This window comes from Oryza sativa, chromosome 7, assembly GCF_034140825.1.
Source record: "Oryza sativa Japonica Group chromosome 7, ASM3414082v1".
Taxonomy (NCBI): Eukaryota; Viridiplantae; Streptophyta; class Magnoliopsida; order Poales; family Poaceae; genus Oryza; species Oryza sativa.
The window spans coordinates 21,422,239-21,489,752 of NC_089041.1; the positions used below are offsets into that span (position 1 = coordinate 21,422,239).

At 46.6% G+C, this 67,514-nt stretch overlaps 4 protein-coding genes and 1 pseudogene across 8 annotated transcripts; all 5 read right to left on the bottom strand.

Annotated features, from left to right (window-relative positions):
- Positions 1-18,335: 18,335 nt before the first annotated feature.
- On the bottom strand, positions 18,336-28,291 carry LOC107281634 (glucan endo-1,3-beta-glucosidase 13-like; annotated as a pseudogene).
- A 481-nt stretch (positions 28,292-28,772) lies between these two features.
- Positions 28,773-31,430, bottom strand: LOC4343487 (glucan endo-1,3-beta-glucosidase GIV). 5 transcript variants are annotated; one of them, XM_015792068.3, is made up of 5 exons: positions 31,221-31,430; positions 30,956-31,135; positions 29,555-30,850; positions 29,134-29,388; positions 28,773-28,976 (listed from the first exon to the last, which is right to left on the bottom strand). In XM_015792068.3, exons 2-5 carry the CDS (start codon positions 31,026-31,028, stop codon positions 28,939-28,941), a joined length of 1,662 nt encoding a protein of 553 aa, XP_015647554.1. In that variant the 5' UTR covers positions 31,029-31,135; positions 31,221-31,430; the 3' UTR covers positions 28,773-28,938. The 5 variants fall into 5 exon arrangements, with proteins under 5 accessions (XP_015647554.1, XP_015647555.1, XP_025882880.1 ...); XM_015792069.3 differs by having other exon boundaries at positions 31,227-31,389; XM_026027095.2 differs by having other exon boundaries at positions 29,555-31,135; positions 31,227-31,389.
- Positions 31,431-38,649: 7,219 nt separating this feature from the next.
- On the bottom strand, positions 38,650-41,021 carry LOC9266571 (uncharacterized). Its single transcript, XM_015791918.2, has one exon. The coding sequence runs from the start codon at positions 41,018-41,020 to the stop codon at positions 39,917-39,919; it is 1,104 nt and encodes a 367-aa protein (XP_015647404.1). The 5' UTR covers position 41,021; the 3' UTR covers positions 38,650-39,916.
- Positions 41,022-43,812: 2,791 nt separating this feature from the next.
- LOC9268304 (glucan endo-1,3-beta-glucosidase) lies at positions 43,813-46,546 on the bottom strand. Its single transcript, XM_026027067.2, has 5 exons — positions 46,380-46,546; positions 45,939-46,110; positions 44,556-45,857; positions 44,189-44,443; positions 43,813-44,050 (listed from the first exon to the last, which is right to left on the bottom strand). Exons 2-5 carry the CDS (start codon positions 46,012-46,014, stop codon positions 43,950-43,952), a joined length of 1,734 nt encoding a protein of 577 aa, XP_025882852.1. The 5' UTR covers positions 46,015-46,110; positions 46,380-46,546; the 3' UTR covers positions 43,813-43,949.
- Positions 46,547-50,290: 3,744 nt separating this feature from the next.
- On the bottom strand, positions 50,291-53,379 carry LOC4343490 (glucan endo-1,3-beta-glucosidase GIV). The gene is made up of 4 exons (XM_015790025.3): positions 53,271-53,379; positions 51,309-52,613; positions 50,956-51,210; positions 50,291-50,620 (listed from the first exon to the last, which is right to left on the bottom strand). The coding sequence occupies exons 1-4, from the start codon at positions 53,341-53,343 to the stop codon at positions 50,568-50,570; spliced, it is 1,686 nt and encodes a 561-aa protein (XP_015645511.1). The 5' UTR covers positions 53,344-53,379; the 3' UTR covers positions 50,291-50,567.
- Between the last annotated feature and the right edge of the window lie 14,135 nt (positions 53,380-67,514).

Consider the following 67,514-nt stretch of genomic DNA (forward strand, 5'->3'; position numbering starts at 1 on the left):
ACGAAACCTCACCAGAGCTAATCCAAGTTGTGGTTAACCAAACCAACATGTTGGCAACAGCCTTTCAACTATTACAGAATTGGAGCAGCCCAGCAGGGGCAACCAACGTTCAAGTGCCTACAGTCCAGCAACAGTGCAAGTTATCAGAATTTCTCAAAACTGAGCCTCCAATCTTTGCCATTGCCGTCGATCCTATGGAAGCCAGTGATTGGTTGCGCACAATCGAGAAGAAGCTAGGGTTGATTCAGTGCACCGACCAGGAGCGGGTTGGCTTCGCAACTCATCAGCTGGTTGGACCGGCTTCAGAGTGGTGGGATAGCTACGAGGCATCACGGCCAGAAGGACATACCATCACCTGGAACGAGTTTTCCTCTGTATTCAGGAGATCACATGTTCCCGCAGGAATGATCACACTAAGAAAACGAGAATTTCGCTACCTGAAGCAAGGAGATTTGACCGTCACAGAGTACCTGCACGAGTTCTATCGTTTGGCTCGCTATGCACCAGAAGATGTGGAAACGGATGAAGACAAACAAGAGAAGTTTCTCCAGGGGTTAAAAGATGAGCTTGCAGTGCAACTACTCCTAGAGGATTATGAAGATTTTGAGAAACTTGTGGACAAAGCCATGCAACTCGAAAGTGAGCATAATCGGATGACGAACTGCAAGAGAAGGATTGTCAACATCCCAGTAATTCCATGTGGTAACCAAAGACAGCGCACTGAGCCACTTCAGATCACCGGATCTTCTGTTGTGCATCAAGAGTTCCTGCCCCAAGAAGACGGACGCAATGCAGACAACAACACTAGCAATACTAATGATGATGATACCACCAACAACCATGGTTCTTGCCCCATTAGTGACCACTCGAATAAAGCGTGCAATGTCAGTAGCATTCACCAAGATGTCAACGATAGTATCAATGTTGGAACCCAGAATGACAACCTTAGCAATTTTGACACTGAGAAAGACTCCAATGGTGATAGCAACTATGGTACCACTGATGCCAATGTTAGCAAGGATTTCCAACCACCAATTCCAACTCCAAGTCAGAACGATCGTCCTCAGACGGATAGCTCAGCAAAGAAGACGTTGATTTGCTACAATTGCAAAGAACCAGGGCATTACTCGAGGGACTGCCTGCAACCAAGGCAAAATCGACCTCCACATTACCGCCAATTTACACGAAGCAGACATTCCAATTGTATTGTGGTCACTGGAGCAAACGCCGTACCCGTAAGGCCTCGTGTTAATCAGAACCCATAGCAGAAACAATGCACCAATGCTCCTCCTGCTGCACCTGACTCGGCAATAAATCATAGCAACCATTCTCTGCACCGACAGCCTCAGCAAAGAATTGTCGTCGATGGAAGAAATTGTGTCTCTCCCCGATCTACTCCAGGCCGAGCCAAGGGCCATCAACCTCCGGAGGGCGATACCAAGCAGAAGACCGTCATCCGCTTCAAACAGCAATCAAAAGGAAGCTTCTCCTGTGAATGATAGCATTATGCAGTCCTATCACATCATCACAGAACCAATCAAGGATGCAGTCACTAGAACAATGCCCGCTTTATCTCTCCAAAATCAAAATGAGCAGCCACGCTTGTGGTTTTCAGTTCGCTACCTATCATTGTGCAGTCGAAAGTTTGCAGCAATCATGTAATTCATAAATATAATCATGTCTGTAAACAGTGAGCTTGCTATGTTTAGAGATGATTCATGTTGAGGATACAATGTACCGATGATAAGCACCTTCCCTTTTTGTTTAAGGCAGTGCCTTGTATTCGTGTGATAAGGGAGAAATGTGTAATACAGACAAGTTCTAAGAGGATTCTTTTGAAAGATGCGGATATGTGATCATGTGTATAATTGTTTACTGACAAAGGAGACCTAGGGTCTCGTGTCAGAGGAACTATATTCTAACCTCGAGTTAATAACCAACCTGTGGATGGAAAAGAAAAACAATTAAACTGTGTTGGGTTAAAAAGCCAACGAGACAGTAGTTGAGGATAGGAGTTTGGATACGCCTTTTACAGATCAAGATAAGGATTGTTGGATGAAACCCATAAGGGTACCTGCCATGCCTCTACATTGATAAGTTCGGATATACCTGCAAACAGTTAAGAAGATCCAGGAGACATCAATGTTTGAGAACATAGTAGTCGATGGTTGGTAATTAGTCTATCAAGTATCAGAAGAGGGTCAAAGGTGATATGGCAGAAGAACAATTTGGATGCTCCCCATCTCGAGGAAGCACTAAGGATGATCATCGGCAATTAAACCCTAGTGGTATAGATACAAATAGCAGGCAATGTATTTCCCTGAAGGTAGTCAGTACAGCTTTTTGACGAACCACATCAAGGTTTCACCGAAAGGCAGCAAGCCAAAGGACCTCATCGTCCCCAGAAGCGTCCGCAATCCACATTAAAGAATACCACCTGTTAGAGATAGGCCGAAAGATGATTGATAAAAGAGATTGGCAAAGATGTTCTCTAGCATGAAAGAAGTAGGCCGAAAGGTGATTGATAAACAGAAACATGTTCTGCATCGCTCAAGGGAGACCCCTAATTGTAATTGCCCCGCAACAGTCACCTTGTCATTAAGTAAGCAAGATGACCTAGGTAAAAGTGTTTTTATGAAGGCAAAGAGTGAAATCTTCAACTCGGTATCAGATGCTACACGGAGTGAAAAGTGCAAGCACCGGTTACCAGGCAATGCCATGACTTGGGAAGATGATCCAATGGGAAAGAACACATCAAGGTTAAAGGTGTAAAGGAATACGTTGAATGCTAACTGAGGACAACCTGAAGATAATAAGGGGAAGTAAACTGAATGTAAAGAAAGTGAATCCGAGTTGCTTGTTCGTGAGGGCTATTCCCAGTTATGAATCAAGTGATATGTTCGAAGATAATCTACAGAGGTCAGATTAAAAGCACATCTAACAACGAAGCCTCAGATTTGACAGGGTAATGATTAGACAATAACAAATCCAGCAATAAAGCCATTGGAGAAGACGTCAAAGTATGTCAAGTGGGATAAATTGGTTCTCTTGGGAAGCATAACTTATAGTTAGAGTGGTCGACCCTTGCATCGAATAGCTGAAGTACCTAGCACCGGAGACCAGGAAAGCTAATATGAGACAGTTGATGGCAAGTTAGAAGTGAATGACAAGCATGATATTCTTATGATGACAAACATAGTATCCTAGTAATGACAAGCTAGTGTTGACGCATGACGTGAAGTGGTAACTTGTCTGAGGTTGACTCCGAAGATATGAATCATGAGAAGTTCTGGAACGGAAGCATCACTGAACTACCGCAACCTAGTCTGAGTCAGCCAAAAGGTGCACCCTGGTCCAAGTTAGGTGAAGAGAAGATTCCATCCGCAACAGGAGGTCAAGCCAAGCAGTTCCGAGTGGTAAAGTTTTGCTGGAAGTTTGTCAAGACGCAACGGAAGAAGTCAGACAAGAAGAGAAGACCGCCCAACCTATCTTCTTGCTAGCCTCCTCGAATCTCGGGGACGAGATTCTTGTAAGGGGGGTGGATTTGTCACGTCCTGATAAATTCATCCCGAAATAAAAATCATCTTCTAAAAGGAATAATAGAATTAATTAAAATTCGAAAAGAAATTGGCAAACCCTAAAATACGTACAAGAAAAATTCAAATGTGGCCCGGAGAATTTTTGTTAAATTCTCCTTGGTCTAAAAGGAGCCCTCAAATTTTAGTGGAATTTTCAGAGCACAAATAATAATTATTAAGAAATAAACAAAGTTGAAAAGGTTTTATAAAAAGAAAAATCCCTAAAAGTCTTCTTTTCCCCCCCTTCCTCTCTTGGGCCGGCTCGGCCCAACTCCCCCTCTCTCTCTCTCCTCTCCCCCCCCGCGGCCCATCGGCCTCCCCCGCGCGCGCGCCGCTGACAGGCGGGCCCGCCCGCCGCCCTCGCTGACGGGTGGGGCCCACCTGTCATCGCCTTCCTCCCGCCGCTCCCGCCGCTCGCCCGTGCCCTAGCGCCGCCGCCGCCGCCGAATCCGCCGCATCCCGCCGTCCCCGCGCGCCATAATGAGGGGGGAATCATTCCCCGCGATTCCCTCTCCCGATTCCCCCGCTTTTCCCTCTCTCTCTCCCTCGGATTCGTTCGGAGTTAATCCCGCAAGTTTCGCCGGCGTCTTCAAGGGCGGCCGAGATCTCCGCGCCCGTTTCCTCCCTCTCCGGCCGCGCTCTCCTCCTCCCGGTGCTATATAATCGTCCCCCGTGCTCTTCTCCTCCGTTTCCGCCACTCGCCGCCTCTCCTCCCCGTCGGAATCGAGCCCGCACCGTCGCACCTTCTCTCCGCCGTCGCCGCCGAGCTCCGGTTCGCCGCCGTCGTCGCTCCGGACCTCCTCCCCACTCGGCGTCACCTCCATCGGCTTCGCCTCGTCCCCGTCGACCTCGGCCACCCCTCCGCTTCGCTCGCCGACTGCCGGAGCACCGTCGCCCTCGCCGTCCCGAACCGCGCCGCCGCCTTCCTCCGCTTCGGCCGCCGTTCCCGTCGTCGCCGTCGACTCGGGGTGAGCCGAAGACCGCCCTTTCGCTTCCCTCTCCTCTCCGCTCTCTCGGGCGCCGCTCCGCCGCGCCGGTGGTCGCCGGCGGTGACCATCGGGGCGCGGTCGTGCCGCCTCCCGTCGGCCGTGCCGGCGAGGCCGCCTTCGGGCGCGCCCTCGCGGCTGCCAAGTGGGCCCGGCCGTCAGCCGCCCGCGCCCACGGGTGCGGCTGACGCGTGGGACCCACGGCGCCGACCGCCGCCAGCCGCGTGCTCCCGGTCCACCGTGGACCGAGAGGCTGACGCGTGGGCCCCACTCCCGTGGACCCGGTCCGCGCGCCCTCTCTCTCGGCTGACGCAATAAATGAGTTTTTAATTAAAATTTAAATGAAGAAATTCGCAAATATCCATTTAAAGAGCATATAAACTTCAAATGGCCATAACTTGGCCATTTGAACTCGGAATTGGACCGTTCAAGTCTCTAATTTTTCCTTAAGAAGTAAAGAACCCATTTTTGTGCTTTGTTTCTGTTGTTGTATGGAGTTTATTAGAGTAAAAGCCTTTTTCTTTTCCGTTGGTCGTGTAGACGCTGCAGCTTCGGAAGATCCGCTCTTCGTGGAAGTCGAAGCCGTCGGTTGGGAAAGCGAGCAAGGCAAGTCACATCATCCTTGAGCATATTGAATCCCAGTTTACAAAATTATTTTTAATTTAAATTAATGCATTATCGCTTTATTTAAATTCCCGCGTTATCACTGTTTTATTTAGCCATGCCTATTTACCTTTGTTATGACCATACTATTATTGTTATTGTTATTATTACCTTGTTCACCCTAGAATAAACAAAACCCCAACTAGTGGACACTCTATTTATGGTTCCACTAGTATGAATTTAGGTAGATGCTTCGCTGATTAATAGGACAACATTAGGTGGTTTTATAACTTTAGACTTTGGGAATTCTCATATCATTTGGACACTATGGAATGGTTGGCTTATGTTGGAATTGGACACACACCTCCCCCTCTTTTCAAAACCCCCAAAATGGTTTAGGCTGGGCTCGAGGTGCGTGGTTGGGTTTTGTTAGTCGTACCTCGGGTACTATAAGGATTAAGCTTGGGCCTCTGTTGCAAAGCACTACCGTACTTCCACATGTCTAATGGGTAAGGCTTAGTTTGTGGCTCAGTCTAGTCATAAACAAAAGTACACGGATTGGAGATGGATGAAGTCGGGTGTCGATGGACATTCTCCAGGGCAAATGAAGGCTACACGAGCTGCGGCCCGGTAGTCGAGATGTCATATGGCAGAGGGTTGGTGCCCTGCTGCTAGGGGCTCAGTTCTGCCTGCCTGTCCCGGGTATCCCGGCCGTAGGTGGGATTGGGTCGGTACTCTTGTCTATGGCTAGGATGGGTTGGAAACTATGTCACGTCTTTCGTCCGTATACCGTGGTGGTATGTGGCACGTGGTCACACGTGAGGAAGATGTGTCTTGTGGGTAAAGATGTACACCTCTGATCAGAGTAAATCTATTCGAATAGCCGAGCCCTCGGATATGGGCAAGCCTAGCAATGTACCCAAGTCAGTGTTTCAATTCTTAAAATTTGCTCAACAACTAAAATGTGGAATGGTTGGCCTGGGTTGGCTTGGGACGAGGTGGGACCCAGGGTCGGGTTGCCAGTTCGGTCTGAATCATCGTAGGCCTTGGGTTAAGGCAGGTTCGTGAGGGTTTACGGCCTTGTTTAATAATACTGTGTAGCTCTAGGATCGTCTTTATAAAATGGCTTTGGGCAACTAAGTGACTTTTAAATGCTGCTTTTCAGCAAAACTTAACCCCTATATTATTACCCCTTGTACCCCCTTGCATTAATCATGCATCTGTCGGTGTGGCTTGCTGAGTACTGTGGTTGTACTCATTCTTGCTCAATCTTTTCCCCCTTCAGTAAGAGAAGCTTTGGAGAAGAAGTCTTAGGTGGAGTCTTGGCTTATACCCCAGTTGAGCGCCTGTGAAGATGGAGCCGTAGGCCCGCTAGTCCGCTGCTGTTTATTTTTGATTGTCAGGCCTGAAGCGCCTTTGTAATAATGTAATTATTATCGATATAATAAAGATGTGTCTTTTATATCATGTTTGTGTGGTGTACCCCGGCTTTTCCTGGGACGGGGATTAATACACTAGCGTTCGGGAAAAGGCAATTTTCCCGGTCGCGACATGCCGCCGCCTTGCGCCCCGCGCCGCCGCTGCCACGCTGTCGCCGCGCCGCACGCCCGCCTGCCGCCGTGCAACCGTCCCGTCGCCGCGCCGCGCGCCCGTCCCGTCGCGCCGCTGTCCCGCCGCTCCGCGCGCCCTCGCGCCCGTCACCGACCGTCCCGTCGCCGCGCCGCGCGCCCGTCATGTCGCCGCTGCCGCCCCGTCCCGTCGCCTCGCGCCCCGCTCGCCGCCTCGCATCCCGCGCCGCTGCCGCGCCGCGTTGTCGTCGCGTCGCCGTCGCCGTCACACCTAGCCGCGCCGAGCCCCGCGCGCCGCCGCCCCTCCCCTCTCCTTCTCCCCCTCTTCCCTATAAATATCCCCCTCCCCCATTCTCTCCACTCCATCCCCCCCTTCCTCTCCCCTCTCCCCTCTCCACTGCGCCGTCGTTCCCGTGCCGCTGCGCCGCCGTTCCCGTGCCGCCGCGCTGCCGTTCCCGCGCCGCCGTGCCGTCGCTCCTGTGCCACCGTGCCGCCGCTTCTGTGCCGCCGTCGTCGTCGCCGCTGCTGCCGTCGGTGAGCCGCCCTCCTTCCCCCTCGCGTCCACCGCCGCCACCGCTCGGGTAGGAGGGAGAGCCGAGAGAGAGAGAGAGCCGAGAGAAGGAGAGGAAGAAGAAAAGAAACCGAGCGAGGGAGAAGCCGAGGAAGAGAGAAAGGAGCCGGGAGGGAGAGAAGAAAGGGAAAAAGAAAGAGAGGAGAGAAAGAAAAGAAAAGGAAAAGAGAGAAAAAGAGAAAAAGAAAAGGGAGAAGAGAAAAGAAAAGAAAAAGGAAAGGGAGAAAAAGGAAAAGGAAATAAATAGGAAATTAGAGGGAGTTTGGGGAAGTTTAGAAAATTTAAAATAATTAGAATTTAATTATAGATTAATTATAGTCGTAGAATTGCAAAATTTAATATAAATTATGGATTATTCTTGGTAATTTCTATAAGAAATCAATTCGCGGTAGTAATTTAGATGTAATTAATAACTAAACAAATAGATGAATTCTTACAGATTATTATAGATTATTTTTGGGTAATCCCTATAAGTAATCGATTCACGGTAGAAATTCGGATTTAATCGCTAGGAATTTTAGACGTATATTATATTTAATCGTTTAGTCATAGACTAAATTAAATTGTATAATATTTCTAGGATTTCGTCCAATATTTAGCTCGTAATAGAAATTTCTAACCTATTATATACAATGCTCGGGGAGAGTAAATTATTGACAACGAAATAATTATACCCGCAAAGTAGTTTAAATCGAAATTGGGTTTGCCGTAGTTTGCAGATAGTAAAGTTAATAAAAAGGAATCGACTTTATTTGGATTTATTTGGATTTTTATTTGAATTCTAACCGAATTCAAATCAATTTTTGCACGTAACTATAGAGCCCGAGGGAGTTGCGGATCCAAGCGAAGGCCAAGACCCGCAAGACTTTGAGCAAGGCAAGTCATCACTATTCCTTGAACATGTTGATCCTAATTGCGAAATTGTTTTGTTTACAAATAAAATTGCATGCAATGATGAACATCCTACTTGTGATTATGCCATGCCTTGATTATTGTTTACCCTTAAAATCCTTGTACCCATGATTACGTATGAGTCCCTAGTCAATTATGACAATTGCTTAGAAATGCTATTCTAGAATCATGCATACTCATATTTATCAAATGCTATATGCTTGGGCAATTACCTTTGGGAAGGTAATTGAGATGCGGCATGTGGAGACATGAGCGCCACATTGCCATGATGTTGATGACATGATTTGTGAAAGGAGAAATAAAATTAAACAACTGTTTTCGACTGGGGCGGACGGAGGATTTGGGTGGTATCTGGAAAAGGCTAGTACCGTCCCCGGTCAATTAAGGACCGAGCCATGAAGTTAAGCATGAAACGACCCCCGTACAACCGTACTTCTCGAATGGGTATAGACCTAGCGGATTAGATAGCCGAGCGGAGGCAGTATCCCTGCATAGATGGTTCACCCCTGAGTGAGGCAGGTGCGCTACAATGGGACAGCCGTTGAGGTAGGGCCGAGAGGCGTACCCTACATCGGTGTCGCCATTGGTAGGACTGCCATGAGTGTGTTAGAGAGAGAACTTAACTTGAACCATAATTTAATATGCGTGTGAGACTTCTCTTTCCCGGGAGCGCCAGAACTCCTCTCACTGCTAGAAACATGGACGCCTAGAGTGCATGAGGATTTAAGTTCATGGAGCGGGTACTGCCAATGCGAGGTTATCGAAAAGCTTTGCCGTGACGCGTCTCATATGTTGGGACGAGGCTCATGTGTTGGGCAGTCGCGGAGTGCGGGTAAAGTGTACATCCACTGCAGTGTGAGTAAACCAAATCTATTCGAATAGCCGTGCTCGCGGTTATTGAGCACCGGGACATGTATTACACTTGGCTAGACTCTAAATTCTTAACTTGTGTGGGAGGGGATATTGCATGATGAATTTTATGCTGTTGGAGCCACTTCCTGAGAGGCGGGAAGGTGGACGTCCTCAGAAAACCATGACGAATCAATGGCGGGAAGCTATCCTTGGGATCACAATGGATGGTGGACAGAACCGTCGTTGTTTAAATACAAACTCTGGTACTAAAATTTGATCAGTCAATGCTAGGTCTTAGGCTTGTGAAAAGAATTACAAAACTTGCTTTGCGCAAAAGAACTATGGCCATCCTTTGAACTCCCCCTTTCATATGCATTGTTGCTGTGGTGGCTTGCTGAGTACGGTTGGTACTCATCCTTGCAAATATAAAATTTATCAGAAGCGGGAGATGAAGCCTCGGAGGATCCCTATGCCTACTATCAGGAGGGAGATGAAGACGATGGCGTCCAGTAGGTCTTAGTACGGTCGTTGCCTGTGGCAATGGCATGCCGCTGCCTGAATTCCGCTGCCTTATCTATTTCTGCTTTTGGATGTATTCCGGACCTCTCGGTCCGATGATTTAAGACTATGCCTGCGGGCCTATGATGTAATAATTCGTATTAGACACTCGTGTATGTGCACTTGATATTCCAGCTATGAATTCGTGTGTACCAAACTACTTGATCCAGGGAAATGGTACTGTTTACACGATTGATTCCTGTTATAAAAACAGGGGTCCACAGCGCGCCGCCTCCCGCCGGCTGTGCCGGCGTGGCTGCCTTCGGGCGCACCGTGCGCCTGCCGTGTGGGGCCCGGCCGTCAGCCGCCCGCGTCCTCGGGTGCGGCTGACGCGTGGGACCCACGGCGCCGGCCGGTGTGAGCCCGGGTGCGCCCGGTCTATCGTGGACCGTGAGGCTGCCGCGTGGGCCCCACTCCCGTGGACCCGGTCCGCGCGCCCTTCCCCTCGGCTGACGCAATAAACCTTTTTTTTAATTAAAATTTAAGTGAAGAAATTCGCAAATATTCATTTAAAGAGCATATAAACTTCAAATGGCCATAACTTGGCCATTTGAACTCGGAATTGGACCGTTCAAGTCTCTAATTTTTCCTTAATAAGTCAAGAACCCATTTTTGTGCTTTGTTACAGCTTGTTATATGGAGTTTATTAGAGTAAAAGCCTTTTCTTTTCCGTTGGTCGTGTAGACGCTGCAGCTTCGGAAGATCCGCTCTTCGTGGAAGTTGAAGCCGACGTTTGGGAAAGCGAGCAAGGCAAGTCACATCATCCTTGAACATATTGAATCCCAGTTTATAAAATTATTTTGATTTAAATTATTGCATTATCGCTTTATTTAAATTCCCGCGTTATCACTGTTTTATCTAGCCATGCCTATTTACCTTTGTTATGACCTTATTATTGTTATTGTTATTATTTCCTTGTTCACCCTAGAATAAACAAAACCCCAACTAGTGGACACTCTACTCATGGTACCACTAGTATGATTTTAGGTAGATGCTTCGCTGGTTAATTAGGCAACATTAGGTGGTTTTACAACTCTAGACTTTGGGATATTCATATCACCTGGACACTATGGAATGGTTTGATTATTGTGGAATTGGTTTCACACCTCCCCCTCTATTCAAAACCCTCAAAATGGTTTTAGGCTGGGCTCAGGGTGCATGGTTTTGATAGTAGCACCTCGGCCATATAAGGACCGGTCTGCGGGCCTCTGTTGCAAAGCACTACCGTACTTCCACATGTCTAGTGGGTAAGGCTTAGTTTGTGGCTCAGTCTGGTTATAAACAAAAGTACACGGATTGGAGATGGATGAAGTCGGGTGTCGATGGACATTCTCCAGGGCAAATGAAGGCTACACGAGCTGCGGCCCGGTAGTCGAGATGTCATATGGCAGAGGGTTGGTGCCCTGCTGCTAGGGGCTCAGTTCTGCCTACCTGTCCCGGGTATCCCGGCCGTAGGTGGGATTGGGTCGGTACTCTTGTCTATGGCTAGGATGGGTTGGAAACTATGTCACGTCTTTCGTCCGTATACCGTGGTGGTATGTGGCACGTGGTCACACGTGAGGAAGATGTGTCTTGTGGGTAAAGATGTACACCTCTGATCAGAGTAAATCTATTCGAATAGCCGAGCCCTCGGATGGAGATGGACGAAGTCGGGGGTCGATGGACATCTCTAGGACAAATGAAGTCTACACGAGCTGCGGCCCGGTAGTCGAGATGTCATGGCACAGGGCCGGTGTCCTGCTGCTAGGGGCTCAGTCCTGCCTACCTGTCCCGGGGGTCCCGGCCGTAGGTGGGGTTGGGTCGGTACTCTTGTCTATGGCTAGGATGGGTTGGAAACTTTATCACGTCTTCCGTCCGTATACCGTGGTGGTATGTGGCACGTGGTTACACGTGAGGAAGATGCGTCTTGTGGGTAAAGATGTACACCTCTGATCAGAGTATAATCTATTCGAATAGCCGCGCCCTCGGTTATGGGCATGCCGAGCAATGTACCCAAGTTAGTGTTTTAAATTCTTAAAACCTGCTTAACAACTAAAATGTGGAATGGTTGGCCTGGGTTGGCTTGGGACGAGCTGGGACCCAGGGTCGGGTTGCCGGTTCGGTCTGAATCATCGTAGGCCTTGGGTTAAGGCAGGTTCGTGTGGGTTCACGACCTTGTTTAATAATATTGTATAGCTCTGGGATCGCGTTTACAAAATAGCTTTGAGCAACTAAGTGTCTTTTAATGCTGTTTACTGCAAACCCTAACCCTTTATATCTTAACCCCCTTGTACTCCCTTGCATTTATCCTGCACTTGTGGGTGTGTCTTGTTGAGTATGGTGGTTGTACTCAATCTTGCTCAATTTTTCCCAAACCCAGAAGAGGAGCCCCTGGAAGATAAAGGCTTTGGTGTCTAGCTCGTGCCTGCTGTCAAGCGCCTGTGGTCGTCGCCCTAGTCTTCCGTTGTTTCCCGTTTGTCTTTGTGTGTGCTGAGCCTTCGCTGCCCATGTAATAAATTAACTATTTACGCTTCCGCTTGATAAACTCTGAAATGTATCAACTTTTGGTGTACCTTGCCTCCTGGGACAAGGAATAATACACGCATGTAAGGAACGCCCATTGGGTTAATTCCGGTCGTGACAACTTCCTCAGGAGCGTACCGAGCCAACTTGTTGAACATACTTAGGTACTCATTGACACTGCTGTTGCCTTGCTTAAGTCTGTTGAATTCATCTTTCTTCATGTCAATAGTGCTTTCAGGCACATGAGCTGCACGGAAAGCCGTAGCAAACTCATCCCAAGCAATGTTAGTGGGTTCAGGGTGTGCATTGCAGTAATTCTCCCACCAATCTGCAGCAAGTCCTCTTAGCTGTTGAGAGGCGTAGAGCGTCTTCTCAACCGGAGTACACTGCACTAAGTTGAGTTTTCTATCAACATCTTTCAGCCAATCGTCAGCCTCGACAGTCTCGACGGTCTGAGAGAACTCTGGCGGACGAGACATCAGAAAATCTGTCAGCTTGGATCTATTGTTGCTCATGTGAGGGTGGCCATTTCCATGCGCATTATGCTGAAAACCGGCTACGGCTGCGGCTAATCCTTGCAAGATTTGTGTCTGAACTGCCATCAGGTGCTGCATGTTGTTTTCCACATGAGGTGGGGAAGGGAGGCGTTCTTCTCCAGAATTGTGACTGGCAGGGCGGTGAGAGCGGTGAGACTGTTCCATCTCTGCATCACGGGAAGCTGTGCGATGCGAGCGGTTGCTGCGGCGGGGTTGCTCAACTTCTGCGTTGCGGGAAGCAGTACGGTGCGAACGGTTGCTATGGTGAGACTGCTCATTAGCTGACTCATGATTTTCTTCTGGCTCAACTCTACCTTCTTCAAAACCGAAGCAGGCTGGTGCACGAGCTGCACGGCGGGGACGGCTAGCCATCTAAACTCCCAGAAGAGGGCGGGGTAAGAGTCAGATAAGCACTTAGGAGGGCAAGGAGCAAAGTAAATAGCAACTCAGATAGCACACACTTGGCATAAACTGGATTTTTCAAATCATAAAAACACCTGATACAACGGGTGTGGACAAGTCACAGAGCTACGCCGAGCTTGACTGTGCGCACACCACCTAGGAGAACCAGACTACCAAACAACACCCACAACAACACACGCACGCACTACCTCGCCACGACTCCAAAAGAGTTGGCGGCGGAACAAAAGGGCCTAACACACGGACGGCTGCTGAAGACTGCCTCCTCTACTCCTCGTCGGCCTGGCTGCCTCCTGTAGTCGGCTCCTCAGTCGAAGAAACGTCGATCGGCTGACGCGAAGGGACCGGCGGAACCTGTCGAGGGCCGGCAGCAGCACGGGCCGCTGGCGGTGGGGGAGCTGGGTAGTGGAAACGGAACACGGTGGAAGAACCAACAACACGCTTCCGCGCAGTGCGGATAAAGCATAGGCCACAGCGGGAGGAAGCAACTGGGGTGTGTCCGGGGGTGTAGGAAGGGCTAACTGGGTGTGGGTAGGGGGAGTACACTGGCGAGTACGGCGCACGCGAGCTGGGGGAGCGCGGGCCACTGGGAGTGCGGGCAGAGCCACGGGAGCTGTGGGAGGACAGGTGGCTGGCGTGACAGAGACGGCCTAAGTCCCAAGAGATAGTGTCAACTGAGGTGACACCCTCCTCGGCCAGACGGGCCTCCAAGGCGGCGTAGCGGCGGGCAAGGGAGCGGTAAGCCTCAAGGAGTAGGTCGTGCTGAGTGGCCTGAGCCTCCGAAAGCTCAACCATGCGAGTCAGCACTGGCTGAGACTCGCTGTACGGACAAGGGTACCTGGCGTCTGCGTGGCCAGAAGGAAGGCGTGGAAGCTGCCGAAAGGCGGAGCCCCCGAGACGGTGGCTGTAGTCGTGGGCCAGGCGACGAAGCGCAGTCCAGGAGAGGTCCTGGTACGCGATCTGGAGAGTGGGCCTGGCCACAGTGAAGTGGTGTGGGCGAAGGCCAGCTCCGTGTATACCTCCACGGGGGTAAAGGTACACAGAGAGCTCACAGTGAGGGGGAACACGGTCCATGGAGTACCCCGTGTACTCGGGACACGAGAAGCCAAGGAAACGGGCGAGGTCACGAAGCTGAGCGACGTGGTGACCCTCACCAAAACCGTGGGAACTGAATCTGGCGTTCACTGCCATCTACAATTTTGAAAGAGGGAGGAAAAGATCAGTAACAATTTTAGAAACAAACTATTGGAAATAAAGAAAACAAAAGAAACCTTAGCTTTTCGTAAGTAGTTTTGAACTTAGTATCCTTAGGGTCGTCCTAAGCGTCGGGTTTCGCCCTAGGGCCAAGCCTATGCTCTGATACCATCTCTTGTCACGCCCCGAACTAGTCCTGACCGGAACTAGCCCGTGACGCTCCAAATTAACCTGTTATTCGATACCAGTCCTAGGAAACAGTGCTGGTATCACAGGAAGACAGAATATCACAGCAACAGAGGTCTCTTTATTATAGAGTAGAGGTACAGTCATGTTGGGCTGCGGACAGATCCCGAGCTCACAACTGCATTACAAAAGGGAAACGGAAGCCAGGACTTGGACCAAACAACACAGGCGCGACTTGGGAACTAGGCCGAAACCCTAAAACTCATCGTAGCCGGCTTGCTCCTGGAAGAACTCCTCATCAGCCGGTTCCGCTTCATCTTCTTCAGCAACTGGGGGGGGGGGATTATTTATATAGAGCAAGGGTGAGTACGGGAGTACTCAGCAAGCCATGGGAAATAGGTGTTTAATGCAGGCTTCAAGGAAAGGCTGTTGTTTTTGCAATTGATTTTTATTTGGACCCTTTTCTAAAAACAACTAAGTGAGTGCTTCTCAAACGACGCGGATGAGACAGTGCGTCTCGTCCGGTCGGAGTATGTGCAATGTATCAGTCTTTAGAATTGAATCAAGGTTGGCACCCGGCCAATAGCTTTTCAAACGGCCACCCGGGCCAACAACTTTTCAAACGGCCACCCGGGCCTAGCTGATCCCATCAGCTGCTGATTTTTCAAACATCGAACCCCTTTCCACAACAGCAATTTCACAAGCAGTAGTCAAACAAAACTACGCTAGGAATCACCTCACATCCACCCATGACCGTGGGCACGGCTGTTCGAACAGTTTGTTAACCTCTGCAGAGGGGGTACACTTTACCCACACGACATTACTAACCCGGATCACCCAGCCCGTGGGGATCAGCCACGTCGGGAGACCTCCAAGCTTTCATGACAAGGCATTTCCAAAGCCGACACAGGTTTACCATATGCCGACGAGAGGGGTCCCAGACCAACAACAGGTTAGGTCCCAGACCATACTGTGCCAGGAAGCCCAGGGGTCCTCCCCGACACCACCCCGGCAAATCCACATGTCTCTCGGCATCAAGGCTCCCCTGATAAGCTAGTTACTCAGCCAGGGGTGTCCCATTCCACCCATGTGGTCGTACTTGACTTATGTTTGGATGAAATTCCAAGGAAACGGTCCTTAAGTGCAAGAGCGGGAAACCGTACTCCCGGTACGTTCCCCGGTCCGCGGTTTTGGAAATTCATTTAGTTCGCAAGCACCGACCCAGGTGTCGGGTTTTCCAAGTCTTTTGTAAAACCCAAGTTTTACCCAAGATGTTTTTTCAGATTTTAAGTTTGAAGGCGATCGTCGATACTCGTGCAGAGTGCACGATTTCCGAGGGGCAACTGGGTGGTTACAAGGGAACATGGTATGACAATTAACAGAGGAAGGATCAAATGCAACAAGCTAGGTAGGTCCGCCAATCTGCCTTGCAGACAGGACAAACAGATTAAGTGCGATCCTATCAATGCATAATATTTTTCAAGCAACATAATTAAGTTTCAAATATAGGCTAAAGATGTTCAAAGGTGGCTTGCCTTGCTCGAGATCTGGAGCTTAATCCTCTAAATCCTCGCACTGCGGGTCTTCGGGCTCCGAAACTACACACGAAACGGGACAACTCAACAAACGGCGAAAATAAAGCCCTATTAATGACCTCTAAGCGTGCCATTAGATAGATCTCGAGATTTGAGGAATTTTGGAAGTTGAACGGAGTCAAACGGATTTACGGTTGGGAAGATATTGAATTTCTAAGATTATTGGATTTTTGGTCTAAAGGAAAAGGATTTAATTAAATCCTTTTTGAAAAAGAAAATAAAAGAAAAGAAAAGAGGGAGGGAATATAGACTTTTCTCGGGCGGCTAGGGTGCGGCCCGAGAGAATTGGGGCGGTCCGACGAGCTAAATGGGCCGGCCGGCCCAAGGCGGCTCAAGGCGGCCCAAGGCGCACGCTCGCGCGGGAGGGAGGAGAGAGAGAGCCGGTGGACCGGGCTCACCACGCGTGGTCCCGGGTGGGACCCGCTTGTCGGTGATTCGGTTCACCGTGCGGATCGAGCACGCGGCACGCGCGCGCGGGCGGGGCTGGGACGCGGTGCACGCGCGCGGTTCGCGGAGGAACGGATGCGGCGGGCCCACGCGCAGCCTCACGGCTCGCGGTGGAACGCGCGCACGGGAGGGGCTGACCGGGGTCAGCCCGACCCGATCTCGGCCGAGCTGGCGCCGACGTGGCGCCTACGTGGCTGCCACGCGGGCCGGCGGGAGGTAGACGACGACGCCGGCCGGAACGGACGGCGGACGACAGCGGCGAGCGGCGGAGCGAACCACGGCGATACAGGCGAAAGCGAGCACACCGGGTGGTTGCACGAGACGAGGGGAGACGAGCCAACGGCTCGGATTCGCCGGAGGATGCCCGACGGCGGCGAATTGCGGCGGCGGCAACCAGCGGCGGGAGAAGGGGGAAACGGCGACGAGGTCACGAGGGGCCGATTCCCGGCGGCGAGAGCATCTACACGGCTACGGGAATCCGATGCTAGCGTCGGATTGGGCGGAGCTACGCCGAGCGAGGCCGGCGACGAGCGGGTGCTACGGAGCTCGGGCGGCGACGGCGGCGAGCACACGGCGAGCGACGGCAACGGTCGGGGCGGCGCTGGCTAGTTACGGGGAGGCTACTCGAGCTACTACCGAAAACTAAGGGGGGGAGATGGAGCGAGGAGGAAGAACGGAGGGAGGCACTACCGAGATGAGGAGGGGCGCTGTGACGAGAGGCCGACGGCGCGGGAGTAATCTCTCCGGCCTCGGGCCGGGGAAGAGGAGGAAGACGAGCGCGCCCGGAGTTCCCTTCCGCGTCCTTGCTCGTGCCGGCTCCTCCGACACGCGCAACAACGAATGGCGACGGCGAACAGAGCACGGGAGGCGGCGGCAATGGCATGGAGGCGAATGGGAGAGGAAAGGAAAGGGGGAAGCTCGGGTTTATAGGATGGCAATATCGGTTTGGGAACCGACTTAGGGCGGTCAAAGGAGAGGGCTAGCGCTCGGCGGTCGCGGCCAAAGCGGCGACAGGGAGGAGGGAGGAGGATGACGCCGGCGGGAGGAAAAAGGGGAAAAGAGGGAGAGAAAAGGGGGCTTGTCCCCTTGCCTCTTCGGGAAAAGGAGGAGGGAGCGGGGGCGACGCGGCAGAGGGAGGAGGAGCTCTGCCTCCGTCCCTTGGCAGCTTGCGCGCGGAGTGGCGGGGGCCGGGCGATGACGACGGCGATGACGGCGGGGCGGTGTGGAGCGGAGCGGGGACACGAGCGACAGGCGCGGCAGAGGCTGACGGCGGCGGCGACCAGGCGGTCGGCCACCACGGCACGCGCGCGCGGGAAACAACGGGCGGCGCGGACGGCGTAGGCGCGGCACGCGCGCTGGCTCGCGGGGTCGAGCGGCTGCGCGGCAGGGCAGCGGGGCCAGGCGGCGCAGACGGCGCAGGCGCGGCACGGGCGGCGACCACGCGGCTCTCGCGCACGCGCGGGCAGAGCGAGGGAGGAGGGCTCGGCTCGGCGCGGCTCACGCACTCGCGCGTGCAGCGCGCGGGCGGAGCGGGGCGGAGGGAGAGGAGGGAGAGAGAGAGAAGGAGCGCGCCGGGGGGAGAGGGCTGGGGGAGAGGGGGAGATGGGCCGAGAGAAATTCGGCCCATCGACCCCGGGGGAGGCAAACTAGACTTTTGCGGAGGAATTTGATTTGGAAGGGTTTGGATTCGGAATTGAACTCGACGATAGATCGGGGATTTGAGATCTTGAGATGGCACGGGCACTAGACAACAAGCAAAGAAACAAATTTCGCAATTAGGGTTTTTAAGAGATAATTTTCCCGCTAGGCGCCACGACGGAATGGGCGCTACACGGTGCCACTAAAATCACATGAACCACTCTCTCGACCAACTGTCTGGTAATAGTCATTGAATGCATAGGTCGAGGCGCCGCCTTGGTGTCAGGATCAAAACACTGTCCACCATGTTGGATAGTGCTGCAATCCACGTAGGTACTACATGCATAGTCTAGTGTTTTTTGCAGCCGCGTGTCCCCAACCTCTGGTTTCGCAATGCACCAACTCAGGTTTGGGTCACATATGCCTACATATATCTCAGCAAACAATCCATAAAAAAATATGCAGTTGGATGTAATCACGATGATGATACAAAATTCCAAAAACCTCATTGATCTTAAAGATTGGGAGTGGAAAATTACTCGATGATGGCTTGTGGACAATCAAAGCGGTGCTTTCGAAGTAACAAGTACGATTAGCTTGGCCCTTGCGCTGGTAGTAGTCGTTGAATGCATAAGACGCATGTGCGACCAATGTGTTTGGCTGGTAACATGTTTTGCCCACCTGGATAGTGCTGCAATCCGCACCCTTACTACATGCATAGTCTAATGCCGCCTACAACACCATGTGCCCAACACCTGCTTTGGCCACACACCAACTCGCCTTCGTGGGACAGGAATTGCCACCATCGAAGTCGACGTTGTACATCTTCATCCCATTTGGATAGAATAGGCTGAAGTTGCCCTTTGTGTCTGACCCTTTCTTCAAGTTCTCGTTGAAAAGAGAGAGGATGTAAATAGATACATCATGCATACCAGGGGCACTCGACATTACACGTTTAACAAGGCCATTATTTTACGCCTGGGCGTTGGCTATCTTTGCCAATGAGTCAACGTTTGCATCGGCTAACGGGGGTATCTTCATACCCCAGGGGTACCTCGATTCCGTAGCTTTCACATCGAGGACAGACACACCAGAAACTTTGTTTATCGCGGCGTAAACAATGTCGAGGTCGGTGTCAAAGAGGTTGAAGTACGTCTTGTAGGTATTTTTGTCAAGCACACCACCATTGTCATGGAACGTCGCGTACTCAATAGAGATGCTAGATGGATCTGCTGCAGCGTAGAAAGGAAAGAGATTGACCAAGAGGTAGGTATGAACCGGTTTGTATCAAGAAGTCGATCATGGTCTTCATCACCGATTGCACAATGTTAGTTTTAAAATCTCCCATCAGATGGCGGAAACGACACATCGAGTGCATTGAACGCAATCAGTGTGGACACATGTATGTCTTTTGCCAGGTTCAGGTTCACCAATGCCATCTGCACATTTTGCATGGCTGGCACAAGCATCCCAGTCAAGTTTGGTTGTTGGATGAACACCTCATTCCCCATGGCCACACCATTGATCAGTGTGCCCTGGTTGAGGTACAGCACCACATTGTTCTTTACCAAGTTTGTCGAGCTACCCAGATCTTGGCCAACAGAAGCCAGATCATTGTTGGGTATTGCTACCATGACTTTGATGCTTGTATTGGAAAATGCATTCAACACCATCGAGTTGGTGCCGTAGATCGATCCTCACCATTGTGATGTCGTTTGCGTTGAGAAGATTCACCACGGCCAGTGGTTCAATCAAATTGTTCATGTCCCTCCTGTAGCACACCCCAACCTCGCCCGCACCTGCAATGAGAAGTAAGAAATAGTTTGCCGCTCAGCTGCATTAGCTTCATACTTAAGTGTTTGTCAAGGTTGACACATTTTCTTAAAAACACATATAAGCATAGCTTCGGCCCCTTACAGAGAGATTTAAGCAACTACTCTGTCCGGGCTGATAATATTGTATTTATCGATGTTTGGACAAGGATATGATCTCCAAAAAAAAACCAACTTTGATCACTATTTTTTAATATGTATATATATAGAAATATTAATAAATATATCATTTTATTGAAGTATTTTTTAAGACTAATATATATATATATATATAGTCTTCATATTTTCTAAGACAAATATTTTAGATGTTATTTATAGTCAAAGTGTTTAAAGTTTGACAATAATCTTGTCCAAAACGATAAATATTATCAAGTAGAGGGAATGCTATCTCTATCACAAAATAATTTTATCTTTTTTTTGCGGGGAAAATAATTTTATCTTTTACCTATGTTATACATACAAATACAAATTCTAAGAGTAGAATGTTCCTTACGTTATCAAATCTTGATGCATTTCTTCTCATATTTATCAAGTTTGAATGCATTTATTTTAACTTTATCAAGTCTCAAGGCATTTGTCTTGACTTTATCAGATCTCAATGCATTAATTGCTTAAAATAAAGTCTTTAACGAATGAGTAAGAAAATAGATAAAAGTTATTTTGATATAGACGGAATACAAACAGGAAAAACATATTTTGGTGGGTTCTGACATGTTTGTGCTGCTGCAGTAGGTTACCTGCATGGGAGACAGAGCAGTACTGGAGGAGGTGTCTGGATACTCTGGTCTCACGCGCACCGTGGTGACTGGTGAGTCGCATGCCAGCATTCTGAGATGAGCAAGCAGTATATTTATTTATTTTCATCGAACTTAAAAGAAGTTTGAATTAAGCAAACCAAAAAAAACTTGGAACATAGGAAGTTCTTAAAAACAAAACATACTAATTATCACTGATCAATTATTCCCTATATTCCCACAATATAAGCATTTCTTAAAAACAAAACATACTAATTATCACTGATCAATTATTCCCTATATTCCCACAATATAAGCATTAATAGAGGTCTTCACGGGAGCCTTTTTTTTTTCCCTTGTCCATTCCATCTGAACTCTTGAACACAAGACAAATTAACACGTGCAAAACTTAATGGGCTATTTCCGATCTAATCCATCCAACCAAATTCATCCCTCGTGGATTCGATCAGTCCATCAATTTTCAACATTTTTTTTACAAACTTTCAACATTTTTCTACAAGCATTTGCATTGCATGCGCATTGACCGGCCTGTCCAAGCTGGGCAGAACCTGCAAGCAATTAGTACTAGTACTGGTCGCTTTACTAAGAGCAAGTTTAATAGTATAGCCAACCTAGCTTCAAATCATATATAATCAATTTAATAGCCGACTTATAAAATAGTTATCTATAAATATATACTACATTATTAGTATCTGATCCCACATATCATACACACACTGTGTATTGGAGCCCGTGCTGCAGCTAGCTACAAACATATAGCCCGCTGCTTATCTCTCTATTCTTTTATCTCCTCGGTATATGTTTATAGCTGGCTTATAGTCTGCTATTGTACCTGCTCTAATGCTTCGATGAAGAGGTGAGGTTGGAAACTTACCTCCTACGCACATAAAACAGAGCGACACACTTTCTTACGATTAATTAAGTATTTACTAATTTTTAAGAAAAGATTAATATGGTTTTTTTAAAAGCAACTTTCTTATAGATTTTTTTTTATAAAAAATGTATCGTTTAGCAGTTTGAAAAACGTGCGCACGGAAAACGAGAGAGATGAGCTAGGAAAGTAGAAAAAGAACACAGCAAGTTATATATGCATCATTAACTTAAAAAGTTATCATATGCATGTGTGCCTCTTGCTCCCCACTTGTATGGTTGCTTCCCCACCCCCTCCTCAGGATTCGGGACAAAGCCAACAACTTGACTACTATAGATGATTCCACAACCTTACCATTAATTGCTATTTTTGGCAGTTTGTCTACCCGTGTGGGAAATAGCCCAGACGAGTCGAGCACCTATTACAACACCAGCGGCCGAAAAAAAAATTGATTGAAACGAAATCAAGGCTGATTGAAACTTTGAATTAATGGCATAAATTCTCTTATGGAAGAGTGGCCCCCAACTCCTTGTGGGGGGTGATCAGGCTTGTCGCCTAGACTGTTGGGCTCCACCCCTCCACCGCCTGGACATCGACGTCGGTAGGCGGTGGGCCAGATAGCGGTGGAGTGGGAAGACGCAGGTGGCGCCAATGCAGGCAGTGGTGGCGTAGTAGCTGCGCCAGCACGGGAGTGGCTGGTGGCATGTGGCCGGTTGATGTAGGTGGCGCCGACGTAGAGGCTGAGCGAGCGCAGGTTCACGTAAAGCTACCCATGGAAGCTAGAGCCATGCGCGTGGTGGTAGAAAGGCTGACGATTGGTCACAAGGTGGAAGCCTAAGGCCCCTAGGTGGGACTGGGAGTAATGGCGAGGTGAGGGAGTGCCAGTGGTGTCAATTTGGCCTCCTGAGGTCAAATCAAATGGAGTTTTGGGTTTGGTGGTTTTGGGTGGCAACGACAGCGTAGTTGGTTGAAGTTGTACATGGAGGTGTGGTTGGATCTGGTCGGCTTCGGCCGTTTGATAGTTGTTTGGTGCTGGCTTGAGACGTCAGCTCAGGAGTGTGTTGGTTGGACGTCAAGCCATCTCCAGCTAGTTGTACCTTCCTTCCTTTAGGAGCTCCTGTCGCCGACCCGTTCCAATCCTTTGATATTCTCTTGGGGAGAGGAGGGCTTGGCTAGCTCGGAGCTTCTTGGTGGTGTTTGGCAGCTATTGACGTCTAATTGCGGGAGTCGCTATAGTGTGGCCACATCCATAGTATGGTATGGTGGGGGGACGAGGTGAAGTCAGAATTGCTGCGTCGGGTGACGAGCTAGACAACGATAACACTAGTCTCCTTCGTCATGGTTTCTGACGATAGTGGTGGCTCATGTGCATTCGTTCGAGACGGTGTTCGCATTTGCTTTATGGGTGTGCGTTTATGGGGTTGGGTATGTGTGACCTGTTGGGCAATGATAATGCCTTCCTCCTCTCGTTATGGCTGTGTGCAGTGGTTGTTGTGGTTGGTAGGCTATGGAAGCTCTAGGCGTAAGTCTTTGCTTTATGCCTGGTGCCGACGGGCACTGGATTTCTCCTTGCAAGACACCGTGTTAGTGCTTCTACTTTTCTTCAGGTAAAACCTATCGGGTGCTCTCACTACTTCTAAAACTGTTTTTACTGTCGGCCAAAATAGGTTTTCGCTAGTGGCCGGCTATACCGCCAGTGATCAAAGGCTAGTGAAAATTATTCATTTGTGCTGGCGGGCACTCGGCCGCCAGCGAAAATTGATTTTCGCTGGCGGCCAAGCTAAGACAGCCACTAGCGAAAATAGGATTTCACTAGTGGCCACGTTAAGACAGCCGCCATAAAAAATAGGATTTCGCTAATGGCAATATTAAGATACCAGCCAGTGAAAACATTTTTTGGAGTAAAAAAAATGAAAATCCAGATCCAATCACAAATCCCCAATCCCCAATATCACCCACCCTAAATCCCATTTTGTTTGCAATTTCTCAAACACATGAACCTCATGTGACACAAAACCACATGCATATGCATATGGCTGCTCATTACCAAATTCAAACATGAAATACAAATCATCATTTCCACAAATCAAACATTATTTACACATATCATGAAATACAAATCAAAGCATCTGCATCGTCTAGAAGAACATGCACAAAAAAAATTTCACATATAGCAATCCTAGCTCCCAAGCATTTTTCCCCCCAAATTCAAATCCAAGAACCCTAGCCGCCGTGTGCCATGGACGAGCTCGCCAGGGGAACTTTGCCGGCCACCTCCCCTCCAGCCAGATCTGGGAGAGGGAGGGGAGGGGAATGGTCGAGCAGCCACCGCTCTGTTGTTGTCGCCACCAGCGGCTACCTCCCTTCTGCCGCCTGATCAAGAAGAGGGAGGGAGGGAGAGAACAGATCCATACCCAGCCTTGCGCCAAAGCTCTCCTGACGGTAGCCCGCGACCCAGCCACACACCTCCCGTCGCCATCGCCGCCACCACCGCCCGCATCCTCCCCCCGTCAGATCCGTGCCGCCGCCCGCCTCTCGTCATCGCCGCCTCACGGCCCCGGTGGGGAGGGAGGAGGCGCCGGATCCGCCGAGAACAGCTGCCACCGCTACCGTCCCCTTCCCCGCGCCGCTCCCGAGGCCTGGCAGCGGCGGATCCACCCTCTTGGGCCAGGCGGCGTCGGATCCATCCTCCTGAGGCACGGCGGCGCCGGATCCGCTCCCGATGCGGCGGCGGTGAATGAGATGGCATCCAGCAGCGTTGGTGGTGACGACAGCCGGCGTTGGTGGAGAAGGGAGAAGGAGAGACCGATCGAGGGAGAAGTGAGAGAGGCGGAGAGACCAAGGGAGAAGAGAGGCGAGTTTGGTGTCGATGGGGGCGGTGGATTTTATTGGCATAAAATTTTTTTTAGCGGTCCTCTTTACCTAGCGCTAGTGAAAATTGTGTTTTTGCTGGCGGAAACATAAGAGATCCGCCTCGAAAAATAGTGTTATTTTTATGGCGGACCTCTTAGCGTGGCCGCCAGGGAAAATCGGTTTTCGCTAGCGGTCCGTAGCCCCCGACCCCCTAGTTACGGTTTTGCTTGTGGTTTTCACGTACGACCGCCAGCGAAAATTATAGATTGACACCATGAAAAATCATTTTTAATAGTGTCTGGACAGGCATCGACAGTTGATTTGGTCCTACTAATGATGATTTGGTTAGGTAGAGAACCAAACAACCTTCTAACGAAAGCGTAACCTTTTTTAAAAAACACGAAAACTAAAGAAAACCCACAAAACTGAAGACGAAAACCAGAAAAATCAAACCATGTTTATCAAGCTAATCTAGTGAATCCACACGACTTTCTTCCAGTTTAAATTAATCTTAATCCCTTAAAAAAAGTAAGTTACAATTTGCGCAAAGATATCGTATCATTTTTCTTTTACGCTGCCACTCCGATTGCATTCGCTAAGGAACACGAAGCAGGTCGCCGCCGCATTCGTTTTGCACGGTACGGATGCTGCGTTCTTCCCGTCGTTGGAGGTGAGGAGACCATCATCGATCGACAGGAAGGCCAAATGGAGGTTAGCCCCCTCGCTCGATCTCCTGCCTCGCTCACCACCCTCTGGGCGCCGTTCCAGTGGTGACGATTGATGAAGATGAGTCGGACCAGTTGCAGATAGGTTGTTAAGTAATCGTGCACTTGCAACATAAAAGTTTGACTATTTTTTTCTGACAAAAGGATCGAGTAGGCCATAATCGGCTAGAACTGCTTAATTAATGAGCTAGAATGCCAGGAGTGAAGTGTAGGAGCAGATGGGCCTATCAGGAAATCACACACGTCCTGTTTCCTGTTTGGATGTCACAGATGCACTACTCGACCCGTCTAGTGCCGAGCAGTGCATCTGATTTTTATCCCCAGTCGCTCGTTCTTGATTGCACGGTGGGAAATTTGAATGATTTTATATGTTATCATCCAACTTGGTATAGGTAGACTCTATAGATCTGATCCTTTGAAACGTAGAATTGTGAAAATACATGAATAGTAAAAAAATGTAGGGATGTAATATCATGCTTATTGGATCAAAACATAAGAAAATTTCAAGACAAGCTTTTAATTGGCGCACATGAAAAATACATAAATTCAAGATATAAGAAGAAGAAAATACTTAATTTCCTCTAATATTTTTCTTGAATTGCCCATTTCATATATGAATTTCAAAGAAATCGGTACAAATCAATCATTTATTTCAAAGATTCTATAAAATTATTTTTTTTCTAGGATATAAATGTAGAATCATGTGATGACTGGACTCCCAGAAAGAGCCACCACAGCTCCAGATCTTTGATTCTTGATAGATTTGATGTTTGTATATATTAAATTATGGTAATTTAAAATTTAATTTAAAATAAGAACAAAATAATTTATCCAAATGTTATCGAATAAATGGATTTGTGAAGCTACGGATACCACGCCCAAAAATCTTAGATCTGGAGGAGTCTTAGCTCGATGTGATATGGACAATAGGAAGCCACGATTCAAAGCAAACAACACATGCAAGAATCAGAAGATCCGTCAGACCAAACAAACAAGTGAGGGATGTGCACAGGATGCAGGTAGTCTGCAGTACTGTTCACTGACATGTGAGCTCCTCGGGCCCACACATAAGTGAGCCCCTCGGCCCCACACATCAGTGTTTCAAAAAAAATTGATGTGCACATAGGTGCTCCTGTACCTTCCCAGTCCTAATGAACTCCTAATTGTCCAACTTGTACGTTGTATCGACCCTCACGTTGCTGCGTGCAGGACTTCCCCTCGCTCGGGACAAATTATATATGCACGCGGCGACTTGTTGGACCAAGAAACTTGTCATTATTAATTGCTAGTTTCCACATCTTGCCTACTCGTGTGGAAAAGCCCGAATACCGGTCAAGTGACAACTAATACTAACTAATAACAATATTTCCAATTCTACTGCAGTAGTGCACTGTATCATTTTCTTCCTCTTTTTTCTAGAAAAAATATATAATTTAAACCACATATATAAACCTGAAAAACATTGTTGGATAAATATACGTGTATATGCATATAAGTAAAACTCGTGGCGTGAACAATTGACGCAACAGATCATTTTCCACTAGAGTTGGAAGTGCGGTACGTGCCCGTGCCTTTACGCAAGCCAACAGGTCATCAGCCATGCATCTTTTTCCTCGGGTCAAGGGGAAGACTCAACAGATTAATTTCCAATCATCATTAGTGGCTTAGTGCAACAATTGTGTGCAATATTATACCATTAATTGTCCTCACGAGTGTCTGTCCACGAAGAATGATTTGGTACCTCAGCAACAGTGCCTCAACCGTTGAATATTCTTTAGCACGCCAGGGCACGTTCGGTTTAAATATAAAATTTGCTCAATCAAGTTATTGGCACTATTCTTAGAATGTGCCCAATATACTAGTCATATTTAGTTACGGTTGGACTTAGAGTTGTAATAGGTGTTAGGGGATGAAGTTAGAGTCGGACTCTGTAACCCGACAACTCTCTTAAATAGAGATGGGGATACCACAATGTAACCATGGTGACTATAATATAGCATAGACATGCAAATAGATAATGGCGGTGAGATCATAGACTCGTAGCGGCTAGAAGCTATATTGGTTGGGTAGGAGCGCCCATAATCAGAGCCCCTCAAATTTTATTAAATAAACCAAATTTTATTTTTTTAATAATTAATACTCAATTTTCATATGTTAATGGTTGCCTCGTTTTGAGTGCAAACCAAAAGCTCGATTATAAGAGAAAATCCAGGAAATGCCAATAACAAGCACACAATTCCAAGAAATACCATTCACAAGTGTAAGTTCCATGAAATGTAACCATACAAGATACTTTGTCCCAGAAATGCCATTGCCTTTACGGTTTGGTTATTAACCCTCCGTTAAGTGTTATAGGATGAACAGTGTACTTAACAGCGAGGGATGGACGGAACCTTAACGGCGATGATATTTCGGGAACGAAATCGCTTGTACGATGGTATTTCATGGAACTCGCACTTGTCGATGGCATTTCTTGGAATTGTACGCTTATCTATAGCATTTCTTGGATTTTCTCCAAGTATAATGCACATTCGAACTAAGCCTTAATTTCTTCAGCAAAATTTGTCACAGGACACGCAAAAAACGTGCAATTGGCGGGAGACACCGCGAAAACTTGACATGGCTCATGGACACTTAACAAAACATGTAATTGGCCGTAGGACACCGGTCACATTATTTTATTATTTTCAGATAAAAAAAGGTGAGATATTTTTCTAAATGATTAGATTGCCCCTTCCCTTTCCTTATTTTTCTCCTTCCCTTTCATTCTTTTCCCCTTCCAAGATTTCGCCTGGAACGCTCCCGGAGATGGCGGTTCTCGCCGTACGCCTTGAGCAGCGTGGTGATGTTCTTTTTTGGGTCTTGCCGCGACAGCGCCAGGATCATCGGCTTGTGCGGGTTCGTGAAGAAACTGAGCACCTTCGACCAGATGGGAGGGAGAGGCTTCTTGGCCTTGTTGGGGTTGATGAGCAGGTGCAGGAGCCCCCACTGCGCTCCTCACCTTCGACCAGATGTGACGGATGCAGAGCTTGCACTCCACCTTGAGGTCGAACCCATCGTAGAGCCCCCACTGCTCCTCGATCTCTTGCTTGGTGCTCATCACCACCATGTCGCGGCGTCGAGGCGGATCTCCTCGGCCTCGATCCGCCGCATGATCTAGTACACCGCCCTGGCCGCCAGTGTCGCTGCACCACGTCGCGACGACCTCGCCGCGTCTCTGAGGCCGCTGTGCCCGTTCCCGACGAAGTCAGTGGGGAGGGGAAAAGAAGGAAAGAGAAGGTCAATCCGGGCATTTAGAAAAATATCCCACCACTTTTGATCCGAAAATAATAAAATAATGTGACCGGTGTCCTACGGCCAGTTACATGTTTTTTTTAGTGTCCATCAACCGTGTCACGTTTCACGGTGTCACCCAGCCAATTACATTTTTTTGCGTATCCTATGATAAATTTTGCTAATTTCTTAACACTGTTGAAGGGAAACGCCTTGGACACATCAGTACATTTGCACTGCTGTGTTTTCCGTTGCTGAAGGAGTTTGATGTACATTTATTTTTTCTGAAACAAGTAACTGCGGAATTTCATTCAACAGGAGCAAACAGTACATTTATTTATTTAAAATTTCCAACGGGAAATACAAAAAGTTTAATCCTTATTTTCTCTGTAGAAGAATATGGAATTATTCTTTAATCCCATCCTCACTGCCTTTGGTAGCTAGCTAGGCTAGCTTTTGGTCTTCCTAGACAGTTTGTTCTGATCAAGCGTTGTTTGGTGGGAGTAGGCAGTTTCCAATCTCTGTACATAAATTGAACAGACACCAATAAGATAGCTATTTATCCTTTAAAAAATCACTTACTACTTGAAACAAAAGTGTGCATTTTTTTCTTAATGAACATTTTTAGTGGTATGAAATGTACCAATCTAATACATTACAAAATGAGAATGAACTCACTTGGTTGTTGTGTGACAATGGTTGCGGCACCGGCAAAGTCACACGAGCCACTGGCCCGACCGGCTGTCTGGTAATAGTCGTTGAATGCATAGGTTGCGTGAGCCACTTTGGTGTCCGGATTAAAGCACTGTGCACCGCGCTGTATGGCGCTGCAGTCGGCACAACTACCGCACGCGTAGTCTAGTGCATTCTGTAGTTGTGCTTCCCCGACACTATCTTTCGCAACGCACCAACTTGGGTTCGGATCGCAGATGCCTATATCTCGCCAAATAAGTTCAAATAATAAACACATAATGAGGATATGATCGCAATATATATATATATATATATATATATATATATATATATATATATATATATATATATATATATATATATATATATATATATATATATATGAATGTACATTTGAAAAACTTACTTGGTGATGGCTTGTAGACGATGAAAGCGACACCATTGAAGTTGCACGTGCCGCTAGCCTGGCCCTTGCGTTGGTAGTAATCATTGAATGCGTAAGATGCATGTGCAACTAAGGTGTTCGGCTCATAGCATGCTTTGCCCAGCTGGATAGCGCTGCAGTCTGCGCCATTATTGCACGCCCAGTCCAACGCTCTCTGTAATGCCGCATTATCAACATTCGGGTTCGCCACACACCAGCTTGCATTCGTTGGACAGGGACTTCTACCACCTTGAAAGTTGACCTCATACACCTGCTGGCCGTTTGGGTAGAATAGGCCAAAGTGTCCCTCCGTGGCTGGCCCAGGCTTCAAGTTCTCGTTGAAAAGAGAGAAGATGTAGGCAGAGACGTCGTGCTTACCTGGGGATCCGGAGAGCACACGTCTGATAAGACCATTGTTGTACGCTTTGGCATTGGGTATTGTAGCTATTGCATTCAAATCCGCGTCAGCTTCAACGACCACTGGCCCACCAAATGTATTTCCAGAGGAATGCCCTGTTTCTGCAACTTGAACTAACATTTGATCTCCTTGGGCCAATGATGCCCTCAAGCTACCACCGGAAACTTTACTTATTGCGGCGTAAACAGCATCGAGCTCAGCATCAAAGAGGCTGAAATACATGATGCCGGTTTTTTCGTCGAGCACACCACTATTAGGACGGAACGTTGCGTACTCGATAGAGATGTGGGTCGACGGATCCGCCGCAGCGTACATAGGGTAAAGATTTACCAAGAGGTATGAGCCAGTCCGTACCAAGAAGTCGATCATGGGCTTCATCACCGACTGCGCGATGCTGTCCTTGAACCTCCCATCTGATGGCGGGAACGACACATCGAGTGCATCGAATGCAATCGGCGTCGACACCTTTATGCCATCCGCCAGGTTCAGGTTCGCTAACGCCATTTGCACATTTTGCATGGCCGAGACAAGCATACCAGTCAGTTCAGGTTGTTGTTTGAACACCTCGTTTCCCACGGCCACGCCATTGATCAGCGTGCCCTGGTTGAGGTACGGCACCACGTTGTTCTTCACCCAGTTGGTTGCGCTCCCCACATCCGCACCAGCGGAAGCAAGATCCTTGTTAGGTAGCATCACCATCACCTTGATGCCTGTGTTAGCGAGAGCGTTGAGCACCGTCGGGTCAGTGTCATAGATCCTCACCATCGTGATGCTGTTCGCGTTCAGAAGCTTCACCACTTCCGGCGGATCGATCAGATTGCTCGCATCCCTCCCGTAGCACACCCCAATCTCGCCCGCATCTGCATTGACGAGCAAGAAAATCAACATCGCTGAAGTTGCTGCCCATCTGCATTCACCGGAAGCCAGAAGTATAGCTAAAATTTGTTTCCAAATCGTCGTATTACCTGCAGTGGAGAGAAGGAGCAGCGGCAACGCCGTGGCCACGAGGAGGGCGCTGAGTTTGTGATTGACTGCCATGCTCTGCTCCTGAGTGGAGTCAAGAGTAGTCGTTGTTCGTTGAATGCGAGGATTCAGGGACGCGATGACGGGAATTTATAGCAAGCAAAGAGGGTTTACCATACGTTCTGGAATAGAGAAAAAAAAAACTTGATGTAAAATTAATGGAAGATCACACCAATGCAGAGTCGAAAGAATTCTGAGATGATATACCCTCACATCTTTCAGTTTCAGGAACACTAGCTCAGCTCGTGTCATGTGCCGACAGAACAGAACCAAGTTGCGGCTGCGCCAGCAGCAGGCGCGAAGAATAATACTCTTTGGATAACATCTCAACTATTGAAGTATAATACTCTTTGGATAACATATATGATTGCCAGACAATGGTGATAGCCACAACTGAACTGATAATTTGTCATTTTTCCCCTCCCAAGATTGATACCAAGCCTGCCGACCGAGGGGAGATATCAGTATGCAAAAAGATTATCTCCACACTCACATCATTTATTATATATTTAGAGATTCTCTTATAAACCCCCATTTTAATAATGAAAAAAAAAGAAAAGAAAAAACATTTACATACTTTTTCCTATGGTATATGTCACTTCACCCTTTTATGTGTGTGTGTGTGTGTGTGTATATATATATATACATATATATATATATATATATATATATATGTATATATATATATATATATATATATATATATAGATATATATTAACCTTTTTAGTTTTTCCTTTTCTTAATTTCGTGCTTTTTTTCTGCGATATTTAGGCGGAGATATCTAGGTGACACCATGGGCCATGGATCATCCTAAAATTTGACACAAGTTTCAACTATAATAGGGTTGTGTTTAGTTCCACGCCAAAATTAGAAGTTAGACTAAAATTAAAAGTTTGAAGAAAAAAGTTGTAGGTTTATGTGTGTAGGAAAGTTTTGATGTGATGAAAAGTTAAAAGTTTGAAGAAAAAGTTGGGAATTAGACTTGGCCTAGGTATGTTGCCTAACATCATAAAAATTTGTATATGGATCACTCTACTATCGATTTGGACCATTACATCTAGATGGATCACCGTTCTAACTCCCAGCTACACCACATATATTTTTATAATGGTAAATTGATCAATTAATTATAGATTTTCAGTTGGAAGATAACATGACACGTCCATAGGCGAAACTGATGAAGATGAAGATTAAGTTGGCGTACATAAAATGATCAAGAAAACCATTAGCACATGATTAATTATGTTTGAACTATTAGAAACTTGATAAATTGATAAATTTGATATTTTAAAGCAACTTCTATAGAGAAAGTTTTTACACGGAACACATCGGTTAATAGTTTTAATAGCGTGTTAATACAAGCCGAGATAAAATCTAAATCTTAATGAGAAAAGAGCAAGACGAAGTTTATAACATGCTACACGATAACACCGTTTGAGATTGATGTGGTTTAATAGGTCAAACAAAGGAGCTTCTGATGATGGGGTGTCAAGGGCAGTCACATCCTGCATTCCTAACTTATTTGTCGGTTTGGTCTGTCCACCGATTTTCAACATTTTTCTACATGCATTCCACGCATATTGACCGGCCTATATGTATCAATATATATTCCTAGCTGGGGAGAACGCCAAACAACTTGTCGCTCTACAACATTGATGGTCGCGTATGGATTCTAGTAGCTATGCATGCATGTGTGCCTCTGTTATTTAGCCTCCTGCTCCTCTTGTGCCCACTTGTGTCTGATATACTATATCGTCGTCCTGACCCTTGTGCTGCGTGCAGGCCATCGTTAATTTGGACAAAGCCAACGACTTGACTTGGAAAATATTACAGAAGACTCCACAGCCCTCGTGTGGAAAAAGCCTAGACAAGTCAAGTATACTATTAATATTTATGAAACACCAAATAAAACTTCTTCAATATAGATGGTACCTATTAATAATTATTAGAAGGTAAAACTCAGTGTACAAGTATGCTACATTATCATCTACTAGAAATTACTATTATATATCTTAAATCTCATGTAAGATATATCACCTAGAATATAATATTATAGACCTCAACATATAAGTATGTCAAATTATTTTCCTCACTTCATTTTTGCATTATTTTAACATTTATTGTTTATATAATATTTAACATATATATTCATCCACAAATTCCGTAGCAGTATGTCACAATAATGTCGTCTACGAGACGGTTCCTCTAATAAGAAATTATATTTCAACCACACAAGGAAACCAAGACCCATGTTGGATTTTTAATATAATCTAATAGTCACAATAATATTATTTTTCTAATCAACTAGCAGAGATCTTTTGATAGATGTGGGAGCTTTCTCATATAGATATTTGATGGTCATGTTCGGCACAGTTTCAGATCTCATATTCACGATAGATTTGAAATTTGTATGCTAAGGTATAGTGATTTAAAATTTTGAATTTCATCTAAAATGAAACAAAATGATTTATTCAAATATCATCAATTTAATAAAAAAATGATTTATTCAAATATTACCAATGTAATCATAGAGTTAGATCAAAGCTTCAAAAGGTCTTGGATTTGAAGCTGTACAAAAGAAACCTAACAGGTCTATAGTATGCGAAATTTTACTCTCCTTAAAAAATATGGAAGAGGTACATGCTTACCCACGGCGAGCCGTGGGAGTCAGCCATAATAGTTCTATCGGCTCACAACGCAGGTGGTGAAGCAGGAATTTCGCCATAGGCCAACTAGGCCAGATCAAGGTGCAAGATCCTGTCGTTTATCTGGTAAAAGTGGTAACGGGCAGCTCCCAAGATAAAAATGGGCGTCCGCTCCATGATATAATGGGCATCCTGTTGCACACTAAATTACAGTGATCGAGTTTGAGTTGAGAGGAAAAGAGAAGATTGAAAAGATACGTAAATCAAGGTGAATCATTAGCGTGTGATTAATTGAGTATTAAGTATTTTAAGTTTGAAAAATCGATTAATATGAATTTTTAAAGCAACTTTCTAATATAATTTTTTTTAAAAAACATACCGTTTAATAGTTTGGGAAGCATGCGCAGGGATAACCAGTGAAAACGCAGCCTAGGCCGCAAGCTGTGGCAAACACTGGATCCCTCCTCTTGCCCTGCTGCTAGGCCTACAAGTCCGTTGGGTGGGAATGGTATTCTTTTTTGTGTTGATTCTCCTTTTGAGTTGGCTTTGGATGAATTTGACTGGGCTGAGGTTGTACGTGGATTATATCGAAGAGGTTTGAGTGGACGAGAAAAGGAGAAGGTCCACTTTTGGTCCCTTCATTATGCGTGAGTTTTATTCACGTCCCTTAATAGTAGAGCCGGGTATAGAGCACCTCCTATCTTCTGAAACTACCGTAAATCGAGTCCCTATGCAGTATTCACGGAGATCTTGGATTGATGTAGCGTCTATGTGGCACTTCAAACAAAAAAGAACTAAAAAATATGATAGACCCCACTGTCAGTGAAATAGGTCATCCCCTTCCCTACCCTCTCTGTCTCTCTCCTCTTTTCCTATTTCTCCTGACGAGGAATCAACGGTAGTGGTGGTCGGCGAGCTCGAGCTTGCCAACCCATCTACGGGAAGGTGACAACGGAAGTGAGCATAGGAGAGGAGAGGATAGAGGGGAGGGAGCCGGCGAGTTCGCCATCCCATCCACGGTAAGGTGACAACGGAGGTGGGCCGCCATGACCAATGTGTCGCCGTATTCCTCCCGTGATGCGCCTCCCCTTCTTGGCCACCATCGTCATGGGCCACGTCGTGTCGGTAGCAGGCTAATCGCCTGGCGCTGAACTCGACCTGCAAGATGAATTAGCAGCCAGCCAAGAACAGGTGGTTAATAACTCAATATCAATGCTAAAATGTTGATCCTATTCTTGGCAATTTTTTGAATTAAACCTCAAAAGAAGACAATAACTCAGAACCGTATGAATTCCGACAGATCGATCAAAATATATGAAGCTATGCCTATGGGAGGAGGATGGTAGGAAGCGATGCCACCGAGGCTTTGGTGGTTTGATGGATTCTACGGACAGCGATGGTGGCCACATCATACGCCAGCAGAATCCTCGCGTCATAGCTCCAGCGCTAGGCGCCAATGAGGGCAGGCAAGGATCCCTTATCCATCATCGTCCTACTCTTGCCTCGGCTAGCTCCATCTCTATTATTTCTTTCTCATCAGAACTAACATGTGAGCCCGCAACCAACTACGAAGGACTAAACCACCATCCAAACTGTTTTGAGACACAAAATGAACCGATATTAGTAATTGAGAGATGTTGTATATTCCTTTTTTGCGATTGAGGGACGATAATCGAATTAGACTCATACTTGAGAGATGCAAGTGATTTAGATTTGGTTGCAACTTTTGTGGCCCAAAATGGGTTCGATATATCCATGGATTTGCACTGGATGGTAGAACGGGTTTAGCCTAAAATGGTTTCCACTCCCATCGTCCATCAATCCCCAAACACCCACATCTTCGTCTACAGTCAATTTCACGCGTATGGTGCCTCACATCTCGCTGAACACGCCACCGCCACCTCCCTCCTCCTCCATCGGCGCCGCCTTGCTCACCCTCTTCCTCTCCGTGCAAGCTGCCGTCGCCGGCGGCCACGATGTCACCATGGAGTAGTCCATCTTCGTGGCAATTGAGTCTGGCCTTGGCGTTCTCGTCTTCTCGATGATGATGTGCTGATCGCTGCCGATGGCCAACGGACATGGGCGAGGTCACGAGGACTAAGCGATCTGTGGCAGTGGCACCTGGCCACCTGAGGCCCGAGCAACGGAGATCATGCCGGCCGGTGGACGCTGGATCTTTCGCAGTGCCCGCATTGCGCCAATGCGCCGGAACTAGATCCGCCGCATTGGTCCGCTCGATCCGCATCGGATGGAAGCTAGCGAGCTCAGCCGAAACGAACGGGCTCGATCAGCTCGGCCCACGGCAACAAAGTTCGGCCCACATGTGCACAACCACCAGTCGAGCACTCAAAGACTTCACGATGCCTCTTTTCTCCTCTCTTTTCTCACCTTGCCCCATGGCTGGCGGCCGCCTTGTCAAGCCCTTAGGCCCCATCTACAGCAGTGCACTACCATGAGCCACAGCACTACGGGAGGGAGGCGATGTTGCAGTCTCTGGAGGAGGCTAACTGTGAGCTATTCACGCAAGAACACAAGAACACAGAGGAATTGTTCGATACGATCAACGAGACCGTATCGCCGCCGCTGCCAATTCGCCTCCGATAGATTGATCTCTAGGATAGTTGTATCTTACAAGTCTTACAGTATTTGTATTCCTCTCTCTCTCTCCCTTACCAACTATTGCCAGCTAATCAACAGGTACGAGGCCCACATTACACGGCCCAATCTGGCCCCAAATACCTTTGGTTAATAAGTCTAGAACGCTTAGGAGCGAGAGTTACATTCTCATGAGGACTGAGTTGTTCAGCAACTGGCTTGGTGTTCTTCAGGTTGCTGACACTAACATGACCACCTCTGCCTTCCAGATGAGGGTTACAGCAGCAGCTCGAGAAGATGAGATTGAGAATCTAAATTGATATATGAATTGAGATTGTGATTCAACACTGAATATGATGATTGAATATTTGTGTCAATTTGAGACTCACTATTGTGTGAATATGAGAATGTGAAATTGATGCCAATCAATATGTATGCAAAAGAAAGCTAAACATTTGAGGCTGCTGGCCTGCTCCTGTTCTTGGTATTAGAATGTGTTGGTGTTACTGAATTGAACATGTGAGACTGAGGCTGAACATATGTATACAGATTTTGTCCTAGGCTAGTCCATATACGTTTGCTCGCTCTTCTGTTCTGTACAATCAATATGAATTTAGAATTTTGAATTGAGTAAGATTATACAATGCCATCCCGATTTGCGATTTTGCTTATTATTGTTGTTGTTAAGGTGTTCAAGGATCGCTCGCTCACTCGCTACATCTTTCACGACAACAAATTCTTCCACAGCTGCGGAGGGGGTTTCACCTAAAAGGTGGCATGGTTGACCAGCAGAGCTAGAGCAGTTTGCAATGGGGGAGAACTGGCTCCTTGGTTACAATTCTCTCCTTCGGAAGGTGCAGGCTGCCGCCGGCAGCGGCATCTGTGGCGAGTGAGGCGGCCAAGAGGCGAGAGCAAGCCTGCTTGTGAGCCACGTGGGCTGAGATCTAGCTGGTCTTTCTGCTGCAATCGCTCAGGTCCGTCTGATGGAAAACGAACGGTGCAGCGGCATTGGATGTCCCTCTGACTTTGGTTACTCTAAGTCAGAGGATCCGGTTCCCAATGCGCCATCGTCCTCGTAGATGTCGAGCTCCGCTCAATTGCAGACAATGTAGGTTTAAAAGCTGAGAAAAATGAACGGAATAACCAGAAATGATTTTAGAGCAGACTTTTATACTCCTACTTTCATCGGTTTACAAGCCAACGGCCTAAAAACAGGAAGCGATGAATAAAGAAAAACATCTAGAGTAACTCGAAATTTTGTCTGAAAACTCAAATTTAGGTTGTAGCTTATAAGATGACAAGCTGCGGCAGCTGTGTGTTTTCGGTCCATTGCTGCACGAGTGTGGCGTACATGTATTTCTTTCATTCTCTGAAATGTGCAACAGCAGGGTTTTTTTTTTTTTGAAAAGAAGGCAAAAGCTTTGCCTCGTATATATTGATAGAGCAGGAAAGTAAAAAAACATGACTGATATTTACATGGCCCTACAACAGATAGAGGGGGGGGACTCTACGGGATTCCTCCCAGAGTAGTAAACGCACTCAGACTAGATGCCCCTGCAAGGACCCACGTAGCCACTTCTCCTTTTATTTTGTTGACCACCGCCGTTGGCGGGCTGCCATTGTGTCAAAAGATTCGTGCACCATAGTTCCCAGGAGATGAGGATGATTAGGGTCTTGACGGCCTTGGTCGGATTTTGCCGACTGTGCATGAGTAGATACCACCAATCCTCCACGGAGGCACATCTGTCCCAGTTGTGAATGTTGAGATTAAGACCAGTCCATCTTTGGATATCCAGCCAGATGCGTTGGGAGAATCTGCAGTGAGCGAGGAGATGGACTGCCGTTTCCAATGTAGTGTGGCAAAGTGGGCAATACTGTTGGTTTCTCCAGCCTCGTTTTTGGAGTCGATCAGCCGTCCACACCTGGTTTTGCATAACCAACCATGCGAAGAACTTGCATTTTGGCGGCGCCCAACATTTCCAGATCGTCTCGTTGAAAAAGGATTTTGCTGCCCCCAAGAACTGAAGTCTGTACGCTGATTTCGTGGTGTACTCCCCGATGAGAGTTAGTTTCCAGGTGATGGTGTCACGCTGTTGTCCCAGGGGGCTCTGTTGTGAATGAGGGTCCACAGCTCAATGTATTGCCGAAGGTGGTCACCGGATGTGAGATGTAGGAGGTTAATGTCTCTGATCCAGGAATTGGAAGTCAGAGCTTCTCGAACTGTTCTGTTCTTCCTTTTTGAAGCGGCGAAAATTGCCGGAGCGATGCTTTTTGGCGATTTGCCTTCAATCCAGTGGGAGTGCCAGAAGTTCGCCGTCCTCCCATCTCCAATAGTTATAGTGGTTGCTGCTGCGAAGAGGTCTTTGTCTAGCTGATCGCAAGGGACAATGGTGCCTGTCCAAGGCCTTTCTGGCGCAGTCCATTCAAACCAAAGCCATCGCAGTCTAAGGGCTCTTGCAAACTTGAAGAGGTCCAGGACGCCAAGCCCTCCCAACTCTTTGGGTCTACACATGCTTTCCCAATTAACCTTGCATTTTCCCCCTGAGATGTCTTCTCCTCCAGCCCATAGGAATTTTCGTCTGGTTTTATCGATGGCTTCCAGAGTGCCATCCGGTAGCTTTAGTGCCGTCATATGATAGATTGGTTGGGCTGTCAGCACTGATTTCGTGAGGGCCATGCGACCAGCTGCGTTCAAAAGTTTGCCTTGCCATGGAGCCATTTTTTTCGACACTTGTCAAGAAGGGGTTGAACGTGCACCTTTTTGAGCTTGGAGAGAGCGAGTGGGAGACCCAAGTATTTCATCGGGAAATGGGTGACTTGTGCTGGGAAGATTTCGGTGATGTTCTGCAAATTTATGTTTTCGCAGCGAATTGGCACAATTTGGCTCTTGGCCAAGTTTGTGTTAAGACCCATGATCTCACCAAAGTGGGTCAGGATTTGCGCGAGGTTGGTCATGTCCTGGACCGAGGGGTAGATGAAGATCGCAGCGTCATCGGCGTATAAGGAGGTTCTTAGCCGCGCAGCTCGTCCGTTGAGTTTAGTTAGCAGCCCCTCGCTTGTCGCTTTTTCGAGGAGAAGGTGTAGGGGGTCAATGGCCAAGACGAATAGGAGGGGGGATAGAGGATCGCCTTGTCTGAGCCCACGCCCATGTCTTATAGGAGGGCCAGGGGCTCCATTGAGAAGCACCCGCGAAGAAGAACTCCTGAGAATATTTGTTATCCAATCTCTCCATCTCGTAGGGAAGCCTTTCTGCTGCATAAGATCAAGTAGGTAGTCCCAACGGACTGTGTCGAATGCCTTTGTAATGTCGAGCTTGAGCAGGAGACTGGGCTTTCTCGTCTGGTGGAATTTTCTCGCCAGGTTACGGACGTACATGAAGTTGTCATGGATGCTTCTCTTTTTAATGAAAGCACTCTGAGCATGGCTGACGACGGAGTTCATGAAAGGCTGTAGCCTGTTGGCCAGGGTCTTAGAGATGAGCTTTACTACTCCGTGGATGAGGCTGATCGGTCGGTAGTCCGCGATGCACTCTGCACCTTCTTTTTTCGGGATTAAGACGACATTTGCAGAATTAACCAGCGTCGGTAGGCATTTGTAGTTTTCGCACATGAGGGAAACAAAAGACACTTCAGGACGGACGATCCATGCTTCTTGGCATGGGTCTAGGTTGCCCTGACCACCTCACCCATGACAGCCTCTGCGTCCACCGGCCCCAAGTAGGCTGCCATCGCTTCATCTCTTTCTTGCATGTGTTCGTTGTTGAGGTTGAAGAGGGTGTTGAGTGCGTCGATCGCATCCTGCGGTAGGGGCGTGTTGAACATCGCCTTGTAGTCAGCAAGTGTTTGGTTAGTGAGGACTCCTCCTACTGGAAGGAAACCCATTTGGCGACAGACATTGATTTGTGCCTTTACGACCATCGGGATGCCGGCGAGAGGTTTCATGGCGAGTCTGGCGCTCCGCCTGGCACCATCCTCGGCCTGCACTTCATTCTGTTGCACCTGTTGTTCTTCGAGTGGAATGGTGAGAAGCGCTGGTTCCAATGGCTTGAACAGCACGCTCATGGCGCCGTCGACAGCAGCTCTGATGGTCGGCGTGGACGGCACAACTGGAGATGTTGGGGTGGTAGGAGCCTGCTCCCCGTCTTGCAGTAGCATCGCGGCAGGGGGAATCACCACAGCCATGTCATCTAGCGCAGCGTGGTCCATGTCGCCCGGCAGCAAAACAGCAGAGCGGGTCACCACGGCCACTCTATCGTGCGGCATAGTTGTCATGTCGCCACTTGCCGCTTCGTCCTCTGCGTCCTCCACCGGCGCCTCTCCCTTGTCCGCGACGGCCTCATCATCCTGAACCGTAGCGGTCGCCATAGCTGCCGCTGCAGCCACCTCAACCTGCGCCTTGGACGTGGTGTCGTCGTGCACCATAGCAACGTCGTGCGCAACAGCAACCGCCGTTGCCGCTGCAGCCGCCTCATCCTGCTCCTTGTCTGCGGTGTCGTCGTCCGCCACAGCGACGTCGTGCGCCGCGGCAGCCTCCATCGCTACGTCGTGCGCCGCGGCAGCATCCACCGCGACGTCGTGCGCGGCAGCAGTGCCGCGTTCCACATCATGCACTGCAGTGCCGCATGCCGCCGTGCCGCGTTCCACATCATCCGCCAGTGCTGCAGCGGCTGCCACAACAGCCGCTTCATCACGCGCCGCAGCGGCATCATGTGCCACAGCAACAGTATCGTGCACCGCATCAGCACCATGCACCGCAGCCGCAACCATGTCTCCATGTTCCTTATCGCCCTGTGCCGCTGCATTTACAAGAGCCAAATATGCCGAAGCCGGATCGGAGAATTCACCTTTGTCTACCGTGAGCGGCAAGTTGTCGCCAACGACGGTTGGAGAAGCACCTCGTGATGCCAGCGGTGATGGAACGACGAGGGCCGCTTCCCCATTTTCTTCCCATCGACGGAGGGCGTCGTCGACCTCACGGATGGACGGCGGCCGCTGGGCAGCTTGCTTGATGCGCCAAAAAGCTCGGCTCGCAGGAATGGTGTGCTCCGTCTTGGTAGAGTGCCCTTTGGACCAGCCTTCATCCCCCCTGCCCCCAGTTTGAGCTTGCCGAAGAGTGAGGCAAAGTCAAAGGATATGTCATTGATGTCGCGGACATTTTTCTCTGTGAGTGCCTTCACCTTCCATTGCAACGAGGTTAACTTGAAGTGGTAAAGAACCTTCAGCTTACTTACCTCGCGGTCAGCACGTTTAGCCTCGGACACCGGCGCCAGAGGTTCAGCTGCTTCCACCGGATCGCGTGCCCCTTCATGGTGTCGTCTGCCATAGCAGTTCCCGCCTACGGAGTCCCTTCTCCTTGGCGAGCACGTGCGGTGTCGCACGCCGTTCAGCCCCGCGCGCCTTGAACTGTTGCCACCACGCGTGTCGCCGCCGTCGCGGCCGTCACGGTCGTCATCGCGATCATGGCGTCTCCAGCCCTGGCCTCGCAGCTCGTCCGGGTGGTCGTCATTGTACCGCCTCCCTTCATTTCGGCGACTATTTCCGCGCTCGCGGTCACGGTCGACACCACGCGTGCGATCGCAGCCGCATTCATCATTGCGGCGTTCGTCTTCCTCCCTGTCTTGAGTGCGCGGCGGCAGAGGGTGCGGTCCATCGAAGGCGCGTGGGGGCGGCTGCTCGCCATCAACCACGCCAAGGTGCCAAGCCGACAGCTGGCGCTTGGTCGGCTCACACGCCGCGTCAGGGTTGGAGAGGTCAATCGTTGCCGTGGTGTAGTCATGGATCTCCTCGACGTAGATGAGCACCGGGTACTTGGCCCCGTACTGCCAGTGGTCCGGTGGCGACTCCGTGACCACCACCGAGTCGGCGTCAGCGTCCTGCGTGCGCCTGGTGAAGGTGAGCCAAACACGTCAAGGGATGAGGCTCGGGTTGGAGGTCCAAGCCCACAAGCTAATGTAGCGCGTGTGGCTTGGGTGAACCAAGTTAGTCTCGATTTTCTCCACACCGCAACGCCGCGCGACGATCTTGTCGACGATTTCCGGCTGCCAGGCATGTCGGGGGACGCCGTCCAGGAAGAGCTTGACACGAAACATGAGAGCCGCGCCCATCGCGTCCTTTAGACATCTCCACTTGATGAAGTGGACTTCAATCCCTCGCCGTTTGACGAAGCCCTTCCAAAGAGCATCGGCACAGTGGCTGCGCCGGGAGAACTTGATGAGGTAGGCTTCGGGGTGGTGGTGGGTGACCTCAACGTCGCCAGAGTGAAGACGAAACTCCTCCTTGATGGCGTTCTCCACGTCTTTGGCTGTCATGGCCGCTGGTGCTCGCATTGCCCAGGTGACTGCCGCCGTGGTCTCCCATTCACGACGTTCTTCCTGGAGAACAAACGAAGACAGGATGATGCAGTCGTCGTCGAGGGGGCGCGTTCTTGGGTCACCCAGGAGAGCCATTGCTGCTTTGGTGGTGGGGCGCGGAGGCGGAGGAAGGTTGCATGGTGGTGTTGGTGGCCTAGAGTGGTGTCGAGGGGGGCGTAAAGGCAAGCTGGAACTGGGGCACGACGGCCGTTGCGACGGGTGCGACGGCGGATATGGAAGAGGCGAGCGTCGCGTGACGGCGCAACGCAGCGTGGGCACCCGCGCGCTGCAATTGCGGGCCTTATGCCCGGAGCGTGCGCAGTTGAAGCATCGCACAGGGTCTCTGCATTGAGCTGCGCGGTGATTGCGAGCAAGGCAAATGAAACAACGGCCCTGAGTTTTTGCTTGAAAAGCTTAGAGCGAGGGGGATGGTGCCGGCCGGTTGTTGGAGTCAAGTGAATGGCCGTCGCGTCGCTTTGAATTGCTCTTTGACTCGGGAGCAAGAGCTTCCTTTTGCCTCCACCAGAAGCGCCTTCTGACCGGCGTCCAACCTCCGTCTCGAGTGTTAATGGTGCCGCTGGTCGACTGGACAGGGGAGAGTCTCCTCGCCGTACTCCCTCGCTTTGTAGCTTCGTAGGATGCTTGCTGTCGATCTTGGCCTGGAGACTGGTTGGCGAGGTAGTAGTTGCTCTTGACGGGCACTGTTAAATGCGATTTCAAACGGGGTTTTAAGGCGGGCTGCTTCACCACATCGGCAAACAGTTGGAGGCGGCGCGGATCTGGTGTCCCAGCCCCCGGATCCGGGGTCTCAGGGACCTCCGAAACTGCATCTGGCGACATGGCACGGCTGGATCTGGGGGGCGGTGGCAGCGGCGAGTCGAGCCAAAAGGGGGGAACGGGCGCGGCTGGGGAGGGAGAGCGATGGGGGGGCTGAGTGAAGTCGCTGGAGACGCGCGGTGAGGGGAGCTGTGACCTGTGAAGAAGCCTGGGAGGTTCTCTTTGGTTGGTCGGCATAGTGGATGACAAGAAGACGATGTCACGGCGACGAGAGTGGCTGCGAGGGGCCAGACTTGCCGTCGGCGCTAGGAGCTTTCCGCTGCGGTCGAGGTGGCCAGCAGCGGCGGGGTGTGGACGCCGAGGCCGGAGTGGCCGCCGGCGCAGCTAGGTCGCCTCAGAGTCGCCTGAGGAGAGCATCCCTTGGTTCAATCATTTGAATACTAACAGCAGGGTTTCATTCAACAGGAGTGAACGGTACATTTATTCGTCTCTTCAATCCCAACTAATTATTAATGGTACCATTATTTTTTTCTCTGCAGAAAAATATGAAGTGATTCTTTAATCCATCCTCACTGCCAAGCTGTTGCTGGTAAGTTTGCAGTCGATTGATCTTCAATTGCAGTTTGTTCTGTCCCAGCATTGTTTGGTGGGAGCACGCAGTTTCCTATTTCTGTAAATTATTGAACAAGCACTAATAAGATAACCACTTACTACTTGAAACAGAAGTGTGCAATTTTTCTTAGGGAATATGTACATTAGTAGCAGTAGGGCATATATATCATGCACAGTAAAATGAGAGAAAACTCACTTGGTTGCTGGTTGACAATAGAAGCAGCACCGGCAAAGTCACACGATCCACTAGCCCGGCCGGTGGTCTGGTAAAAATCGTTGAATGCATAGGTCGCGTGTGCTACCTTAGTGTCAGGATCAAAGCACCGTGCACCTGGTTGAATGGCGCTGCAGTCCGCGCAGCTACCACATGCATAGTCTAGTGCATTTTGTAGTTGTGCGTCCCCGACCTCCGATTTCGCAACGCACCAACTTGGGTTCGGATCACATATGCCTATATCTCGGGAAACAATTCACAGGACAAATAAACAATGAGATGGAATCAAGATATGAATGCACATTTGCGAAAGCCTCATTGATCTTAAAGATTGAGAGCAAAACATTACTTGGCGATGGCTTGAATACGATGGAAGCGGCGCCAGAGAAGTTGCAAGTGCCGCTGGCCTGGCCCTTGCGTTGGTAGTAGTCGTTGAATGCGTACGACGCGTGTGCAACCAAGGTGTTTGGTTCGAAACACACACTGCCCTGCCGGATAGCGCTGCAGTCCGCGCCGTTACCGCACGCAAAGTCCAATGCTGACTGCAATGCTGCACTCCCAACATCTGTTCTTGCCACACACCAACTTGTCTTTGTGGGGCAAGCTCCGCCACCGCCACCGCCCCTAAAGTCAACCTCATACACCTTCTGACCATTTGGGTAGAACAAGCCAAAGTTTCTCTCTATGGCTGGCCCAGGCTTCTCGTTTTCATTGAAAAGAGAGAAGATGTAGGCGGAGACGTCACGCATACCGGAGGCTCCGGATACTACACGTCTGATAAGCCCATTGTTGTACGCTTGGGCATCGGCTATCGTGGCTATCGAGTCCGTATCGGCTGCAGCTAGCATGGAAAATAGGGGAAATGTACCTCCAGAGGGGTGCCCTGATTCTGAAGCTTGCACACTAAGGATTCCATCTCGTCGAGCCATTGAGACCGTTAAGCTACCACCAGAAACCCTGTTTATCGCAGCATAAACAGCGTCGAGCTGAGCATCAAAGAGGCTGAAGTACCTGATGCCGGTATTGCCATCAAGCACACCAGCGTTAGGGCGGAACGTCGCGAACTCCAGAGAGATTTTGTCAGGCTGAGCCACGTATGCGAAGTACGGGTAGAGATTGACCATGAAGTACGAGCCGGTCTGTTTCAAGAAGTCAATCATGGGCTTCATCACCGATTGCGCGATCTCATCTTTAAACTCCCCCGCAGATGGAGGGGACGACTGCTTGAGCGCATCGAAGGCGATCGGCGTGGACACCTTTACGTCGTTCGCCAGGTTCAGGTTCTCCAGCGCCTTGTGCAAGTTTCGCATGGCCGAGACGAGCATCCCGGTCAGTTCGGGTCTCTGCCTGAACACCTCGTTCCCGACGGCGACGCCGTTGATCAGCGTGCCCCGGCTGCGATACGGCACCACGTTGTTCGTCACCCAGTCGGTCGCGCTGCGCAGATCCTGGCCGGCGGCGGCCAGATCGGCGTTGGGTATCGCCACCATCACCTTGATGCCGGTGTTCGCCATCGCGTCCAGCACCGTCTGGTCCGCGTCGAAGATCCTCACCGCGGAGATGCCGTTCGCCTTCAGAAGGCTCACCGCCGCCGGTGGGTCGATCAGGTTGTTCGCGTCCCTCCCGTAGCACACCCCGATCTCGCCAGCATCTGCATTGACGAGCAAGGAATTACTCCATCGTTTGGCGTTGCCGATCAGCTGCATTGGCAGGAAAGCCAGAAGCACGTTACCTGCAGCACGGGGGAGAAGGAGCAGCGGCAACGCCGCGGCCACGAGGAGGGCGTGGAGGAGGTGACTGAATGCCATGCTCTACTCTGCAACTGCACAGTGCACACCGTGGCAAGAGGCAGCGTAAATCAAGAGGGCTGATTGCTTCTTTGGAGATCCCTACATCTGGTCCATCTGGAGCAAGAAAGAAAAGAAAAACACACTTTTCAAGCTGGACATCGAAACTTTGACTCAAAATCCTCGAATATTTCTACTCGTTGTCTTGAACTTTCAGTTCGAGTCCCCAAACTTATCACACAAAAATCATAACTTTGAACTAAAATATCCAAACGTTTCTATGCAAAAGCCTCTAACTTGGAACTCGAGTATCTAAAATTTGTATTAGAACCATGAACTTCCTACTCGAATCATAACAATTCCAATTTGAATCAACAAGCTCTCACCCAAAAATCACAGCAGCAGCCAGCAGGTCCGATCTTAGAGCTGTCAAGATGGCTTCCTTGTGTCTTCCCGTCAGTTAAAGAGAAAGGGCAGTGGATCTTTGAATACGGAATGGTGCAAAGGAAAGCGAAGAACTTGGAAAGCTGAGGAGATGGAAGACGAATTGGCTAAGTCTTAAAAGATTCATGGCGTTCGGTACTAAACGTGACTAAAAAAGTATTAATTCGAGATATACCCTACATCTTTGACTAACACCCAGCTAATGTGCCGACAAAACAGAAGCTAAGTTGCAGCATAAATACTTCAGCAATAGCATCTCAACTACTCCTATTGCATTGGATACTCTTTGGTGGAACGGTTAACAAACATATTTATCGGTACAATAGAGTAACCTATGTCTCTTGATATATATGCCCATAAGGATGGACTCTAGGATAGGATGGGCACTATATGTTAGTGATATATGTCCCTTTGACTTTACATCAGAGGAACCACTTCCAGTCGACAATGGTGGATAAACACAACATGATTAATTGATTTATTTGTCATTTTTCTTTTTCAAGAGTGATGGAGTGGAGATGTTGATATGCTAAGGTGTCTTCAGAGTCACAATCTCACATTTATGCACCTAAAATCCTTCCCCTACTTCGTCGAGTCTCAACCGGGCAGCCATTTGAATTATTTCCTCTTGATCGCTTTCCCAACACATGGCAACTAATACTCCCCCGTTGACTTTTTAACAAACGTTCGACATTTCGTCTTATTCAAAAAATTTATGTAATTATCATTTATTTTATTGTGACTTGATTTATCATCAAATGTGCTTTAAGCATGACATAAGTATTTTTGTATTTGCATAAAAAATTTGAATAAGACGAATGGTCAAATATTGGTTACAAAGTCAACAGCGTCATACATTAAAATATGGAGAGAGTATAATCTACTGACCACTTATACTATTGGTGATCAACGTAGACTAATTGGCATCTCTCAACAGATTAGGGGACGGCAACATAGCTTTCAGCCTTTCCACCTATCACAATATCGCTTCGGCGGATTTATCCTTTTTTTTTTCGAAATGACCTTGGCAACTTCTGAAAAAAAAAAGAAACAAACATGGTCTCTGTATATGTTATATTTATCCTTCTGCAGCATATCCCTCCTGCCGCTACCCGAAACAAAAGAAAATTATAATGGGTTTGTGCTAATATACATCTCAACATAAATTTTTAGAAAAAAAAAGACTAAACCAAAATTTAAAGTTTTGGCAAGTTCGAATTTCAACGGTCCTAGTAAATAAATCACTCTCTTATCTCAACTATTGATAAAACAGCCTGGAAGTTGTTTTGGTGTTTCTTAACCCCACATATTACTTGCTTTTGCCCTCAATTTTTTTCTTTACACACAAGATGCATACACACAATCCCACACCCACGTACATTAACAGACGCCAAAACGGACAAAGACTGGTGATAAATCTTGGACCTCATTAAAATATTGTTGGAATCATACCCATATTTGCGTAATACTTATGCACAATAATTTGAAAAAAAAAGTGGGTGGAACTATATGTTGGACTATTTTTACCAACATATACATCAGCTGGGAAAGGTCCATCTTACACTCTTAATATATAGGACTGTTTAGTTCGCGAAAAGAAAATTTGTAGGTGTCACATTGGACGTTTGATCGGATGTCGGTAGGGGTTTTCGGATACGAATGAAAAAACTAATTTCATAACTCGCGTGGAAACCGTGAGATATCAATTTATTAAGCCTAATTAATCCGTCATTAGCACATATAGGTTACTATAGCACTTATGGCTAATCATGAACTAATTAGGCTCAAAAGATTTGTCTCGCGATTTCCATACAAACTATGCAATTAGTCTTTTTATTTATCTATATTTAATGCTTTATGTATGTGTTCAAAGATTTGATGTGATGTTTTTAGGTAAAAAAAATTTTTGGGAATTAAACAAGGCCATAATGTGTAGGTATAGACGTTAAAACATCTACTCCCTTCGTCCCATAATATAAGGGATTTTGCGTTTTTCTTTGCAGCGTTTGACCACTCGTCTTATTCAATTTTTTTTGAAATTATTATTTATTTTATTTGTGACTTACTTTATTATCTACAGTATTTTAAGCATAACTTTTCGTTTTTTATACTTGCAAAAAAAAATTGAATAAGACGAGTGGTCAAACGTTACAATCAAAACTCAAAATCCCTTATATTTTGGGACGGAGGGAGTATATATCAGCAATTCTATCTTTACCAGACTCAGCTTTTTGTCAGTAATTCTTACAGTAGATTATCTTTCGCTAGAGTTTAGGTACTATGTAGAGGACTCCACCACCCCCACGCTATTGATGCCTTCCTCTCGTTCAATCAGCAACACGCCAACACCTGCAATTAGAACGAAGTTTATTAGTAGGTCAAGTGGTCAACCATGGGGAGCTTTCGATGGTGGCGTGTAAGGCTCCTCACATCCAGCATTCTTATCTATAATTAATTAGTTGGTTCGTCCCATCTTTCAACATTTTTTTTTCTACTTGCATCATGCATCATATATTGCATGGCCTAAGGCGCCTGCCTCCGTCCCATAAAAAAAACCAATCTAGAATTGGATGTGCTATATCCTAGCACATTAAATATGTTCCATCCAATCTTAAGGCATGTTCAGATTATAGCTAAAATAAATCTTACCAAATTTTGACAATATCAAAATTTCAACAATTTAACAATATTGCCAAGTTTTGACAGCATTTATATGTAGTTATTAGAGTTTGGTAAAATAAAACTAAATGGATGCAAATATTTGACAACTCTAAAAAATGGTATGCCTTTGAAATGATAACAATCTGAACAATCCCTTAGGTTTTTTTATATGATAGAGAGAGTAGCTATCTACATCAAGCCTAGCAGGGGAGAGCCAAACAACTTATCGTTTGAGCAAGTTTAATACTCGTCGAAACTAGAATTCAGTAATATAAACAGGGTAGCGCACGGGATCTAAAAGTTGATGGATACAGAGACAAGAATTTAGACAGGTTCAGGCCCTCTCGATGAGAGGTTATACCCTACTCCGGTTTAGGGATTTGAATCCACCAGGTGTAATATAGATCTAACGATCTGGTTATGAATCTGCCCCCAAAGAGGCGTCATGCCCTCCTTATATAGGCGAAGGAGTAGTCTTATAAGATAGAGACCATATCCCTTATAGTTTAGATCTCCTATACCTAATCTACAAACTTAACAAACCAGGACTACAAACCGTTCCTTGATAGACAAGTAAATGTTATACCCGAGTCCTAGTCTTTATATATATTCTATATACATGATCTATTCCCTATAACCAGTCGGATAGCCTAGCCATGTGAGTATGTGGTACCCATAATTCTCCACAATATTGTCTTGGGGGGACTTTTCTCTGTTAACTGTTTTGTTGTTTTGATTTGGAGCTGGTTCAGGCTTTGCACTTATGCCTGTTGAACCTTCTGTAATAATAAGTTGGTCGTTTTGTGTTTCAGGAGTTCTTAAACTGTTCCAGATGTTCAGGAGTTGTGATGTCTAGTTCCTTTCTCCTCTAGTGCTCGAATTGCCTTAGAAGGTGGAATAGGATGGCACCTATATATGATGCCGAAAAGAATTGGGTATGTTTCAGTTGGCGATGCTTTTATTTTAAATTAAAGAGGAAGCGAGGACGTGGGCGCTGGCAGGTGCAAAGTGCTTACGCGAGCTCTTACGTACCCAACCATGTATTGTGTATAGAGTGCTTTCTATTTTCCTTTATTCCTTGGGGTTGTAATTTTGTACTTCTATATTTAATGAAAAACACAATCTCGTGCAGTTTTCCTTTTTTAAAAAAAAATTCAAACCTTTGCAGCGGTTATGGAAATGGTAGAGTGCATTGATCCTCTCTAAAAATAAATAAATAAATACTTCTTCATGTTTTCAGTTCTGCTTAGGAGTCTGATCATATGCACATACATGATAAATTGCTCAGGGTATGTAACTGAGGAATTTCATCCAACAGGAATGAACGGTATATTTACTTATTTCAATAGACCCGACTGGAAAAACTGCTACAAACATATCATTTTATTTTTGCCAAACGATGTGGACTTGTTCTTCGATATCCATCCCCACTATCGCGAACTGATGGTAGCTAGCTTAGCCCTCGGTCTTCAGTACGCTTTGTCCAGTTCAAGCATTGGCGGAAGGACGCAGTTTCCAATCTCTGAAAATAATTCAACAAACACCTAAGATCACCATTTAACTAGTTGAATCATCACGTAGTGTACAAAAACAAGTGTGTATTTTTTTTACGCAAAATGTACATTATTAGCACTTGAAGGTTTCGAACGCATTGTTAATGGCATTTAGTTTCAAAACAAAACATACAATGGAGATTAAAATGGCACGTGGTTGTAAGCCACGAAAGAAGATGGATCAATTAATTAGCTATGTTTGCTTCGAAAAATTATATATGGGAGAAGAAATGCATGGGCAATAATTTTTGAAAGCAATATCTGAAACAAACAAGATGAGAATATCTGTTGAGCTTGAACTCACCTGGTGCCTGGTAGGTAATGGAACCAGCACCACCGAAGTCACACGAGCCACTGACTCGGCCAACACGCTGGTAATAGTCGTTGAATGCGTAGGATGCGTGCGCCACCTTAGTGTTAGGCTCGAAACACCGTGCACCGGGCTGGATGGCGCTGCAGTCTGCACAGCTGCCGCATGCATAATCTAGGGCTGCCTGTAGCCGCATGTCCCCAACTGCAGGGTTCGCGATACACCAACTTGGATTTGGGTCGCAAATGCCTGCAATTTAGTAGATAAACAGTGAGGCAGATTTATCAAATGGTTGTGAGAACTAAACAAAATTGCATTTTAAGAAATATGTGGTCGTAGGAACTAACTTTCTGATGGTTGGAAGACAATATAAGCAGCGCCAGCAAAGTCGCATGTCCCATTGGCTTGGCCCATCCGCTGGTAGTAGTCATTGAATGCGAAAGACGCATGCGCAACCATTGTGTTTGGCTCGAAGCAAGGTTTGCCCTGTTGGATAGCGCTGCAGTCTGCGCCGTTACTACAAGCCCAATCCAACGCCGCCTGCAGCCGGGAATTCCCCACAGCTAAATTTGCCACGCACCAGCTCGCCTTGGTGGGACAAATACCACCACCATGAAAATCAACCTCGTAAACCTTTGTACCGTTAGGGTAGAACAGGCCGAAGTTGCGTTCTACAGATGCTCCAGCCTTCTTGTTCTCGTTGAAAAGAGCGAAGATGTACACAGAGACATCAGGCATACCAGAGGCTCCAAACAGAGCGCGTCTGATAATACCATTGTTGAATGCTTGGGCGTTAGCTTTTGTAGCCACATCCACTTCGGCATCAGCTTGTGTGGTCAACTTGCGGAACTGACCACCGGAGGGATGCCCACATTCCGAACATTTGACGGGCACCCTTGGTGTCGGGTGCCCCCATCTTGTTTGGGCCATTGAGGCCCTCACACTATCACCAGAAACCTGATTTATAGCGTAGTAAACAGCATCGAGCTGGGCATCAAAGAGACTATAGTATGTGATGTGGCTCCACGGATCGACTACACCGGCGTTGGGGCCAAATGTAGCGTAATCGCGGGAGATCTGGCCTTTAGAGTTAGCCCAGGCAATATATGGGTAGAAATTGACCATGAGATATGAGTTGGTCTGTTGCAAGAAATCGATCATGGGACTCATTACCGACTGGGCGATGCTGTCTTGAAACACACCCTTGGATGATGGCCATGACACATTGACCGCATCAAAATTAATGGGTGTTGATACCTTTATGATGTCGGCAAGGCCCAGTCTCGCTAGCGCCGTCTGCACATTCTTCATCGCCGGTAACAGCTGAGGGGTCAAGTTGGGTGCTTGCCTGAACACCTCATTCCCCACAGCCACACCATTGATTTGTGTGCCCTGGTTATAGTACGGAACAATGTTTGTTTTCACCCAGTCTAGCGCACTTCCCTGATCGTGGCCTGCAGAAGCAAGGTCCTTGTTGGGTAGTGCCACCATCACCTTGATGCCTGTGTTGGACAGCGATCTCAGCACCGTCGGGTCGGCGTCGTAGATCCTCACCTTCGTGATGCCGTTCTCCTTCAGAAGATTCACCACGGCCGGTGGATCCATCAAATCGTCCGCGTCCCTCCCGTAGCACACGCCCACCTCGCCAGCCTCTGCAGTCAGTGGTGGAGTCAGAAAGATAGATTTTTGAGCCCAGGCAAACTTCAATATAAGTGCCCCTTTGAATCACAGAAATGAAAAAACGGAGGAATAAGAAAAACATAGGATTCTGACAGGAATGAAAGTGTAAAACAGAGGATTGCAAAACACAGGAAAAACGGAATGACTGTTTGATTGGACCACAGGAAAAACACAGGAATTTAAGGAGAGATAAAGACTCAAAGGATTTCTTCCATGAGGTTCTATCTCTTATTAAAATTCCTCCAAAACTTGTATGGGAAGAGGTATTTAATAGGAATTTCATAGGATTTCATAGGGTTCATTTCTTTGATTCAAAAGGCTTTGTAGGAAAAATTCCTATAAGAATAAAATCCTCTAAAATTCCTATGAATTTTCTTTCAATTAAAGAGGGCCTAACTAGTATTTGTTATTTTCTCATTGATTTATCCATCAATATTAAAATTTAATGGAGTTTTCGCCGGCGAGCCGGACTGCCCGGGCTAGCCGAGCGGTCGCTCTGCCACTGACAGTGCAGTGGAAAGCTAAGAAACACCGGTTCTGTTGGTACAAAGCTGCACATACTTAAGCATATCTAAATAATACTACTAGTCCAAAATAATCGAAAGCGTTTCTACGTTTGCCATGGTTACCTGTACGGGAGATGGAGAGCAGCAGCAATGCGGTGGCAAGGAGGAGGGAGCAGAGGAGGTGAGTGAGTGCCATATGTGCTCTGATAGTTTGATCAAGACGAATTTGATGGTTGGGACAGGACTGAGGTGCAGGAATTTATAGCAAGCTAGAAATTAAAGCAACAAAAGTCATGGCACGACAGAGTAGAGAATGAAGAACTTGATACCTAACTGAGTTATGAAGGAAAGCACATATATGCCATTAGCGGGGTAGGGGGCATAATTATGTACTGCTTCAGCTTATCATTGCGCTTGTTTATCATCATTAGGTGAAAGCCACATATACAGGCATAACGCATCATAAGCACGTCCGTGCGGGAGTGTGTCACTAACACATGCTCGAAGAAACCGAGGCCAGCAACAAATCATTTGCCTCAAATAAATCCATCCATTTAGCATAGATCATTTTTTTGGAAGAATCTATATTTCACCATTGACAGATTATCAGTTCTACAACCTACCTTTAATGTCAAAGTGAACGTAACTGAACTGATTAGCTTCCTTGTGGTGGAACCTGCTTACCTGGGTTCAAGTCGTAGATTTGACACGGGTGCTCACATTTACGGTAAATTATTCTTTAGTATTAGGTGATGTACTTCACATCGACAACGAGACACCCGTGGTGATTTCGTCAATTTCAATATATGATAGATAAATCTTTCGGAGATGCTCATAGAGGCAGGATGTTTGTTTACCGGGGTGAGTGTGCGTGTGTTATAAACATCTATGTTTGTACTGTGTTTCTAAAAACATTAGTTGTTCTACGAAATACCACCGGACAAGCATTTTTCTTGTTCCAAACCATAGACTATATTAATATTATTGATACTAAATATTTAATAGTGTATTAAATAGATTGATTCTTTATTAATTTAATAGCTTATTCTTGTAAAAATGGTCCATATCAATTACATTTATTAATTATTAATTTTAGAGTAAAACACATAACACTTGAAATTGAGATTCTAATATGGATACAACTTCATAATTATAAGAGTAAATTTCATAAAACTGCACGTTTTGTAGTCCAAGTTGCAGAAAACCACACACACTTTGACACTTGGCACTTAAGTACATATATTTTGGTAGTGTAGTTTCACAAAACCACACTGTCAATGAATGGATTCACCCGCGAGATAACGTGACTGTTTCACTTAGGATGAGGACATGGCATCCTATTGCCAGCCATCGCACGAAATTAATAGGATGCCACGTTCTCATCCTTGATGGAACAACCACGTTATCTCATGGGTGAATCCATTCATCGATAGTGTGGTTTTGTGAAACTAAACTATCAAAATATATGTACTTAAGTGCCAAGTGTCAAAATGTGTGTAGTTTTCTACAACTTGAACTATAAAACATGTAATTTTGTGAAATTTACTCTAATTATAATGCTAAATACTTTTAAATTTCTAAAAAAACAAAGAGTTTAATTTACAACAACATATTATATTTAGCATAAATTTAGCATATTCTTTTGATAAAAGATCTAGTTTATATATTGATTTTGGAAGCACAGTATAAGTGGTTTTCATGTTTCGATAAATATTTGTGGTTGTATTCATTCCGATTTATATTTGCTATATATGTATCTTTATTCAGTAATATTCAATCAAGTTTCTTAATTTTATCTGAAATTATCGTTTACTATTCTAATTTGAAAAAAAATATGGTTAGGGTAGTGTCGAAACATGAATTCGGCAATAATAAAAGGGGGTAGCGCACGAGACCTAAAAGTGGATGGATGCGGAGACAAATGATTTAGACAGGTTCAGGCCCTCTCAATGAGAGGTAATACCCTACTCCTGTTTGGGGATTTGAATCCGCCGAGTATGTATTGATCTGACGATCAGGTTGTCTCATGCCCCCTAGAGGGCCTCCTGCCCACCTTATATAGGGTGGGGGGCAGGATTACAAGATAGAAACCTTAACCAATACGGTATCGGTTTCCTAAATCTACTTTACAATATTATCAAACCAGGACTTTAGGCTGTTCCGTAATATATAAGGAAACGTAATACCCGAGTCATGATCTATTACATATTCCATAGATATAAGTTATCCCCTATGACTAGTCGGATAACCATGCCGTATGGGTATGGGGTACCCATAATATCCACAGTAGCCCCTGAGACCTTCGCAGTCGAAAAGATAATCTTCTCTCGAACCAGATTACTCCAAAGCCGAGTGCTTCAATCATCTTTGTCATGGTCTCCCGAGTACTTTTACCAAATCTGAAGACTGTGGAGGGCTGGAAAATAAAGTCAGGTGCACCGACTAGATGCACCTAATAGGTGTAGCCCCCGACAATGTGGTTAATTGAACAAACCAAGCATATAGTCAAGGAATAAATAATCCAACCAACCGAGTGGTTTTGATAATCGTAATCAACCAAGTGACTTGATATCAATATATAGCATATGCGGTGTGAATCCTCCAAATAACATGATCCGAGTGATATACCAACTGCTTTGTAAAATATGATGAGTGATATAGCAAAATAGCTATAAAGAAGCTTGTATATTGTGAATAAAGAAATTTCCAAAGTATTGGGCATACGCCATGCGCACACTGCTTTAACAGATGTGCTTAAGTCCCTAGAAGACACATGGTTTCACCACACCCGGAAATATATGGCATATGTGGTGTAAAATCCGAGTAAATAAACTCATAAAGGTTTTACCAACCGCCTAGAAAATGACCACAATATATAATCAGCCTAAGCCATAATATTGGTCAATAAAAATGCACACTTACGTGGCGAAAAGCAATGATATTGTATCCAATCAATTGCTTAAAAACCCAAACAGCACATTGACTTATATATAAAAAAGTCAGCGGGACAGCTATATAAAGCTTTACTGTTTGACACCTTTTAAGATGCATTGTACCAACTCCTAAAAAGTTAAGTAACTGCGGTATAAAAGGATTTTAAGGTATTGGGCACTTGATCACGCGCACTTTGGCCTAAGCAAAAAGTGCCTAAGTCCCTAAAAGAACGTGACAGGCCACACCTGAAAATATGGGCTGCAGACATATTAGGCCTAGGCCAAAAAATATGCCTTCGATACCCTTTAAAGGATGACGCATGTAACATGCTCCCTAGTAATAAATCTTCCGGGTAATATAGACCAAGTGTAGCTCATATGAATAGCTTCTGATCTGAATGATTATCCCTTATGGGATACTCCAAAATAAATATAATAATTGAATCCCGACTGGCGCAAGTATTCGGTTGATAGCCCTTACGGGGAATAATAATTGGTCCAGTCTTTGAGCATAGAAAATAGACTCATGACTATGAATCCATGTGGAATGTATCCGGAACAAGTCCAAATTGGAGATATAATCCTCACGCTTGAGTTGATGAGCCCCTGAGCATATAGCTTGTCCTTCTGTCATAGTCAAAATTGTCTATTGGCAATAGCTGACGCAGTCGGCATGGAGATGAAATGACCAACATGAAGACGAAATTGCTCATCAGAAGTAACGGAAGATGTCAGTGGTAGTAAAAACAGTGACACCAATCAAAGGTAATGAAGTTGCATAACCATGGAGGCGAAGAAACCAGTCAGCGACAGACAGATCAACTAACAATGAAGATCAAAGGCGATGACGAAATCCATCAATCATGAAGATGAAGAAAATAGTTGACGACGACAAACGCAACCGACATGATGAAGATAACGATGTCGGTGATCCAGTCAATAGCAGTGTAGCAACCAATGATAATGACAAAGACGCTCATCAACATTTGCATAGTAGGTCAACCGTGAAGGTGAAATAATAAGTCGGTGAAGACATAATCATCCATTAGCAACAGCGGAGATGTCAGGGCCGATGAAGCAAAGGTGCTGGTGATGATGTCAGTGACAATAATCCATCAAATTAATGTTATAGCTGTTGTAGATGCTTCACTTGGAGGAGAGTTGATGCTGTTGTCCAACTCGTCTAAATCAAAATATTTGATGTTGTTGAAGTAGAATGTCTGTTCTGAAGCAAAGATGAAGATAATGACTCCTGGATTTGACTCGTGGGTTGATGAATTGATTTCTTTAGCTTGACATAAAATTTGTCAAATTTTGAGCCTTGTATTTGTGTAGCCCCCGACTCTTTGATTAGTTGGGAAACAACTGAACATAGAGTCGAGACTGTAGCTTCTTGTCGTCGAATAGTCATTGCTTGATTGAAGATATGTGTTGAAGATGTCCAAGTAGAAATCCTGAATATTGAAGAGCCACTTGTTGTAGTAAAATAACACGGCATCGCATGCCGAGATGTCGAGGTTCACAAAGACGTCGTGGTTGGTGAAGTAGCAAAACTTGCGAAGTAGCACCAATAGAGTTTGCCGGTGCCGAAGATAATAAAGATGAAGTCGCTCCACCATGATGACAAAGTTGTATTGCTGTAATGAAGTGAACACAAGTCGGCGGTAACAGAAGCAAACCGGTGGTGAAGACGCGCAGTTGTGAAGATAAAAGCACCAGTCGGCGACAGCATAACCAGTCGGCGACGGAAGACGATGATGTTCATCAGTAGTGGTAGCTGTCTAAACCAGACGTAGAGGTGAGGGCACTAGTCAGCAGTAGACGTAGACAGCTTGCGTCGAAGATGATGATGCCTATTAGCGGTGACGGCGATGTAGCCAGCCGTGAAGAAGATAGCATCAGTTGGCGTCATAACAGGCCAGCCGTGCAGGCGGTGACACTAGTCGGTGGCGGACGAGGCGGCCGGTCGGTGAAGACGTAGACGCCCAACAACGGCGGCATAATAGGCCAGCCGTGCAGGCGGAAACACCAGTCGGCGGCGGGCGAGGCGGCCGGTCGGTGAAGACGTAGACGCCCAACAACGGCGGCATAATAGGCCAGCCGTGCAGGCGGAAACACCAGTCGGCGGCGGGCGAGGCGGCCGGTCGGTGAAGACGTAGACGCCCAACAACGGCGGCATAATAGGCCAGCCGTGCAGGCGGAAACACCAGTTGGCGGCGGGCGAGGCGGCCGGTCGGTGAAGACGTAGACACCCAACAACGGCGGCATAATAGACCAGCCGTGCAGGCGGAAACACCAGTCGGCGGCGGACGAGGCGGCCGGTCGGTGAAGTCGTAGACGCCCAACAACGGTGGTGTGACCAAACAACCGTATAGGCGAAGACACCAGTCGGCGGCGATGACGGCAAGCCGGTGGTGATGTTCTGACTGATCCATTCCTGGAGCGTAAGAGATAAGCTTAAAGCCATGTATCCCTTTTGTGCATATCTGGATCTGGATCCTGCAGAACAAACATATAGGATGAGTAGTATCTGATATAAATATAATACTCGAGAAAAAATCAAGTATTTTAAAATATTTATAAATATGTATTTCTCCTCTTGTCAATTTTGATTTCCCTAAGCAGATGACTCCGTACGTTTAAACACTCTGTCCGACTAGTCATAGCCCCCAAGCATCGGGAGTCGGCCTAGGCACTTCCCAAACATACATATGAGTGACATGAGTTTGTCATTAATGGAATAAAGTTTCACGAATCAGAATTTACTACTCGGGTACTTTTGCAATTGTAAAGAGCAGAAAATAAATTTATCTTATCTCTATGCTTTTGATTTATTCTGAATAATACTTAGAACCTTGCGTTACTCAGTCCATCCAACGAGCCCCCGGGTGCTAGGAATCGGCCCAAAGGCAACCATCCATTGGCAAACCAAACGGAAAGCATAGGAAGATAGAACTCCATAACTCGATAGGTACTTTTGTACTCAGATTGTAAAGAGCAGAAAATAAATTTATCTTATCTCTATGCTTTTGATTTATTCTGAATAATACTTAGAACCTTGCGTTACTCAGTCCATCCAACGAGCCCCCGGGTGCTAGGAATCGGCCCAAAGGCAACCATCCATTGGCAAACCAAACGGAAAGCATAGGAAGATAGAACTCCATAACTCGATAGGTACTTTTGTACTCAGATTATGTCGCAAGCAATCAAGATAAATATTATGAAAAATATGATATAACATCTGTAGCCCCCGACTCACTAGTCAACGGCGAACCAGTTGATGTAGTGAGGCGAAGGAAAAGACAAAAATATCATATAAAGAATAAAATAAATGATGACTTAGCTTTGTAATATTCCCCTCGGTGATGGCAGAGGTGGCCAATGTGGGAACAAAGTCGTCCATTAATAATAATGAAGACACCAGTCGGCGGCGACGAAGGCTGTCGACGGTGAAAGCGAAGATGCCCACTAATGGCGGCATAATAGGCCAGCCCTGTAGGCGGAGATACCAATCGGCGGCGGCGAAGACAAGCCGGTCGGTGAAGACGTGGACGCCCATGAACGGTGGTGTGACCAATCAACCGTATAGGCGAGGACACCAGTCGGCGGCGACGAAGGCAGGCCGGCGGTGAAGTCGTAGACGCCCAACAGTGGCGGCATAATAGGCTAGCCGTGTAGGCAGAAACACCAGTCGGCGGCGGCGAAGGCCAGCCGGTCGGCGAAGACGTGGACGCCCATGAACGGTGGTATGACCAACCAGCCGTATAGGCGAGGACACCAGTCGGCGGCGACGGAGGCAGGCCGGCGGTGAGGTCGTATACGCCCAACAGCGGCGGCATAATAGGCCAGCCGTGTAGGCGGAGGCACCAGTCGGCGGCGACGGAGGCAGGCCGGCGGTGAAGTCGTAGACGCCCAACAGCGGCGGCATAATAGGCCAGCCGTGTAGGCGGAGGCACCACTCGGCGGCGACGGAGGCGGGCCGGCGGTGAAGTCGTAGACGCCCAACAGCGGCGGCATAATAGGCCAGCCGTGTAGGCGGAGGCACCACTCGGCGGCGACGGAGGCAGGCCGGCGGTGAAGTCGTAGACGCCCAACAGCGGCGGCATAATAGGCCAGCCGTGTAGGCGGAGGCACCACTCGGCGGCAACGGAGGCAGGCCGGCGGTGAAGTCGTTGTTGTTATCAGCAATGGCGGTGGCGAAGACAAGCCGGCAAAGTGGACTCGCGGCCGATCGACCGGAAAGCTGAGACGCCTCGACTCCATGACCAGCATTAATCGCCTCAATAGTGCCGCGTAATTATATGCGAACAACAACAAAAAATAACAAGAGATTAATCTGAGATTAAAAATCAATATGATAAATAATGATAAAACTAGGCGTCCGGCGCTGGACGAGTAGTTAGCATGAGTAGATATATAAAAAAAATTGCTCAATGGAAAATATCACATAAAGAGGAAAAATAAAAGCACTTAGCTTTTTTCTCAGTGTCCTCCGTATATATGTGTTAATGGGTGGACAGGAGATCATATCGGCAGCTTGTGACAGACATGCAATACATGCATGAGTGCTGCACTTCCCTGCGTGAAAATTGCTCCTATTGATTGGCTCAGATTCCACGTCGACTCCAATTTAGATTAGTAATTGAATATCGCCAGGAGATTTGACATCATCAGATGATGGACTCGGCATGTCAAACGATCAAGTTGACGACTGACGTCCCGTCGGAATTTCCGGCGGCGGCGATGCAAGCCGAACTCCAGAAGAAAAGAACCGGTCCGAAGATGAAGGCGGTGCTGACGGCAGCCATAGGAGATTGAATCTGAAACTTGCCGCGGTAGATTGTTGTAATCCCTCGATTGAGTTTCCCCCTGACTGATTTGGATCAAGTCAGAGAAGAGGAGCTTGAAGAAGTGGTCGACGGAAAGGAAGTGAAAACTCCCGAAGCGAAAACGAAGTCGGCGACTCATGAAGTTAATTCCATCGCGCTCGTTGATAGGAAACTCGACGCAACCCCTACCTGGCGCGCCAACTGTCGAAACATGAATTCGGCAATAATAAAAGGGGGTAGCGCACGAAACCTAAAAGTGGATGGATGCGGAGACAAATGATTTAGACAGGTTCAGGCCCTCTCAATGAGAGGTAATACCCTACTCCTGTTTGGGGATTTGAATCCGCCGAGTATGTATTGATCTGACGATCAGGTTGTCTCATGCCCCCTAGAGGGCCTCCTGCCCACCTTATATAGGGTGGGGGGCAGGATTACAAGATAGAAACCTTAACCAATACGGTATCGGTTTCCTAAATCTACTTTACAATATTATCAAACCAGGACTTTAGGCTGTTCCGTAATATATAAGGAAACGTAATACCCGAGTCATGATCTATTACATATTCCATAGATATAAGTTATCCCCTATGACTAGTCGGATAACCATGCCGTATGGGTATGGGGTACCCATAATATCCACAGGTAGTTTCTGTTTGTTTCTAAGCCATTTTAATCCCTAGTGGCGCTGCCACAAGCCCACAAAGGGCGATGCTCTGAAAGTCTGAAGTTTCTGAGGCAGCAACGGTAGCGAAGCTTCAAACCAGCAGTGCCTAACTAGTAGAGTGGGGCACAGTGGCCTGGAATGCTGTGCCGTGTGCCCGTGTGCCTCCTTCTCTTTTCTTTTCTTCTTTTTTTCTTTTTTGCTTTTCATAGTCTCAAAGATTACAGATGCTTCTTTATCTCAATGATGGTTAGTAGAATTATATTCCACGGTTCATAAATTCCTTCCTTGCTTGGAACCGTATGTAATTTAGGGTGTGTTTAGATCTCTTAGTAAAATTTTTCACCTCGTCACATCGAATGTTTGGAAACATATATGAAGTATTAAATATAAACAAAAAAAATAATTAATTACACAGATTACGGGTAAATTGCGAGACGAATATTTTAAGCCTATTTGTGTCATGATTTGACAATGTGGTGCTACAATAAATATTTGCTAATGATGGATTAATTAGACTTCATAATTTCGTCTCGCAATTTACAGGCGAAATCTGTAATTTGTTTTGTTATTAGTCTATGTTTAATACTTTAAATGTGTTCCGATGTGACACGTCAAAACTACTTTATACCCATAGATCTAAACACTCCTTAAATATACTGCTACTTGCTACACTCGTTTTCTTTTAAACCTTGCATAAGGTTGTAGGCTGCATGCTATACCTTAATTAATTAGATAGAGCTTAGGATCAAGTGCAGATAAGAGTTTTTTTTACCCTTTGGTATATATTTAGGGCCTGTTCGGTGGCGCTAGCTGCAGCAGCTGCTGATTCATATCGTCACTTTTGTTTTACGTTCGCCCCTGATTACACCCTCTTCCAATATGAGCAAAACGCACCTCCTGCAAAAGGCCGATAAAACAAAGTGTCGACTATGCCATGCCGGCCCGATTCTTCTTGAGCCGTGCCTAGGCCGGGCGGGCCAAATGGCCATCTATAATCACATAGCCTTTTTGCAAATCTTTCCTTGACAGGTTGGAAGGGTTCACTCTTCATTTTACCCTCTGGGGTAGGAAGTCTTCTAGGTACTTCTCTTCAAAAGTAGCTCCCTCAACTCCTAAAATTTCTCTGTCCCTTGGGCAAGAGATGTTAAACTAGTTAGGCTCTGATACCAATTGTAGAATCGTAAATGGTCTTTCCCACCCCAAAAGCTAGCCAATGAGGTGAGGGGCTCCCCCATTTATATATTAGGTTTTTTACCCTTCCACAACCAATGTGGGACTATTTAAAAAACGACACTTATAGTTGGCAATAGGTGATGGTTATTAAAAAAATCGACACATATATTATAGTTGCCGGTTTTGAAAAAATGGGTACCCGTACAAAATCGAACAGAGCCGAACTGACACCCATTCATCCTTATCCACTTCCACCCAAAGGCTTCTCGCCTCCCTGTAACATCCTGAAAATTCAAGACAATAAAAATCACTAAAATTTTGAACTTTTTAAAACTTTTGCATTATGCTGGTTGTTATGATTGCTATTGCTTGCCAAACCGTAAGTGATCACAAAGAAAGTAAAGTAAGGATCTAAAATTTAAGTAATAGATAAATTTACGAGAATATAATATTGTTAATCCTACAAATAATTATGCACAAGATAGTTAAGTCAAATATTAATTTCTATTACAAATTACAAATCATGTATTAAATATTCGAACCATGATTGATAGCTTGATGTCACAATTAGCTAAAGAAATAGTAAGATTAAATCTAATTCATTTGAATCGAATCTCACATGAAATATAAGAACACATGAAATGATGATCACAACTATAGTGATCATGTTTATAAATAAGTAATTCACCGGAATATATAGATTGATACTTGCAACATGTCGCCGAGTTACTCATGACATGAAAATCACTCATATAAAATAATGGTCATATAAATAAATTAGTCCTTATATATAAACAAGAATATGTGAGTGTTTAAAATTAGATTAATGTTGTACCGAGTCTTAATATACTATTTATAGAATAAATAGATTCAACCTATCCGTGTAAAATATATTGCTATAAGTTCGTTCAATGTGCTATTGTAATAAAAAGGGCCACACTAGGATATTTTAGAACCCTCAAAGCCTCCAAAATTATCTAGGCTAATTTTAGAATTAGACCTCATTTAAATAATACAATAGAAAAATATATATAAGAATAAAATATGGGTAATTTGGTAAACTTTCATCTAAATTAAAACATATATTGGGTAAACCTTATTTATGTAAAAATTAGGATTTATAGAATGAAATTTATACAAGGGATAAACTAAAATCGGGTTAAATAGAAAATGGCACTGTTCATTGCACTCTAGGTGTTTGATGTGGTCCCTAGCCTTCCCCCTCCTCTCCCACCTCTGCCCCTAGCCGCCCCGAGCCGTCCATCGCGTCGCCGTCGCGTCGCCGTCATCACGCGCCGCGCGCCATCGCCGTCGCCATCGTCGCCGTCGGCCTCGCGCCCCGTGCCGCCGCCTCGAGCCCCGTGCCGCCGCCTTGCACCCCGCGCCGCCGCTGCCACGCTGTCGCCGCGCCGCGCGCCCGCCTGCCGCCGCGCGACCGTCCCGGCGCCGCGCCGCGCTCCCGTCACCGACCGTCCCGTCGCCGCGCCGCGCGTCCGTCGTGTCGCCGCTGACGCCCCGTCCCGTCGCCTCGCGCCCCGCGCGCCGCCTCGCGCCCCGCACCCCGCGCGCCGCTCGCCTATCGCGTCGCCGCCTCGCATCCCGCGCCTCTGCCGTGCGGCGTTATCGTCGCGTCGCCGTCGCCGTCACACCTAGCCGCGCCGAGCCCCGCGCGCCGCCCCGAGCCCCGCCGCCCCTCCCCTCTCCTTCTCCCCCTCTTCCCTATAAATATCCCCTTCCCCCATTCTCTCCACTCCATCTCCCCCTTCCTCTCCCCTCTTCCCTCTCCACTGCGCCGCCGTTCCCGTGCCGCCGCGCCGCCGTTCCCGCGCCGCCGTGCCGTCGCTCCTGTGCCACCGTGCCGCCGCTTCTGTGCCGCCGTACGCCACCGTCGCCACCGTCGTCGTCGCCGCTGCTGCCGTCGGTGAGCCGCCCTCCTTCCCCCTCGCGTCCACCGCCGCCACCGCTCGGGTAGGAGGGAGAGCCGAGAGAGAGAGAGCCGAGAGAAAGAGAGGAAGAAGAAAAGAAACCGAGGGAGGGAGAAGCCGAGGAAGAGAGAAAGGAGCCGGGAGGGAGAGAAGAAAGGGAAAAAGAAAGAGAGGAGAGAAAGAAAAGAAAAGGAAAAGAGAGAAAAAGAGAAAAAGAAAAGGGAAAAGAGAAAGAAAAGAAAAGGAAAAGAGAGAAAAAGAGAAAAAGAAAAGGGAAAAGAGAAAAGAAAAGAAAAAGGAAAGGGAGAAAAAGGAAAAGGAAATAAATAGGAAATTAGAGGGAGTTTGGGGAAGTTTAGAAAATTTAAAATAATTAGAATTTAATTATAGATTAATTATAGTCGTAGAATTGCAAAATTTAATATAAATTATGGATTATTCTTGGTAATTTCTATGAGAAATCAATTCGCGGTAGTAATTTAGATGTAATTAATAACTAGACAAATAGATGAATTCTTATAGATTATTATAGATTATTTTTGGGTAATCCCTATAAGTAATCGATTCACGGTAGAAATTCGGATTTAATTACTAGGGATTTTAGCCGTGTATTATATTTAATCATTTAGTCATAGACTAAATTAAATCATATAATATTTCTAGGATTTCGTTCGATATTTAGCTCCAATTTGAGTGAAACTTGAACCTAAATTCATCTAAATTCATAAGCTTTCCAATGATATATAATTCACTAATTGATAAAATATATTTATAAATATTAAATAATTAATATCAAGATGATGCATAATAGTCAACTTAAAAATATGCTAATAAATAAAATTAGTATTGTACAGTAGAGTGGATGTAATAATATTTGTCTCTAACATGTCTTGCCACTGTAACAACCACACAAACTAATTTTATGTGATGTCTCAAATGAATGGATGTACAGGAAAATACTAGTACTTATTTAATATTCGATGGCCATGGCTTATAGGTTATTTAAATCAAGTATAGCCTTATGATTATGTAACTAAAATATAAACACACATAGATGAATCTTTAACCTGTTTAGGAAAATAATAACAGAGCTAGATGTGGAGGAATCACTAAGTAAATTAATCGATGCAATACCATATAGAATAGCTTATATATGCCTAAATTGATTACCACTTATTAGTAACCCAATAGAACCAGTGCTTAAACTTGTCGCATCACATATACAATATCACTCATAGAAACTAGCTAATATATAATTAAACTACAATATATTCAGGAATCACTTAGAGCATTGGGTAGTACACTTTCTAAATAAGCTCATGTACAGTAGGCGACCAAACCTTATATGCTGTTGCACACATATATTGTACATCCCATTATAGTTACACAATTAATTTATCTTTTTTATATATTAAACTGGGGAGTATATAACAAACATGAATAGTAGATAAGTACTAATTATAAATCTTGACCTCATATGTTCATAGTTCAATTGTAACTCCGGATTGTTCATTAAGAGATAATCTGTAACTATAATATTATAAACTTCCCGAATTTAACATATAGAGCATGGATAATTATTAACCTTTTATAATTTATTGTGACAAGTAAAATATGTTCATAATTAAAGTAAAGCTTCCATCAATAAAATAAATAATACAAATGATTCACTGTAATTATTTGATTGATCCTAAATCCATCTAACAACAGAACCTCTAGTATATGACCGTCCTATTTAGATAGATGCATGCTTAGCCATAATCCTTCCATAAGCCATTTGATAGACTAAACCACCGATTAGCCAAATATATATGTATCCCATAAATGCTATGTTGGTTAACTCCTAAATAGGCCACGTTGACAATAGAAAGATTAAGAAACCTTAGCCCCTAGCATGATTGGGATCCATTAGCAAACACGAATAGTACATTTTGTTGCGCATATTTGATTGTTGTTTGAATATTGGTTTTTCTCGCGTATTATAGACCTTTTGTATCGGTTAGTCGTGAGGCAACGTCTGCAACTTCCAGGAGGTGAAGGTTGATCAAGATTATATCAATAATAAGGATTATCCTGAGCAAGGCAAGTCATCACTATTCCTTGAACATGTTGATCCTAATTGTGAAATTGTTTTGTTTACAAATAAAATTGCATGCAATGATGAACATCCTACTTGTGATTATGCCATGCCTTGATTATTGTTTACCCTTAAAATCCTTGTAACCATGATTACGTATGAGTCCCTAGTCAATTATGACAATTGCTTAGAAATGCTATTCTAGAATCATGCATACTCATATTTATCAAATGCTATATGCTTGGGCAATTACCTTTGGGAAGGTAATTGAGATGCGGCATGTGGAGACATGAGCGCCACATTGCCATGATGTTGATGACATGATTTTTGAAAGGAGAAATAAAATTAAACAACTGTTTTCGACTGGGGCGGACGGAGGATTTGGGTGGTATCTGGAAAAGGCTAGTACCATCCCCGGTCAATTAAGGACCGAGCCATGAAGTTAAGCATGAAACGACCCCCGTACAACCGTACTTCTCGAATGGGTATAGACCTAGCGGATTAGATAGCCGAGCGGAGGCAGTATCCCTGCATAGATGGTTCACCCCTGAGTGAGGCAGGTGCGCTACAATGGGACAGCCGTTGAGGTAGGGCCGAGAGGCGTGCCCTACATCGGTGTCGCCATTGGTAGGACTGCCATGAGTGTGTGAGAGAGAGAACTTAACTTGAACCATAATTTAATATGCGTGTGAGACTTCTCTTTCCCGGGAGCGCCAGAACTCCTCTCACTGCTAGAAACATGGACGCCTAGAGTGCATGAGGATTT

Bases quoted from the DNA above. Each gene is read 5' to 3' on its own strand.
- LOC4343487 (XM_026027095.2), bottom strand. From the start codon at position 31,028: ATGGCAGTCAATCACAAACTCAGCGCCCTCCTCGTGGCCACGGCGTTG. The intron at 29,389-29,554 runs GTAAGTTTTTCA...GGCGAGATATAG, and splicing joins CGTCTACAAGCCATCACCAA to GCATCTGCGATCCGAACCCA. The intron at 28,977-29,133 runs GTGAGTTCATTC...ATTTATGTACAG, and splicing joins CATTGTCACACAACAACCAA to AGATTGGAAACTGCCTACTC.
- LOC9266571 (XM_015791918.2), bottom strand. From the start codon at position 41,020: ATGGTTGCGGCTGCGGTGCATGGTGCTGATGCGGTGCACGATACTGTT.
- LOC9268304 (XM_026027067.2), bottom strand. From the start codon at position 46,014: ATGGCATTCAGTCACCTCCTCCACGCCCTCCTCGTGGCCGCGGCGTTG. The intron at 45,858-45,938 runs GTAACGTGCTTC...TCGTCAATGCAG, and splicing joins CCTTCTCCCCCGTGCTGCAG to ATGCTGGCGAGATCGGGGTG. The intron at 44,051-44,188 runs GTGAGTTTTCTC...AATAATTTACAG, and splicing joins TATTGTCAACCAGCAACCAA to AAATAGGAAACTGCGTGCTC.
- LOC4343490 (XM_015790025.3), bottom strand. From the start codon at position 53,343: ATGGCACTCACTCACCTCCTCTGCTCCCTCCTCCTTGCCACCGCATTG. The intron at 51,211-51,308 runs GTTAGTTCCTAC...ACTAAATTGCAG, and splicing joins TGTCTTCCAACCATCAGAAA to GCATTTGCGACCCAAATCCA. The intron at 50,621-50,955 runs GTGAGTTCAAGC...AATTATTTTCAG, and splicing joins CATTACCTACCAGGCACCAG to AGATTGGAAACTGCGTCCTT.